Genomic DNA, 58,279 nt, shown 5'->3' on the forward strand with positions numbered 1-58,279 from the left:
ATGCCAAATGCTATGGGGAATGGGGCAAAAGAATGAGAAGGCGATGTGGAATCTCACTGTGGTGTCGAGACAGCCGAAAACAGGGCGAAAGATGGTCAGCGACGATGAAGTGGCGACGGCGGAGTCAGAGTTCAGTGGGGATAGTCTTGCGACGACAGAACGACGTCGATAAGCGATAGAGAAAGCTCCTCATGCTCCTGCAAAGCTGGGAGAATGGTTAGTGGCCTCAGGATGTGGTGGAGGTGGATGATTTCAACGCAACGAAGTTGCTTACCAGAGATTGGCGAGGAGGTCGGGCAGTGATGGCGCTTAGGCTTGGATACGACGAAGAGGCGGCTATAGCGAAAATGGCCCTATTAGGCCATGATCGTGATTTTGGTTATTAGTGATAACATAGTCTGGAACTAACATATTTTTCAAGAATAAATATTAGTAGGTCTCATGGATACGATATATCAAGAAGCCACCGTAGCCAGGACAAAGATTGATTGAATTGGAGAAGTCCCAGGAGAATTGACTTCACTGGAAGGTCCGGTGTTCAGGGGTTGAACTCACCGAAGTATTTTATCCAGAGGCAAAGTGAAGGTTGACTTCATTGGAATGTTTGGTACTCTATGTGTGAACTCACCGGAGTATTTCTGACAAAGGGGGAGAAGGCTGATGATTTCACCAGATAGTCCGGTGATCTGCATTAGGTAACTTCGAAGCATTTCTTGTAGAGAAGAATGCAAGTACAGAAGGCTAAAGATCAACCCACCAGAAGGTTCGATGCTTGGTTTATGCACACCGGAGTATAGCACCGGAGCATTTCTTGCACAGGCGACTGCAAGAATTGAAGAATAAAGATCAACACACTGGATAGTCTGGTGATCATAGAGATAGTTGCACCAGAGCATTTCTAGAGAAAAGAAGAGAAAAAGGTTTAACTTACCGGATGGTCTAGTGTGAATAGAATGAACACCGGATGAATACACCGGAGCATTTTACACAAAGAGGCTGCAAAGGCTCAGATGACTCAGGATAACTCATTGAAAGGTCCGGTGATGGATTTGAAGGCACACCGGAGTATACGGTGTTCACAGAGGCATTGAGTGGAGTTTCAATGGCTAGTTTCTAAGTTTGTACTCACCATTATCTGGTTTAGTACTACTATTCTCACCAGATCATCCGGTGTTAACAGCTTTTCTAAGCTATTGGGAAAATGGCTAGTTAGCGGGTTTGAGACTATAAATACCCCTCCACTCAGTCATTTGAAGGTGTGGCATGTTACTAAAGTATAGAGGAAGATCATGTATACTTGAGAAGACATCCAAATCACCAAAGTGTTTAAAGTAATCATCCTAAGCGATTAAGCATAAGATTATAGAGTGTTTAGTGTTTATAGGCCTAGAGTGAGTTGTAGCTAAGTGCCGCAGCTTGAAGAAGGGATCAAGGAGTGATCCTAGCTTGTACCAAGTGGTATGTCGGTGCCTTAGAGTCTTGGTGACTGGCTGACATCTTGAGCCTTGGTGACTCAAGCTTGTTGACCCTCCGACTTGGTGTGGAGCGACAGAAAGATACGTGTACGGGGACACGGAGACCCTTACCTTGGTGGCTCAAGCTTTGAAGTGATCACGGAGGCAAGTGCCCGGAAGAGAGGCTAGTAGTGAGACCTTGACTTGATGGCTCGATAGCTCATCATGCTTGAGACCTTGTCTTGGTGACTTGGTAGCTTAAGCGTCATGACCAAAAGAGACTTGGCGACTGGGAGCATATCCTTTGTGGAGCTCCAACGTGGATTTGGGGTGGTATTCATTCCATCAATACCACGGGATAAAAATTTCTTGTACTAAGTTTGTCTCTCTAACTTATTTATATTTCTGCATTTACATATTTGCAATTTACCTTGCTGGAGTAGGTTGCAATCCTCTTGAGCGGTAGAGTAGACACACTAGATAAATCTGGAGCATAATTAGATAGAAATTGAGATAGGTTTATCTTGTGAAGTTTTTAGAGCCAATTTGGTTTACTTTCTAAGTGTCCTAATTCACCCTCTCTCTTAGGACGTCACCATTTCCTCATAGCGGTGGTGTGTTGCAAAACCGAAGGGAGGGGAACCAGGTTCGTTTAAATAGAGAGGATATGGAGAGGGGGCATGGGGTGTGACGTGGGGGAGTGGCGGAAGCCTCAACCGGCGGTTGCAAGCGGGACAATTGTAGTGTAGCGATGGGGATGACAGGCGGGCCAGGCTTGTCAGCGAGAGGAAGGGAGGGGTAACAGGCTGGGCTTCAGCTGGCTTCGGCTCATGATGCGAGTAGGGAAAGGGGCTGGCCCGATGCTAATTAGGGCATTACATACTACCACGAGTGAAAGTGCATCTAGGCCCCCTATGTAGGTTTTGGATAATCGATGACAAAAGATTAAGGGACTAATGTGTTTATTAAGGTTATGAACTGGTTTTAGTCCCATTGGAGAAGTTAAATGACGCTGACGTCCCTCAAAAAGGAAAAGAGAAGCGGCATGTAGTAACTCATTAGGTTTAAATTGTTTTTATTTTTGAACTTGAGTTTAGGAATGCCATTCTATCAAGAGGGATGCGTTTAGGTTGACTTGAAGATATCTCAGTGCTCAAATGACTCTTTTAGACTAAATATGAGAGACACAATCACCCCATGGACACCAGAAAAGTTTTAGTGTTTGTTTGCACTCGGAGTGTTCGGGCTGACCCGGAGTCTCCGTGTTGCCAGAACCTCGGGGTAAGGCTCCGAACAGGGTGATCGGTGTTGGGGGATGATCTCTCGTACCCCTTCGGATGGCAAGTCAAAGTCCACCGATGGTCGAGCACTTATAAATGTTGCAGTTGTGTTTCAGGAAGTGCAGGCGAAGGCTCTGGCAGGCCTTCGGTATAGTTGTAATTATATAGATGTACTTGATGGTACCATAATACCCCCAAATATGACGGGAATGTGGCAGTTGAGAGGGTGAAACTGTAAATCCTAGCGTGGAGTGGTTGAGTACATGCTATAAATAGGGTAGTCCTATAACTGAGGTGATAGAGCGATTAAGATTGTTTCACCCTCTAAACACATGTCACACTCTGAAGCCTTCGGCTTCTCCTCCAAGCGAAGGCCTTCCTTGTCTGGGGACTCAGGTTCCAACAGTTGGCACCGTCCGTGGGGATCGAACAGACCGAAGCTATGCCACCTAAACAGAAGACGAAGCCACTCGATACATCGGAGACATTGCCGGAGCGCCTGGCTCCAACCGGGGCTTCGGCCAAAATGCTCCCTTTGGCGGTGCCGGGTCCGAGCAATGCATTGACCGGCGGAGCCTTCAGTGACCACCAAGAACACGATGGTGTCGATGTGGCGCCCCCGGGCGATAACGGAGACAACCATGAAGCGGCCATCCAGGAAGATGCGGCAAGAGCAGTGCGAGGCACAGACTAATGTTCGCACCCACTTCGAGGCTTCGGCAGAAGAGCGAGGAAAGGCACATGTTGAAGAAGAGTGGGATGACCTGGGTAACTTTGGAGAATATGAAGAAGAAGATGGGATAGAAGAGGAAAGAACAGCCAGGCTAGAAGCCGAAGAATTGGAGAGGTAGATTGCGCAGAAAAACCACATGTTGGATAGATTGGCAGCAAGTCGAAAGGCCACAGAATATCGCCGGTGAGCAGAAGAAGCCAGAAGAACACTGGAGAAAATGCAAGAAGATATTGACATGCTGCATCATGCAGATGAAATGGCTCTCCACATGACTCCGTCAGAAGTCATAACACGACCGACGCAGGACCTTCGGCGACGGTCGTGCGCGGGTGATCCAGAGTCACCGCTGTCCATTGGCTTGCAAAACCAGCCGTGGCCTTAGGGCTTCAAGATGCCTAGAGTGGTAATGTTGGACGGAGAGTTAGATCCGAGAGAGTTTGTAATGAGTTTCGAGGCGGCAGTCCAATCCGCTGGAGGAGATGAAGCGACACTGGCGAAGGTCTTTGTATTGGTTGTCAAAGGGATAGCAATGTCGTGGTACTCCGTGTTGCCTCCAGGATCCATTTATTTATGGTAGCAACTGCACAATGCCCTATATAGCAATTTCCAAGGAAATAGAGTGGACAAGGTTACCGCCAGCGACCTCTTCGCACTGAAGCAACAACCAACGGAGACATTGCAGAGTTATATGCATTGCTTCGTACATATTCGCTGCCAAGCGAAAGGCTTGAGCGAAGACACCATCATTGATGTCGCTATACAGGGCATCAGAGGAGGGCTTCTGGCAAGAAAGCTTACACGAAAGAGGCCAGGGAGTGTACAAGAGCTCCTCAATAAGATGGAAGAGTACGCAAGGTCCGAGTTAGATCACCTTCGGAGGAAGAATGAGATGGCAGCTTCAAAAGCACTAAAGACAAATGCATCAGAGAAGCAAGCACTAGACACTCCAGAGATAGATCGAAGCATGTCAAAAAAGCCAAAGCATTCGAGTACACATCGAAGCAAAAAGAAGTCAACCAGATAGACTCCGAACCAGTCGAAGTTGCCCAGGCGAGAAGCAAAGTGCAAGTTGGGGCTTCTTGAGGAGGCTGGAGTGTCAGAGGCCGAGGTCGAGGAGGCTGAGGTGGATGGGCTCCGTAGGACCTGGCCACATTCTACTGTGAGTTACATGGCGAAGGTGCTGGACATAGGACTAAGCAGTGCCCACAGGTCATGGCCATAAAAGAAATCTTAGCAAAGCAATCCTTCGATCAAGAATCGTGCATCATGCCACACAGTTCAGGCATGGCGAAGCGTGGGAAAACAATCAGACCGGCAACCCAAGCACAACGTTCGCTAACCAGTGGCGACCAATGGTTGCGCCGACACAACAATATATTCCTGTAACTTGAGCCCAGCCGGACCAGATGGCTGGCCAATTGGCTTTCCAAGGAGAGCTACCTCTGCCTCCACCAAGACCAGCGATCGAAGCCCCCCCAAAGACCATCAAATTGGTGAGCACAGTAAATTGTGGATACAACGTTGTGTTGGCAATCTCTGGAGGATCCAATCAGGAAACAGAATCGAAGAGGCAGTGAAAAGAATATATGCGAAGGGTTAACCACGTTGGTGTAGGGGCAACTTATGTTCATTCAAGATGGTCTAATGTGCCCATTACCTTCTCACAGGAGGACATGAGGGTTCTAGATTATCCACACATGGATGCCTTTGTGGTTACAACAAACATTTCAGGAAATGAAGTGCATAGAATTATGATAGACGGCGGAAGCTCGGTAGATATCATCTTTGCCGATGCTTTCGACAGGATGGGTTTACAGCGAAGTGACCTCCAGCAGGCTGGTTCTCCACTACTAGGCTTCGGGGGAAAGGAAATCAATGCTTTGGGGAAGATAGCAATACCGGTGTCATTTGGCGAAGGGTTGAACTTTCGAACGGAGGACATCACCCTCGGTGTGGTCGATATCAATTATCCCTATAAAGCAATATTCGGATGTGGAGTTCTGAATACATTCGGAGCAATACTGCACCATGCATATCTGTGTATGAAGATGCTTGGTCCCAAAGGTGTCATAATGGTGCTCAGAGATCAACAGGTGGCCCGTAGGATTGAAGTGGGAAATACTCCAAGCCAGCGAAATATCCACGTAGTGGCTAGACCTTTGATGGATCATGGAGAGTGCGAAGAGCAACCGAAGGTACATAAAATGGCGAAGGCAGGACCAGAAGGGTAGACCAAGAAAGTGCCGTTGTGTCCAGACAGGCTACACAAAAAATTGTCATCGGGGCAAAAATCACAGAAGAAGATCAGCGAAGATTGATAATGTTCCTTTGCAACAACGAAGATATCTTCGCTTGGTCTCCGAAGGATTTGCAAGGAGTCAGCAGAGAAATCATTCAACACACTTTAAATGTAGACCCAAATGCAAAGCCAAAGAAGCAAAAGCTTTGGAAGCCTTCAAAAGAGAGGGAAGAAGCAGCTAAGGCTGAAGTGAAGAAGTTGCTTGACGCTGGCATGGTGCGCGAAGTATCGCATTTGGAGTGGCTGGCAAACCCGATGCTAGTCAAGAAAAGTAATGGCAAGTGGAGAATGTGTGTAGATTTCATATACCTAAACAAAGCTTATCTGAAGGATGACTTCCCATTGCCACGAATTGATCAGCTGGTAGATTCTGCTGCTGGCTGTGAGATGTTGAGTTTTCTGGATGTGTACTCTGGGTACCACCAGGTTTGGATGGCGAAGGAGGACGAGGAAAAAACAAGTTTCAGAACCTCCTTCGATATATATTGCTTTGTAAGGATGGCCTTTGGCCTTCGGAATGCTGGCGCCACCTTCGCCAGGTTGGTGCAAACAGTGCTGAATTCACAGCTAGGGCGAAATGTCTTGGCATATGTCGATGACATAGTGGTCAAATGCGTCAGAAAGGACCACCATCTCGAAGACCTTCGGGAAACTTTCAAAAACTTGTGAAGTGCAGGCCTAAAGCTGAACCCCAAAAAATGCGCGTTTGGGGTGTAGTCTGGAAGGCTACGGGGCTTCTTAGTCTCGAAAAGGGGCATCGAGGTGGAACCCCAAAAAATTCAGGCAATAATTGACATGAGACCTCCGCAGAGCAGGAAACAAGCATAGTGCCTGGCAGGCAGGTTGGCAGCGCTAAACCAGTTCATCGCAAAATCATCCGAGCGAAGCCTACCTTTCTTCAAAATGCTAAAAGGCTCTGACCCTTTCAAATGGGGTGTGGAGCAGCAGGAAGCCTTCGACGAGTTGAAGAAATATCTAACAAAGCTCATGGCCCTGTCCAGCTCCGATCCCAAGGCTGAGTTGTTGCTATACATAGTAGCATCCCCTTCGGCAGTAAGTGTTGTACTCATGCAAAAAAGATAAGAAAATAACAAGTTACAACATTTTCCAGTATACTATGTGTAGGAGGCTTTGATGGGCCCGAAGAGGTTCTACACTGAAATAGAAAATGTGGCCTACGCACTAGTAATGGCATCGTGCAAGCATTGCCATTACTTTACGGCTCACAAGATTACAGTGCCCACCTCCCTACCCCATCACAACATGTTTGAAAATCGTGAAGCTACAGGGAGGATTGCAAAATGGGCTGCAGAGATCGCACCATTCATGATAGTTTTCATTGCAAGAACAACGATGAAGTCTTGTGCATTAGCGGAGTTCGTGGCAGATTGGACGCCGCAGGCCAAAACTCCAAAAGAAGTACCGTTAGACCCGATCTAGATCGCATATTGTGACTAAGCCTGGTGGGCTTCGGGCGCGGGTGTGGTGGCAGTACTGTCTTTGCCTTCAGGAGTGAAGTTGAGATACGTCGCTAGGCTCGAGTTTCGATCGACAAACAACGTCACAGAATACGAAGCAGTCCTCCTTTGCCTTTGCAAGGCGCGACCTTTGGGCGCCCGAAGGGTATTGGTAAAGACGGACTCTAAAGTAATAGCAAGCTAAATTGACAAGATATTTCAGACAAAAGAGCCAGAGCTTGTTAAATACATGACAGCGGTTCAAAGCATGGAAAAGCACTTCCTGGGATTCATAGTCAAGAGTATATCAAGAAATGACAACTTCGAGGCCGATGGCCTCGCAAAGGCCGCGCACAAAATCTGCCAATACCGCCAGATGTGATCTATCAGAAGTTGAAGGTGCCAACTGTAGAGGTCCCTTCGCAGAAGGCACGCTCAGTCTCTATAATTGAGAGCGAAGATTGGTGCTCTCCCATAATGGCTTATCTTCGCGGCTACTATGAGCTCGAAGATAATGTCGAGGCGAAGCACATGGCCCAGAGAGCCAGGAACTACAAAATTGTGGGGGATGACTTGTACAAGATGGGAATCTGTGCACCTATGCTGCAATGTATATCCCAGGTAGAAGGGCAAAACTTGCTAAGAGAAATACATGGAGGACTGTGTGGCTCGCACGTAGGCACTCGAGCCCTCGTTGGAGAAGCATTCAGGCAAGGATTTTTTTGGCCGAAGGCGGTCAATGATGTGAAGTATATAGTCCGAAGTTGTACGTAATGCCAATACTTGGCGAAGGGATCAAACAGGCCTTCGATAAAGACACAGCTCATACGACTAAGTGGGGGGCTAAGAGTGCCTGCCCCGCACCGAAGGAGAAACAAACCTTCAGAAGAAGAAAAAATAGTCGAAGTGCTACTCAACCTAAAAGAAGGCGAAACACCTCTCAGCTAAGTTGGGGGCTAAGAGTGCCTGCCCCTGCACCGAAGGAGAAACAAACATTCGGAAGAAAAATAGCAATTACAACGTGAAACCAAGTTATGCACTACCGGGCCATTAAGAGCAAAGTCCCCACTGCCGAAGGACCCTACGGCTTCAAAGTTAGGGGGGGGGGGCGGCTTTTTCGAATGATGCTTCACGAACGTTGTTGCCGAAGGTCCCTACAGCTTCAAAGTTGGGGGACGACGTTTTTTGAATGATGCTTCGCTTGCGTTGCTGCCGAAGGTCCCTACGGCTTTAAAGTCGGAGGGGGGGGGGGGACGGCGTTGTCAAGATCACACTTCACGTGCGGTGCTGCTGAAGATCCAACTCGATAAGCACAAGTATAATAACAAAACATAGTAATCGTCTCAACATCCTTTATTCCGCAAAATCATCAACATCAGGATCAATAAAATCCTTATACCATTGGCTAAAGCCAAATTGAAAGGCTATGCCTTGACTGGCATGAGAAGGCAACGTTGGATCCAATGGGGATTCAACGTAAGAAGATGATGTGGTGAATGAACATACATGCGGAGTGCTCACGCCTTCGATATGTCGCACTATTTGCATAGAAGGCCCCCGACGGTACCAAAATTGAAACTGGCGGGGCAGGAGCCCACCGTTATCGTCTCCCTGCTCTGGCTTCGAGTTGACAAGAATATGCGGAGGCTCAACGTCTCCACGCGCAATCCGATGGGACTCACGCTCAGCCCTACGGGTATCTAAAATCGAAGGGCTAAAAGATTTCCAAAATGCTTTGGATCTGGCATTCATCACATCATAAGGCCTACACTTCGCCCTCCAATACCTCTCGAAATCGATAGCTGGATGGCGGCGGTGGAAGAAGTCCCAGCAAGACCAAGACATGAAAAAATTATCCCGCGTCATAGTGATGGGAACAACATCTTCGGCTACCTGCGCAGTGTCCGAGGGGAGGACCTGCGCAGGCAGCGAAGATAGTCAAAACATTTAACAACAAACAAAAATTGTATATATTACAGAATGCCTCAGTCGATAACAAAATGTTCAAAACTCAACACGACGCTTCATGTTTTTTCGTCACACCTTCCCGGGTTCTTCAGCTGTCGCGGTCATCGCCTTAGCCGAAGGGTCCTCCTTCGCCTTCGCCTTCGCCTGCAACAAAAAGGTTCAATGAATGTGTAGACGGCAAAAATCCCAACCCTCTAAAAAAATAAAAAACGCATACTCGCTGGCAATATATTTCTGCTTCCTAGAGGGTGAGCTCGCGGCCATGTTTACACCAATAATTAGTGATGAATGACTACGCATTGGCCTTCGACGCCCTCGACATGGCCGAAGTTGACATATCCGTTGGGTAGTGGAAGGCGTGTTTTCGAGCACTAATAAATGTTGCATTTGTGTTTCAGGAAGTGCAGGAGAAGGCACTGGCGGGCCTTCGGTCGGGGGCTGAAGGTCGATCCCTGACGCCATCGGCCAGCATAGGCGAAGGCGCTTGCGTGCCTTTGGTCGGAGGTCGAAGGTCGATCCACGACACCATCTGCCAGCGTAGGCGAAGGCTCTGGCGTGCCTTCGGTCGGAGGTCGAAGGTCGACCCGTGGCACCGGGGGTCAGGATAGGTGAAGATCCTGGCGATCCTTTGGGTGGAGACCGAAGGGTGACCCACAGCGTAGTGCCGGGACTGCCCGAAGGTGCCTGGTGGACATCGAAGCCCGCATAGTCGCTCAAGGTATAGTTGTAATTATGCAGATGTACTTGATGGTACCATAATGCCCCCGAATATGCCGAGAATGTGGCAGTTAAGGGGGTGAAACTGTAAATCCTAGCGTGGAGTGGTTGAGTACGGGCCATAAATAGGGTAGTATTGTAACTGAGGTGACAGAGCGATTAAGATTGTTTCACCCTCTAAACATGTGTCACACTTTGAAGCCTTCGGCATCTCCTCCAGGCAAAGGCCTTCCTTGTCTGGGGACTTAGGTTCCAATACTCGGGTAGAACCTAAGTGCTGAACTCTGATACTCTAGATTCTGGTCAGTAGCCCAGAGTCTTCGGGTTAAACTCCAAGTCAAGTTCTCTGTTTGCGCTTGAGTGCCCCACCCGGAGTCTCCGGGTAGACCCAGATACTCTGGGTTATGGTGAAGGTCCAAAACCTCTGAATAGGACTCCAGACAGTGGTCTCTGTGGAGCTCTCTAAGGCCAATCTTTATACTCCAGTGTACCCGAATACTCCAGGTCAGTACAAAAAGTACTGTAATAGATAGTTTTGGGGGGCTGGGTTTAAATACCTCCTTCCCCCTCTCATTCATTGCTGCTGAACCAACTTGAAACAAATACTTCATAGCCTCTTTAGAGCCCTCCCACTCCTCTAGTGCATTAATTCTAGCAAGGATTTGAGAGTGTTGGTTGGAAAGTGAGATTGAGTGCTAGTGAGCTTAAATCCATCTTTTGAGCACTTGAGTTCTTCGTCAAGCCGTTAACTCGCATTTGTTACTCTTGGAGTTTCGAGCTCCTAGACGGTTAGGCATCACCTGGACTACACCCAAGCTTGTGGAGTACCACGGGAAGTTTGTGAAGGTCATCCTCGCCTCTGCAAGGGAAGAGGAAGGTTGAGTAAGCCCCGAGCTCGATCTTTGTGGTCGCTCGGTGAGGATAAGGGTTGAGAGAGACCTGACTCTTTGTGAGCACCTCAACAAGATGTAGGATCGTTGGATCTGAACCTTGAGAAACAAATACTTGTCTTCTTTATTTTCTTACATACTTTCTTGTTCTAGTTGATCTTTTGGGCGATTTGCCCCAATCTACTTGTTTGTGAGTTTGTGACCACAAGTTGTTGTTGAAAAGAAGCTCATACATCAATCAGAACCTGTCGTAACTCATAGACTCAACTAGTTTCACTTAAATATTCATAGTTTTCGATTTCCTATTATTTTCAGACTATCCGGGTTCACCTGGAGTATCCGGGTCATATACAACCCAGAGGCTCCAGATTGACCCGGAGTATCCGGACTCTGTAATCCGCTGTGAAGTTTTAAATTTTAGGAAATGCCTATTGACCCCCCCTCTAGGCGACATACATACATTCTGTTGATATCAGAGCCTAACCTCCTACAAGGCTTCACCGCTTGGAGGATCTGAAGATGTCGGTGTCCTGGGAGAAGAGTCCGAAGAGCCCTATGAGTCCAAAAGGTTATCTTTTGACATCGAGTAATGGTAAAGGAAAGGGAGTCGCAATCGAGTTCAATTATGATAAATTAAATGTTTCCAATTCTTATATTTCCGTGCCATCTGGGCGTGCACCATATTTTGATGGCACGTATTTTTGCCGCTTGGAGGCACAAAATGAAATTACATTTAATATCCCTTCATCTAAGTATTTGGAAGATTGTTTGCATAGGTTTTATGTTGCTGGATGAAGACAAAGAGCTCACTCTCGATCAAGAACAAAATCTACACCGCAATGCACAAGTCGCAAGTGTGTTACTTGGTGCTTTGAGCCCCGAGGAGTTTAATAAGGTGGCAGGGTTTGAAGAAGCCAAAATGATATGGGAGACACTTCCAGTCACACATGAAGGCACCACAAGTGTGAGGGAATCCAAGATAGAGTTGCTTGAATCCAAGATAGAGTTACTTCAAGCCATGTACGACCGTATGATGGTGCTAGTAAACAAGATAAGAGGGCTAGGAAATGAAGAGCTAGATGACCACAAGATGGTGTGAAGACTGATAAGAGCTTTTGCACCAAGAAACCACACCTTGGTCACTCTCATCCAAGAAAGAAGATATTACAAGAGGCTCACACCAAGTGATGTGCTTGGTAGGGTACTTGCTCATGAGCTCATGGAGGAGGAAGCAAATGAAGTCAAGAATCTTGCCAAGCAAAGCTCAACCTCAAAGAATAAAGAGGTAGCATTCAAGTCAAGCAAAAGCAAGAAAGTTGAAGAATCGAGCTTAAGTGAAGATGAGAGCTCGGATGATGAAAAATAGCCTTCCTTGTAAGAAAGTTTAATAAATTCATGAAGAAGGGTGGCTATAGCAAATACAAGAGAGACATGCCCAAGAGAAGAACATTCAAGAGAGCATGCTATGAGTGCGGTGAAGTTGGGCATTTTATCACCGAGTGTACTAATAAGAAAAGGAAGAACAAGGAAGAAAAGAAGAACAAGCCTTTTAAGAAGGACAAATACAAGACCCACAAGAAGAAATATCCAGATCAAGTCCATATTGGCGAGGAGTGGGACAACAACTCTGACTCCGACTCCGACTCTGATGATGAAGGGGTCGCTACCACCGCCATCCACTCCTCTACACCAACAAAGTCACTCTTTGGCGAGATGAGCGACGACGACGACACTCTCTAGTGTCTCATGGCAAAAGGGTGCAAGGTAAAATCACAACTCAAGCTCCTAGATAGTGATAGTGATAGTGGTTATGAAAGTATGCTTAAAGGTCTTAGTAAAAGTACAATGTCTAAGATAAAAGAACTAATGGAAACAATAGAGAGTCAAGAGGAGATTCTCGAGAAGCAAGATGACTTGCTCATCCTTGAAAAGGAGAGAAATCTTGAACTCAAGGAGCTTCTTGCTAAAGAGAAGGAGAAAGTTGAGAAATTAACCAAAGATCTTGATTTGGCCAATATCTCAATTGCTAGTCTTGAGGATAGAAATGTCACATTTCAAAAGAATTTTAAATGTTTGGATAAATCTCATAAAGCTCTTGAAGTGCAATTTGATGTCCTAAAGAATATCACTCCCACATCTAATTATACAACCCTACTCTCTATTGCTTCTATTAGTAATGGTTGTTCTCGTTGCTACAATGTTGATATAAATGCTTGTACTACTAGTGTTCAATCTTTGAAAGCATTGCAAAAGGAAAATGAGAGGCTAAATACCTTGGTTAAGTATAGATGCATCAAGACATACAAATTCAAGGATGCACTATATAAGACCTTTGAGGCCAAGGATAACAGGCAAAAGAGAGGGCTTGGATTTGATATGCATGCGAGCAAACCAAGTGAGCGTATGGTGATTAATGGCAAGGAGTACCTCAAGGTGATCAAGGGAGGCAAGCAAAATGGTCTCACCACACAAGTCAAATGACAAATGCCAGGCACCTCAATCTACCTTTTATGCATCTTATGTTTTAAAGAGGAACCACAATGGTAAAGTGGTTGCTCGCACAAAGGATGGAGTCGTCAAAAAAAGTGAGTGGGTGCTAAATGTGCTTGTGACTAACATGAAAGGATCCAAATAAATTTGGGTACCTAAAACAAAAGCTTAATTTGTTTTGTTGGCATACTCCTCTAGTGGATCAAGTTGGGTGATTGATAGTAGATGCACAAATCATATGACCGGGGAAAAAAGTATGTTCTCATCATTGGAAGAAAATGGAGGACCTCATAAGAATATTTTTTTTGTGATGATGGAAAAGGAGAGGTAACTGTTTTAGGTAAAATTATCATCTCTAATGATCATTCTATCTCAAATATTTTGTTGGTCAAATCTCCTCAATAGCTTTTATCGGTCGGTTGAAGGGTAAGATTTATCTTGTTGATTTTTCAATGTGAAGTGAGGACTAAGACTTGTTTGATTGCTAAGTCTAACATGGGTTGGCTATGGCACCGTCGACTAGCCTATGTTGGCATGAGTAATTTGTCTAAACTTCTAATGGGGAGCACATCCTATGACTAACAAATATTTCTTTTGAGAAAGATAGAATTTGTAGTGCATGTCAAGTGGGAAAGCAAGTTGGAGCTCCTCATCCCGCCAAGAATGTGATGACGACCATAAGACCTTTGGAGCTCTTTCATATGAATTTTTTTGGACCGATCGCCTACATAAGTATTGATGGTAATAAATATGGTTTGGTTATCGTTGAGGACTATTCTCGTTTCACTTGGGTATTCTTTTTGCATGATAAGAGAAACACAAGACATATTCAAGAAATTTGTTAGAAGAGCTCAAAATAAATTGGATATGAAGATCAAAAGGGTGAGAAGCGACAATGAAAGCGAATTCAAAAATACTCAAATTGAAGAGTTACTTGATGAAGAAGGGATCAAGCATGAGTTCTCGGTACCCAACTCCCCTCAACAAAATGGGGTTATCAAGAGGAAGAATAAAACTCTCATAGAGTCGGTAAGGACCATGCTTGATGATTACAAGATTTTGGATCAATTTTGGGTGGAGACCGTCAATACCGCATGCCCTACTATCAACCGGTTATATATTCAAAAGATCTTAAAGAAGACCGCTTATGAGCTTTTAACCGGTAACAAACCTAATATTTCATATTTTAGGGTTTTTAGTAGCAAATGCTTTATTCTAAATAAGAAGGCAAAAGGCTCTAAGTTTGCTACTAAAGTAGATGAAGGTTTCTTGCTTGGTTTTGGGTCAAATGCCTACGCCTACTGTGTTTTTAACAAAACCACCGGTTGTGTTGAAATCACGCGTGATGTGACAGTTGATGAATCTAATGGCTCCCAAGTGGAGCAAGTTGATCTTAATATTTTAGGTGATGAAAAATTCCAAGCAAAATAATCAAGAAGATGGCAATATGTGAATCAAGTCTCAAGAGCCCCAAGAGTAACAAGTGGTCAATAATGATCAAGTTCATCCATCTCCATCAAAGTATCCAAAGATATCACCCGGTTGATAACATCCTCGGTGATATATAAAAGGATATAACCACTCGTTATAGAATTGCAAATTTTTGTGAATATTACTCTTCTATTTCCTCCTTGGAACCGTTGAAGGTGGAAGATGCACTTGGTGATTCGGATTGGGTGGTGGCCATGCAAGAAGAGCTCAACAACTTCAAAAGAAATAAAGTTTGGTCATTGGTGAAAAGACCAAATCAAAACATGATTAGCACTAAATGGGTCTTCCGGAACAAACAAGATGAGAACGGGGTAGTTACGAGAAACAAGGCAATGTTAGTTGCTCAAGGCTTCACGCAAATAGAAGGTTTGGATTTTGGTGAGACTTATACTGTCGTAGCTAGGCTTGAATCAATTTATATATTACTTGCCTATGATACTCACCATGATTTCAAGTTGTATCAAATGGGCGTGAAGAGCGCTTTTCTCAATGGACCACCTTCGATTTGGTATTTGTGGAGCAACCACCCGGATTTGAAGATCACAAGTTTCCCAACCAAGTATACAAACTTCATAAAGCGCTCTATAGGCTTAAGTAAGCAGCTAGAGCATGGTATGAATGCCTTAGGATTTTCTTATCAAGAAACGTTTTGGAATAGGCAAAGCCGATTCTACTCTTTTCATTGAAAATAATAATAATAATTTATTTGTTTGCCAAATATATGTCATTGATATTATATTTGGTTCTACTAATAAAATATTCTGTGAAGAGTTTAGTAGGATCATGACAAAGAGATTTGTAATGTCAATGATGGGTGAATTAAAGTTCTTTCCAGGATTTCAAAGCAAGCAACCTAAAGAAGGAACGTTCATATGTCAAACTAAGTACATCAAAGACATGATCAAGAAGTTTGACATGGAAAATACCAAGCCAATCAAGACCCTAATGCAAGCTAATGGGCATCTCAACCTAAATGAAGATAGCAAGGTCATGGATCAAAAAGTATATCGCTCCGCGATTTGTTCTTTACTTTACCTTTGTGCATCTAGGCCTGATATTATGCTTAGTGTGTGCATGTGTGTAAGATTTTAAGCCACTCTAAAAGAGTGACATTTAGTGTCCGTTAAGAGAATTCTTAGATATTTGGTTCATACTCCATACATTGGCTTATGGTATCCTAAAGGTTCATCCTTTGAACTTATCAGCTATTCGAATTCCAATAATGCCGGTTGCAAAGTGGATAGGAAGAATACATCAAGGACTTGCCAATTCTTGGGTAGGTGCTTGGTGTCTTGATCCTCAAAGAAATAAAATTCCGTAGCCCTATCAACCGCCGAAGCCGAGTATGTTGCTGCGGGCGCTTGTTGCGCATTACTACTTTGAATGAGGCAAACCTTGACAGGCTATGGCTACAACATGACTAAAGTCCTGCTTTTGTGTGATAATGAGAGTGCCATCAAAATAGCCAACAATCTCGTACAACACTCAAGAACAAAATATATAGGCATTTCTTTAGAAACCACTCAACCAAAGGGGATATCGATATTCGTCATGTGAAAACCGAAAGACAACTAACTGATATCCTCACCAAGCCACTAGACGAGCAAAGGTTTTGTGAGTTGAGAAGTGAGCTAAATATCCTAGATTCTTGCAACGTGGCTTGATAAATTGCATTCAATTGATTGTTTTAGCTTTGTAGCTTTGATAGCTAGAGGTTTGCGAAAATTTATTTTAAGTGCTATTTTTTAAAATATTTGATTCTTTGATCTTATGACCATAATTTGCTACTTGTGATCATAGCTATGTATTGTTGTTATTTGCTGATCACAAGTGGTAAAAATATATAATATGTCCAACAATCCATCTCCCAAAGATCCTCATCGAATTTCATCTCCAAAATCTGTCTCAGCCTTTCTCCAGAACCCGGAGGGTCCGACCTAGCCTGGAATATCCGGATTCTGGAGGCCCTTAGCCTCTGCTGGCTCTATCGAGTTGACAGAACCCAGAGTCTCCAGGTTCACTCGGATACTCCGGATTCTGTCACACAACCCGGAGTGCCCGGGTTCCCCTGAGGGAGAGCTTCTTGATTTGGAGTTTAAATCCAACCTGGAGTCTCCGGGTTATCCAGTCTATAACCTCCACCCCGAGAGAATACCTCTTCATTGTATCTTTTCAACTCCTCTCTCCTCCTTCCACCATGGTGATCCTCCCCTCCGACGATCTCAAGCTTCGACCGTGAGATTCTAAAGTTCTTCACCTAGAGACTTCCTCCGGTGCTCGGATTCTCTAGCCTACCCTCTGGATTGTCTTTGAGTGCCTCATTAAACCTAAAGGTACATCTCAAGTTCGATCCACCCGATCTCTCAATACCATGTCTTAGAGTCAAATCCCTTTGGTAAAGTTGCTCTATTTCCTTCCTAGATTCACATATCATAAGGGCTTGCAAATGCATTAGACACATCCTTCTTAACCTAAGTTTTTGCCACGGGGTCGGGCAACCCGGAGTCTCTGGGTTGACCATCATACTCCGGGTTGTCCAGAAGTTGCCTATCCAGTTTCTGTTCCTCAATTCATTCTTGAGAAAATCTTCTCGTATCTCAAGCATATCTTTCATGTGTATCTCAGGACTTCTTAAGATGGGAGGAGATCGTTTTGTTCGTCATGCATTTCATTGGAGAACAAAAGCCAGGCATGATCCACTAGCATAAAGTGATGCTCCTCTGCAGGAAATTGAGGACAGTGGCAGTAGCAACAGCAGCGGTAGCCGTGGTGGACATGGTCGCGCTCATAAGGCTGTTCTAAAGGTATTGGTCTCATCAGAAGGTATTCACATTAATGAGCCAGCACTAACCACAAATGTGCCTCGTGGCAGAACAAAGATGCAAGTAATGAGATGGAGAGGAAAAGGAAAGGTTGTGGCCTCCGGTTCAAGGACTCAAAGGCAAGATGGCATTGAAGAGGAACAAGAGGAGCAAGAGGAAAAATCCTGTTTTGGACCCTTTGAAGCTTCATAGGCCCTACAGGACATATGCAGGAAACCAGATACCTAGAGCGGTAGTTGATTCCATGAAGAAATCAAGCAAGTGCAAGAGAGATAGATATGGAGATCCTTTCTTATATGAAAAGAATGTGTCAGATTATCATTTTTGGGATGATCTCCAAGCTGATTTTTATGAGACGGTGATCCTCAGAAAGAGGAAGCCAGTCACTCCAATACAGTGGATAGATTAAGATTACATGGCAAATAAGGATGATCCTACTTTCAACGAAGTAATTTCAGCTTCTGAGGACAAGAGGGTCAAAAACATCATGGGTCTAAAGTGTTATTGAAGTGTGGAAGTCATAGTGCAGTTCTATACCACTCTTTACTATGACCATGAGGAAAACCAAACCATGTTTTGGATGATCAAAGGAGAGCAATACAAGATCTCATATCGGACTTTTACTCGCTTGCTTGGATTTGATATCTGTGACACGAGCAAGACAAAGATTCATGTTGAAGAATAACTCTCCGCCGAAGATATGGATTTTATGTATGAAAATTATGGTGAGGTGACATATGGCACAACCAAAGGTGTGAGGCCTTTTTACAAGTGTCTAAATTCCTTGTTCCATCTCACTTTAAATTCTAAAAGTGGCGATGCCACTATGGTTCAATGTATATCAAGAAATTTACTTACTAGGATGTCCAATAAAGGTGATTTGTTTAGTGTGATGGACTTTCTTTGGGAGAAAATCCACATTACCTCCTACACACCTATCAAGAGTTGTGCCTATGTACTACACATCATGTACATGATTGGAAAGGTAAAAAAAAAACTTCTTCAAGAAAGTGGAGCATGAGCCCTATAGGATGAGGTTAGTGAGCTCCAAGTTAACTTCATCTATTCTATCATCACCTCCTTTGGCTCCTCCAAGGTCAGCTCCTAGTGAAGCACAAAGGGCAACACCAAGAGGAAGATGCACCAAGATGAACATCTTCCTCTTGTGGCTCTCCATCTTCTATCAAGAATGCACTCAAGGCCATTTCCAATGTCTGCACTCATAATGCCGTGAAGATAAAGGAGCACAAAGACAAGACCAATATGAGATTGAGGAGAAGAAAAAGGCTATTTATGCTAATTTGAGGATTGAGCCTCCTTGCTCTTCAATTGCCTCCGAAGAAGAAGTAAGCGAGCCCGAAGCCTTTGAAAACTCGTGGGCTTAGTATGATGAGGCCTAGGATGCTGCAGGAGGTGCTGAAACTTCACATGCTCAAGGAGAAGAAAAAGATACTGAAGAAGAGGAAGACAACTTGGAAGGCGCCAAGGAAAGCTCTCCTGAAGATGATGATGGTAGCGGCTGTGGAGATGGGGATGGGGACCATAAAGAAGGCAGCGAGTAGATTTTTGTCTTTACTTCTCTCTCTTTTTGGTGCTTGATGCTAAAGGGGAGAGAAATTCTTGAGTTAGCTCAGTACTGTTTGTTCTGCTCCAACCCGCAGTGTCCGCGTTGACCCGGAGTGCTGGGTTCTGAGCATGTTCTGTCTCCAGTTCAAAACTCTTAATATTTATCAGTTCCATTGGACATGTAAGATTTTTGTAATAATGTGTGATGAACTATGTGTGTGCTTGTCGTTGATCTTTAAATTTGTAAGACTCTATTCATGTTAGTGTGATGCTTATGATATTCTATGGTGTAATATTTGTTTCTCTCTATCTTTATGTAATATATCATGTCATGCACATCACACAGTGTCATATTCACTCATACTAGTAGCACCCCATGAATGCTAAGATATAGGGGGAGCTCTTATAAAATTGTTTTAAATATGTGCATTTGATCTCAAAATTCAAATTCTAATCAATGCACACATTTAAGGGGAGCTCACATATATTTTAGAATTCAAAATTCTTTAATTCAATTATCCTTTGTAAGCTTTAATCATTTTATCATTAATTACCAAAAAGAGGAAGATTAAAAGTGCATCTAGGCCTCCTATGTGGGTTTTGGATAATTGATGAGAAAATATTAAGTGACTAATATGTTTTATTGAGGTTATAAACAGGTTTTAGTCCCATTGGAGAAGTTAAACGACACTAGCGTCCTTCAAAAGAAAAAGAGAAGCAGCATGTAATTACTCATTAGGTTTAAATTGTTTTTATTTTCAAACTTGAGTTTAGGAATGTTGTTCTATAAAGAGGGATGCGTTTATGTTGACTTAAAGATGTCTCCGTGCTCAAATGACTCTTTTATACCAAATATGAGAGACACAATCACCCCCACGGACACCTAAAAAGTTTAAGTGTTTGTTTGCACCCGGAGTGTCTGGGCTGACCTAGAGTCTTCGGGTTGCCGGAACCTCTGGGTAAGACTCCAGGCAAGGTGCTCGGGTAGAACCTAAGTGCTAAACCTGGAGTCTCCGGATTATCCTAGATACTCCGAATTCTGGTTAGTGGCCTGGAGTCTTTGAGTTAAACTCCGAGTCAAGTTCTCTGTTTGGGCTTGAGTGCCCAACCCGGAGTCTCCGGATAGACCCAGATACTCTGGGTTATGGTTAAGGTCCGGAACCTCCGAATAGGACTCTGGACAGAAGTCTCTGTGGAGCTTTCGAAGGCCAATCTGGATACTCTAGGTCAGTAAAAAAAATACTGTAACAGCTAGTTTTGGGGGCTAGGTTTAAATACCTCCTTCCCCCTCTCATTCATTGCTGCTGAACCAACTCGAAACAAAAAATTTCATAGCCTCTTTAGAGCCCTTCCACTCCTCCAGTGCATTAGTTCTAGCAAGGATTTGAGAGTGTGGGTTGGAAAGTGAGATTGAGTGCTAGTGAGCTTAAATCCATCTTTTGAGCACTTGAGTTCTTCGTTAAGCCGTCGACTCACAGTCGTTACTCTTGGAGCTCCGAGCTCCTAGACGGTTAGACGTCACCCGGAGAGCACCCAAGCTTGTGGAGTACCCCAGAAAGTTTCTGAAGGTCATCTTCGCCTCTGCAAGGGAAGAGGAATGTTAAGTAAGCCCCAAGCTCGATCTTTGTAAGCCCCAAGGATTTGAGACGTAAGATCGTTGGATCCGAACTTCGAGAAACAAATAGTTGTCTTCTTTACTTTCTTGCATACTTTCTTGTTCTAGTTGATCTTTTAGACGATTTACCATAATCTACTTGTTTGTGAGTTTGTGATCGTAAGTTGTTATTGAAAAGAAGCTCATACATCAATTAGAACATGTGGTAACTCATATACTCAACTAGATTCGCTTAAATATTCATAGTTTTCGATTTCCTATTATTTCTGAACTATTCGAGTTCACCCGAAATATCCGGATCCTATATAATCCGGAGTCTCCAGATTAACTTGAAGTATCCTAACTCTGTAATCCGTTGTGAATTTTTAAATTGCAGAAAATATCTATTCACCTTCTCCTTTAAACGACATCACATACACTCAACCAGCATATACAAACAGCATTGTCACCACATGCACATCACGAACGGCATGATGCTAAATTATTTTGCCTTTTCCAATTTCAACGCTAAATCTAATTTTTTATTATACATGATCTCACACGAAGACTTTTAGCAAAGGAAGAAGTGAATTAAGTACAAGATCATGTATATAGATAGATATATTTCATATATGACACTTCTTGATTCCTGATTTTGAGGGGCATCTTGAGGTTGACATCCCTCTCACCAGCCTGTGCGCCGGGCTGTGGTGTGGTGCCCATCGTTGTGCTGCCTTTTGCCCCTCAAGTAGCCCCTCCCCTCCACACTTTTAAATACACCGGCCCGGGGCCCCCTTCTCCTCTCAGGCAGCATAAGTAAACTCAATACTCCACTCCCTGATCTGCCTCGCCTCTCTGACTCTCTCTTCCTCCTCTGTCCCTCCACGTTTGAGAGCTCCAAGAGCAGAAGCTTGCAGCTTGCAACACTCGGAGGCGAGCACCATGGTGAGTCCTTGCAGTTCCTGGTCGTTACTTCTGTTGGCTAGTTCTCGGGCATTTGTTGTATTTGGCTCCATTTCGGCGCTCTTGACTCTTGGCTGATTCTCGGTGCTGGTTTCTTGGCCTTTGATTATGTGTTCGTGGCAGGAGGACGGAGCGCGGGATGTGGAGTGTTGGGAGGGGTACGTGGACTGGCGGAACCGGCCGGCAACGAGGGGCCGGCACGGGGGCATGCTCGCCGCCTCCTTCGTGCTCGGTAAGTAATCAACGGGCCCCTCGCTCACCGCTGGCGCCGGCCGCTTTCGATTCTAGATTCCTCTAGAGCTCTGCTGTCGAGCCCGGAGGTAGGGGACCGGCCGGGCATGCGGAAAGGAAGAGCTAGCGCTGGAGCAGCACATGAGCACGAGACATCGAATTGGATACCCAGCAGCACCGCGCTCCATGCATGCCATGGAGCAGAACCGAATCACCGAGGCCCAACAGACGCACCTCCCCTTTCCTCTGCTTTCTTCTTCTCCTTCTTTCTCCATCCTTCTTTTCCCGATCGGACCGGCGTCCTTTCGTGTCCGGCCCGGCTGCTTTCGGACAAGTGGTGCTCGAGATCCTTTCATCTGCTTCCACTGGCTTCCGTTGGGCTCCATTGCTCCCCTTCTTTTCCTCACCCTTTACTTCTCTGTCTTTGACATGCAGGCTCTGTTCCGTTCCCAACTTCCCCGGGTCCTCGCCTGCAAATTGCCGCCACGAATTAGGCGCCTTTTCCGCCCAATTGCACCACAAAATCTGAAAAGGGGGAACCCAACTTGCATGCAGTACTGCACACAAAACACAGACCCATCGCAGCATCCGCATGACCCGCGTGTGCAATTGGCGGCACTGCCTGCACAGTTGCCTCCATGATCCATCAGTCCCTTCAATACACTGCACTGGTTCACCAAACTGATCGTGGGATCTAGTGGCTGCCCTCGTCCGAAGAGGATCAATTTCTGTTGCTGTGCCTGTCGATCTGGAAGGTTCGGTTGAGAAACGTCTCTGTTTCTCCTCTCCTTGCGATTGCAGAGTGAGACGGGAATGGTTTGTGACCTCGTTTTGGAAGGGTTGCATGTTGTGAGGGGAAACTAGTTTGTGATCGTGAGGATCTCCTGATGAGAGAGAGAGGTCTCTCTTTATCGGTCTATTTTCTCTCTTGAGTCGTCGAGGAGCACACAAAATGTGACCACGCCGCGGCCTGAATGCCTGATGATGGGTCGTCCAAAGCGCGCATTAAAACGCGGCACGATTCGCAAGGCACAAAGTGGCCAGGAGTAAATATGGCCGGCCCGTCGCATCGGGAACGCCACACATCATGGAGGTGTCATATCGGTTACCGCCGTGCATTCTGCTTACGTAATATTTTTTTATTGAACGAATCAAATTAAAAAATGCCCCACTCGTATAATTCGTGTACAATTTCCGTACAGGGTAACCTTAAAGTGTTTCTCGTAAAAAAATCATATGAAATTGTTATGTTCTCAATTGGTGCTTACTCTGAACATCGTTTACATCGTGGAGGTGCTAAAACTGACGGGAGTGATGTTCTTGCAGCCGTGGAGATGCTGGAGAACCTGGCGTTCTTGGCTAACGCAAGCAATCTGGTGACGTACCTGATGGGGTTCATGCACTACTCGCCGTCTCAGTCGGCGACGACGGTGACCAACTTCATGGGCACGGCGTTCCTGCTCGCGCTCCTCGGCGGCTTCCTCTCCGACGCCTTCTTCACCACCTACACCATCTACCTCGTCAGCGCCTTCGTCGAGTTCATGGTACGCGCCAGAAACTCCATCTCTGATTTGCCTGCTACTAGTACGAGTACTTACACGCGTATATGCAGATTGTCCTCTCTGTGTTTATTCACGCCATGCAACAAAAATATGTGCAAAAATAATACTGCATGCCTACGTACGCTATAGCTAGCAGATGTTTCCGGATACGCATGTCTCTCTCTCTAGTGCTCACCGTATCTTCACGCTGATGCGGCGGTGAGACATAGAAGATAATTCTACTAGATTCGATTTTATAGAAAGATTTCTTTCTTCTCTTTTCTCATCTGTAAGTTTTTTTATATGTATGCGTGTGTTCTTTTTTTCTCTAATCTGTGCTGCGTTAGACTGAGAAGTAACATTATGAGATATGATTTTTTAAAAATTTTCTGTAAAAAATCTCATAAAATTTCGTTCCTAAAACACCGCTATATACTGTCTAGCTGTGCTGCCACATCAGCTCTGGACTTCTCTTTCTTAGTCTCGCTGCCCCTTGCAACATGTTTGATATGCGTGTGTTCTTTTTTTCTCTAATCTGTGCTGCGTTAGACTGAGAAGTAACATTATGAGATATGATTTTTTAAAATTTTTTGTAAAAAATCTCATAAAATTTCGTTCCTAAAACACCGCTGTATACTGTTTAGCTGTGCTGCCACATCAGCTCTTGACTTCTCTTTCTTAGTCTCGCTGCCCCTTGCAACATGTTTGACTGTCGACCAGATTGTTGAAGAGTTACTCTCTCCATTTCAGTTTATTTGTCACTATTTTTATTATAATAAATTTGATCAAGCGTTTTATTAAAAAAACTTATAGATATTTGAAAACATATAATACTAATAAAGTTTTTAATGATAGATTTAATAATATAAAAGTTTTAAGTATCTATAAATATTTAGAAAAATATAAATCAAATTTGGTACAGTAAAAAATAATGACAAGTAAATTAAATTAAAACGAGGTAGTACAATATCGCAGTTGTCTATCTATGACCAAGCCGTCCAGCTAGGTGACGACAGAGACGTGGCCTCCGTAGACTCGGCGTAGTCTGGTGCCAGTCACATCGGTCACCAAATTGAGGTAATCCGACGGCCGTCGTGTTGTGTGCAGCGTGGTGTGATGCGCGCAGCGCTCCACATCGATCACTTGCACGATGTTCTGACTTAGTACAATGCAGTGAGGAACTCATTCTAGTCATAAATATATATCATTTTAAATAAGATATAATCTCTAATCTATAATTTTTAATATATAGATTTGATTACTATTTTAAAATCTATTGAATTTATGAATATATGAAAGTATTTGTCGAGACAAATTTATACTATGATTTTAAGGTTTTCAACCTCTATTGTTAGGTAAAATTTTAAAAGTTTGGCTAAATCTTTTTTAAAACATTATATATTTATGAACAGAGAAAATATTCAGGTTTGACAGTGGTTGTGCCATAATGTACAGTGTACTAAAGCACTGTTGTTTTGAATTATAAAAGTTGGACCGTGGTGATGTATAATCTATAAATTGAAACAAACAGTTGCATTATAAAACTAGATTATGATTATAATCTGTAATTTAAAATAACATCTAGATTGTAAAAGCTGGATTATATAATCTAGTAGCAATATTTCTTTCATCAGCTTTTATAATCCACAGTTTAATTTCTTACAATCTAATTTTTATAATTCAGCTTTTTACCATCTATAATCTGTAAACTGTTTTTCAAAATTTTCAGCTTAAACAAATAGATCTAAATCGGACCTCATACTCTCCGCAATTTGGGTTAAGGAGGAAAGGCCAATGATTAATTGTAGCCATCACTTTATTCGCCAACATGATACATGGCCGATTTGACTCGATACCCTGGGTCAAAGGGAACTAAATGTCATCTTGTTCATACATTGTGCTGTCACTGCACCAGCCTACGTGTCTAGGGCATGGGCTTTGTTCAAGCAATTCGTGGCCCTAGCTCCTGTCGCTTTTAGATCGGGAAGAACAACCAGGGCAACAGTATCCATGTGAAACCCGTTATCACACACGTCTTTTGTTGCATACTTGCATGATTTGGCAGTGTCAGGGTATGTATGCGTCCACATGTGTGTCGCTGACATGTGGGGCATTTTTCGGTTTTCCTTGGATGCGCTTTGGTGGTCGAAAATATCCGTCAGAACGTTCGTACGCATATTAGTATGGGTTGGCCGCGAGATGAGTAGGATAGACGCTGATGTATGTAGGGAAAAGAGACGCGTGCCGTGGATCACGTGGCTAGTCTCTCTACTCACAAGCAAGTTGAGTATAATTGTACTCTACAAAATCAGTCGTTGTACACATTTACATCGGCAATCGTACAATCCAGGGCATGTTGACATGGTCGAAGAAACCTATCATGCATGTTTAGCCTGCGGACCCTAAAGTAGAACACTGCAGATAAAAAGGTGTACAAATTTTAATCAAAATCTTAAACTAAAATCTTTTCTTTATAAAACATAAGTTATTTCCCGTATCACTTCCTCTCCTATCTTACTTCCATCTAATAAAAACATCTATAATTTAAATAATTTATTCACTTTTTCCATCCATCAATATTTTCCCACACATAATAAATCATTTGTCCTTCAGTCTCCACATCGTTACTTGCTACGGATATAACGCACGTCTTACTAATAAAAATAAATAAAAAACTAGGAAGAAGATTACCGGATAATCTTTCTCTATTTTCGAATTTCATCAAAAATCAAACTACAATATCATTCCCGACGTATTTGTTCAACAATATTCTCATAGTATATCTATATTTTTATACTTAAATTTATATTTTATGTTATCGTACCTAATATTTATATTTATATTGTAACATATATGTACTTAAATAGTATGGTAATTATTCATGTGTAAATCCCCCTTACCCAAACAAACCATCCACCTGTGGCCACAGTCCGGGCCCGCCTAAGACCCCCTCCCTGGTGGATGGCAATTCGGGGGCGCCGGCCGGCCGCCCACGCTACGTCTACGTGCGATCCCGTTCCCACGCGCGGTTCGGCGGCGGCCAAGCCAGTGCCAGTCCGCGGGCGCGGGGTCGGCAGGGGAAGAATCTCACCCACCGTCCCGTCGCGCACGCGGTGATCCGGGCCACTCCTGCCCGTGCGACGCGTCCCGTCCGGCAAGATCTCCACGCTCCTTTCTGGTGGCAAGATCGTGTGATCGTCTCGTCGAATCCTTCGATGATTGACCGGCAGGCTAGACTAGCTGGTAGGGACATGCTGCTGGTAGAGCACCAGTTTTGAACTGCGTAGTTGTACTTCCCTTGAATCTGAATGGATAAAATAATCCGGAACGACTTGGTGACCGAGACATGCAGACAGCTCGTAACCTGGCCAAAACCGTGTGACGGCAGAACGTTCTGGACGCTCATTATAGGATTACCAGCTCACCTTAATCTTTTATCATTCCCTGACACATTTACAACCCGAACACACGGGAGGAGCGGTCCATCCACTGGATTTCGTTCCTGTACGGCCCTTGCCAGGTTCCCCGCACGGTGACAAGTGAGAGAGCTGAGAAAAGGTCGTCTTGTCCCGGGATGGCAGCAGAAACCGCTTGGGATCGCCGAGGTCCGCGCTCGTGAGGACGGAGCTGGCGCGGGCCCGCGTTTCACCAGCTAAGAGCCCGGTGGTGCATTCGGCCGGAAAGGGTGGCGGGACCGGGACAGCGACCGTCAGTTCAGTTCCCGCGTCGATTCGCGTTTCCTCGGCGTCTGGACGCCTGGAGCTGGGCTGATCTGCTCTGCTACAGTACGCCGCACTGTCCTTTGCTTTTTCGACGGCTGATGGCAACGTTACTAGTATTCTGTCGAGCAATTACCGAGGGAATCACGGAGCGTTGACACTCGTTAGAGTTCGGTGGTAGGCTAGTCGTGTCCGGCTTGGAAGATGAGTAGAATTACTAGCGCAGGAAACGGATAGGATACGAATGGATATCTTTGATTTTATATTATATATATTTTTAATTTGAAGTCAGATAAAGGTAGTGTCAAATATAGATATAAATATAGATAATCTCGGTCATTGATATGAATCGATACAGATCGAATATGTGAGTTCGATGTAGATAATATCAGTCACGAATATTTATTCAAATATTAAGTAAAAGCAACCATCATATATTCGACAATTCCACGTATCCAAAACTCAACTACGTTAGAGGTACAACAATCAATCAACAATATGCTCCCATAAAATGAGTTATGTTATAGTAAAATCGGAGAAGTTATGAGTGACCAATATATTGGTTGAAATTTCTATTAATTATTTGAATGTATTAATAACTTCAAATGAAAAAAGTATCAAGTAGAAACTTATAGATTTCATTGAGAGCTATAATTTTCATATAAGTGTAAATTTCAAAACCTATAACTATTTTTACACATGTTACAAAAAAACTATAATTTCTAGTGCTCATTTTAAAAACCTACAAGTATTTTAACACATGTTGCAGAAAACTGCATCATTCTCACTGTGGACTTACCTGCCATCCTCTGGCAACAAGTGAGCCTATAGTTAATCCTCATATTACATACTATAGAGGATGACTGGTGGAACTAATATGAAAAAATTATAATTTTTTGTAACATGTGTTAAAATAGTTGTAGATTTTTGAAATGTGCATCAAAAATATAGTTTTCTGTAACATATATCAAATTAGTTGTAGGTTTTTAAAATTTACTCTCCATATAAAAATCGTCTCCATTCGACTCTGTATGAAAAAGTTACAAGCTCTGAATGATATGTTCGGATAACTATCGGTTAGTCTTCGAATATATCCGATTTTATTATCAGATATCTGATATCCGACAAATACCTGGCTCCCTATATCTGAATCCGATACAACTATTTAAGATCCGATCTGATATCCGATATTCAAAATCTGATTAGCATATAAATCGGATCGGATGATCAGGCGGGTGACACAAATACTACTAGCACATAAATGATCACCCCTAAGAATTACATTGTCTTTGGCATAGCAGGGCTTCGCCCATGAGATCCATATAGAATTTGGTGTTTATAGGATAAAATAATGTGGTTTAAATATCTATGTTCAGTCCAAAATAAGAATAAGATGTCTTAATCAAAGTTTCTCAATATATCCATAGCTCCAGCTTCAAGAATTTCTGTAGCCTAAACATGCCCTTATAGTGGTTTTTATTTTGTTGAACTAGATATACTAGTAGTAATCAAGTCTCTCCCAATGCTCTAATATGTAGTTTTTTCTTATGCTCTCTCCCTGCACATTTGATCATTTATGTTCTCTATGACACAAATACTACTAACACTTGCTCTCCCTGTAAAGTAACAAAGTTGAGCACATAATCAAAATAATAGTTTTGATCATACTACATATAACCATTAATTATCTTGAGAGACCTAAATAAATAACATACATACACTATATATATTAGAAGTTTATTTCTTAATATCAATTTTTTACCATCTCTCGTATAAGATATCAGATAAGAAACAAAGGATAGGGAGTTTCTTCATTCAAGTTATTAGTTCAGTAATCTGCTAGCTTGTACATGGCAAATAAGTAGCTAAGCTGAACCTGCTTGCTTTTGCTCACTCTCTCTCGCCTCAAGGTCTGATAAAGATCACCGTTTGACCGCAGCGTCCAACCCTAAGGAGCCGACCATCGCTGTCCCGGCACGCCCTTGCCATGCAGCTTTTAGTCAGCGCTGACAAAAGTACATAATTAAAGCAAACACGATGTCAAACTGCTGCCCTCATGGCTATTTTTCTGAACCCCCATGGCAGCAGGTCGGTCTCCTCCCCTGCTTTCGCACCCGACTCACGGACGCAAAGCGACGCAGCGCACGGCCGGGGAGCGGAGGCACTTGCTTTTGCCTCGTCCGTGTGCTTGCTTTATCGCTGTCGCTTGATATTTACCGAATCATTCGGCATGATGGACTGATGTCTCGTCACTGACTTGATCCAGTCCAGTGAAACCTACAACAACTCCCCATCAAATCATTCATGTCCTTGGGCTCATCATGTACATTACCAATCTACGAAGAATTTCGGCCCGGCCCATGATATATGGGCCAACAATAACGGGCTTCACGTTTCAGTCAAAATTTCAGTCACTTGACTGCATTTTTGGACTTTTAAGTTCTTCTGAAAAAAACTGCATTTTTAAGTGCAACCATTTTAGCTGATGGTGTGTTTGCAATGGCGCGCAGGGGCTGGTGATCCTGACGATCCAGGCGCGGACGCCGTCGCTGATGCCGCCGCAGTGCGCCAAGGCTCCTGGCGCCGCGGCGTGCGAGCCGGTGTCGGGGTCCGATAAGGCGATGCTGTTCGCGGGGCTGTACCTCACGGCGCTGGGCGTGGGCGGGATAAAGGGCTCCCTGCCGTCGCACGGCGCGGAGCAGTTCGACGAGCACGCACCGCGGGGGCGAATGGGACGTTCCACCTTCTTCAACTACTTCGTCTTCTGCCTCTCCTGCGGCGCTCTCATTGCCGTCACCTTCGCCGTCTGGGTCGAGGACAACAAGGGCTGGCAGTGGGGGTTCGGCATCTCCACCATCGCCATTCTGCTCTCCATCCCGGTATTCATCGCCGGCTCCAGGCTCTACCGCAACAAGGTGCCCACGGGGAGCCCGCTCACTACCATTGCCAAGGTCATCCTTGCCGCCTCGCTCGCGCGCCGCGGGGGCGCACAGAGCTCCAGCAACGGCGCCGTCATCGACCTTGCGCCCAGCCCGACGGGGAGCAGTGAGTTAAAGGACCTGTACGGCAAGCCCGGGGAGATCTGCGACGAGGCAACCGAGCCATCGCAGGAGCTCACGTTTTTGAACCGCGCAGTGCGGTGCCAGCCGCGGTGCGCGCACCTGGCGTGCACGGTGCAGGAGGTGGAGGACGTCAAGATCGTGCTCATGGTGCTGCCCATCTTCTTCTCCACCATCATGCTCAACTGCTGCCTGGCGCAGCTGTCCACGTTCTCGGTCGAGCAGGCGGCGACGATGGACACGCGCGTGGGGAGGCTCACCGTGCCGCCGGCGTCGCTGCCGGTGTTCCCGGTCACGTTCATCATCCTCCTCGCGCCCGTGTACGACCACGTCATCATCCCGTTTGCGCGCCGCGTGAAGGGGACAGAGATGGGCATCAGCCACCTCCAGCGCATCGGGACCGGGCTGGTGCTCTCCATCGTCGCCATGGCGGTGGCCGCCGTCGTCGAGGTGAAGCGCAAGAACGTGGCTGAGGACGCTAGGATGCTGGACTCGGCGAAGCCGCTGCCCATCACCTTCTTCTGGATCGCGTTCCAGTACCTGTTCCTGGGGTCGGCGGACCTGTTCACGCTGGCGGGGCTGCTCGAGTTCTTCTTCAGCGAGGCACCGTCGCGGATGCGGTCGCTGGCGACGTCTCTTTCGTGGGCGTCGCTGGCGCTGGGGTACTACCTGAGCTCGGTGCTTGTGTCGATCGTGAACAGCGCGACGGGGCGCGGCGGGCACCAGCCGTGGCTGCAGGGGGCGAGCCTGAACCACTACCACCTAGAGATGTTCTACTGGGTCATGTGCGTGCTCAGCACGCTGAACTATCTCTTCTTCCTGTTCTGGGCCATCAGGTACAAGTACAGAAACGCAGGGGTCATCAAAGGGTAATGCCATCGCCGTTGGCATTGCCATTGTCGTCGATCAAAGTGACCAATGCAAGATGCAAGTGTTTATATAAGTGGAAGAGAAAAGAAATTAGAGGTTGATTTCTGCACACTTCTTAAATTTCGGTCGCCTGAAATCGACGAGGCGCTATGGCGATGATTTAGGCAAGGGGTTTTTGGATTTGGGAGGATTTCACTGATTCCGGGTTTAGAAGAAGGTTGGCTGCGGTAGGCCAACTCGGCGGATGTGGGGGCGAGGTGACGGAGGATAGCCGGTGGGTCAGAGTGGGGTAGAAGAGCACGAAAATAGAGAGGTTAGCGTGGCGGGAGCGGTGGCACCGCCGCAGCCGGAGACGGTCAGAGACGAGCAGGAGGCGAGGGGTGAGAGCACAGCGGGGTGACGAGGTAGGCTGTGGCGTCATTGGACGGGGGTGGGGCCTGGAGGTGGACGGGATCCGAAGGTTGAAGAAAGATTATGAGCTATTGAATTTGTATCCAATCACTCACAACCGTTGTCTTGTCTAAAAACAAAAGCAAAATCACGAGCTTGAAAAAATGCTACGGCCTAATTTCTGCAGGGGTGTTGGGGTTTGGGGGTTTCTGAGGCTGTCGTGGATTTGGTTGGTTGGTTGGTTCAACTAATAAATTAACAAAAGGTGGCTTAATTATTAATGCAAATCTGCTAATAGGTCTTCGTCGATCAAAGCGTGAAGAAGCTGTTTCGTTGGGCACTTACAAATGCCAAAGCGATAATCTATCATTACAAGAAATGCAAGCTAGGTTTTGCGGCGGGTTTTCTTTCTGTGTCATCAGAACACCCACTCTTGCTAAGAAATCACCTCACGTGCAGAATCGGGCCGGGCTTCAGAATTCTCACCATGCCAAAAGAAACAACGTACCTTCCGGCAATGCTAGCTCTGATCCTGGTGAGAAACTCAGGTGAGAGAGAGGCCGATTCTTTCAGGAAATTGAACCAAAACTCTCTCTCTCTCTCTCTCTCTCTCTCTCTCTCTCTCTCTCTCTCTCTCTCTCTCTCTCTCTCTCTCTCTCTCTCTCTCTCTCTCTCTCTCTCTCAATTTCGCGCTACACTTGCACCGACTTCACGTGCCAGCAACTAAACTAGGAAGTCCTTGCCCAAGCGAAGCGGATGTCACGAACCTAGCTAGATAGATGGACGAGGATGAAGAACAGCAAGCCGAGGAGGGAGAGGAAATGCCGTGCGAGAGGAGGAGGAGCCAGCAAGAACAACGTGCGAGAGGAGGAGGAGAAAGAGGAAACCAAAGAAAGGCACAACAAAGATCCTCACTGGGTGGGTGCACATCCCTTCATAGAAACCAATAGCTGATCCCGACCTAAACCAAAAGTCACCAAATATTCAGATCCAAGAACTGAAAACTGAATTTTATGTTACTTCTAGTGCTCATAGGCCTGGAACAAAACTCGTTAAATATAATTTTTTTTAAAGAAAATACCGTATTACAAAGATATGGGTAGATAAAGTTTCACATAACACCATAAGCTCATTTTCCATTGATGACCATCTCCTGCAGCAAGAATTGGAGTGATTTTACCTATAACGAATTAATTTGCTTCCGTGCAGTTACATGTTCTTGTGTTTTATGTTGGCGTTCTCATTTAAATTCTTGCAAAATTCATGTGATGCATTCATAATTCTTGCTTTCACTCTTTTTCTTAAAAAAACAGTGACCTTTTGCTTAACAAGACATTATATCTAATAGACAATATTCATCTACTTCAATGTAATATGTTAGTAAAAATACAAATATTTAAGGTATTATCAACACAAATAGTTTTGCACAAACCAACAATCAACGTTAAACCCCATAAAAAAGTCAAAAGTTTACAAAAGTCGACCATTCAAATTCTAAATTGTCACATAGTTATGAATCAATGGAACAAAACATTGCAAATCACTGTCGAACTATTGCAACACATCATCTCAAGTATTGAACTATTGGAACAAACACTCAATGCTAACGAATGAAAGTTTGACACACGTTTTTCAGCAACACTCATTTCAAATTCCTTGTTCCTTCAGAAATAGCACCACATAACAAACATGTTATGAGAGTCGAAAACTTAGCAAAGAGTATACAAGCCAATATAAGATCCTAAGCGTGGTAAGCATGTTTACAGTATCTCCCATCCTCACCTTGCTACTTGCTTAGTATTTATGACAGGAGGGAGTACCTTTAAACTATCTCATTACCTCATGGAAAGTTTATTTGCACCTTCACAGCCTATCACCCTAACCAGTTCATCAGTTAGAATGGCACTACAAGTGAGAGCACAATCATCCAAATAGCAAGCTTTCTCTTTCGCATCATCCAACACTAACATAGCAAGGCAACAATTTCTGCATGCACAATCCATCAAATAACAATCTTTATTGGGCATGAAGCACAAATCAGTTTAAAAACAGTAGGAAAAATCTAAACATAAACAAGGCGAGAAAATGAAACGTTTGGGGTGCCAAAAGCCCAAATCAGTTCAATCAATATATGAGTATATGGTGTTCGTAGAAATGACACAACCACACGCCTTGCGAAACATCAGCTTCCCGCGATTCGTGCCTCAGACGCGGAGCACGATGGCCGGGTCCTTGGACGGCAGAGGTCCCCCTTGCCCCTGGGTGGTCGGAGCTGGAGTCGTCAGATGCGTTTGTCGCGTGGGCTACTACTGGAGCGGTAGTGGCGGATCCAGCCCATGTTAGGGTGGGGTGCTAGATCTTTTGCTCTTAAGCTTTTTAGGTTGGACCCGTGCTATGTGAGAGGGATTTCTTAGATTTTTTCTGGATTTTCTCCTTTATTCCTCCTGGGCTTCTTGGGCTGGGCCCGTGCTGCAGCCCCCCAGCACAGGCCCTAGATCCGCCCCTGTGGAGCGGTATGAAGGTGCCCGTGCTTGTCCTACCGCCTGGGTCACCATCGCCGCCGCTGGCTGTGGCGCCGTCCGACGCGACGCACGTGCCCCACCTGCGGGCGCCCGTGCCACGGCCAGGGTGTGGTGGGCGGCTCTCGCTGCCTTGCTGGGTGTGGTGGTTCTAGTGTCGTCGCCATTTGAGCTTTCAAGGATGTGAACACTGGGGTTTTTGTTTGCTACCCATTTCTGACACCATAGTGTAGCTTGTGTCAAAGGAAATAATTGAGAAATGAGCTACGGTGGACTATGATACAGGTACATGCGACTTTTTTCATGCTCTGTTCCTGTAGTGCCATTTGCCACACATACGATGGAATAGATTTACAATAAAACACCCACATGGCATTGTAGTTTGACCACATATCAGTTGGTAACCAACCTTACATAGGAATTCTGAAAGAAAAAGATTACTCTTTCGATTCGGGCACCAAGCCAACCCATGTAAAAATTTCGAAAGAAATGAATCTGTAAGGCAACTACACTTAACCATAACTCAGAATGAAGACTACATACAACATTGCGTTTGAATGTGTGATAACTACAAGATGTTTGATGTCCTATGGCGATTCAGAACCTTACATCGTCACTCTGGTACAAGATGTGAAGTAGAACTACGATTAAACCAAAGGGAAGCTTCCCACGCAAAATATTTCTACAAAGAACTGTGATAGGGAGGGAAGATGTAAATAATAATGCCATTAAGTACTGATATAATTTTTCTTATCCTTTACATCAGGTACAACCAGCTGCCTGCTAGTCTCAGCCTTACCAAAACTTGGACGTAACACAGTCCTACGTTAAAACCTAGAACCTGTTGTTGTCGCCAAGAGCATGTATTGAGAACTCCTGTCTGAAATGAATACGGCAATGAAAAATAATACTTTGTTTAAATTCAAAAACCCTGATAGCCCAAAAATCATTAGGCGTTGGAAAATGGGAGGAACTTTTCGTTAGCAGTGAGTTGGAACCAAAGGATAAATAAACTCAAAGATGCAATCCTCATAACTCCAGAGTACTCGGGAAGGTAAGCTATGGTAGGAAGTAGGAACAAACCCAACCTGCTTTCATCTAAGTTTAGAGATCAATATGGCATGGAGATAGGGAGAGGGAGAGCCTGGAGTTAGCATAACAGGATGATAAGTTATCAGTTGAGGGTGGACAATCTTGGAATCCTTGATAATTTCGTATAATGAGATGACAATCTCAATAGTCAGTAGAATTATGACACCCCACTCCAGCAAATCTGACCGTCTATGTTGGACTTCTTGAAGAAAATGAATGTTGTGCTGTTATAATTATATTGTAAGTGGAAATGAAAACTAAAAAAAAATCAGCTATTCCACTATACAACAATGAATACAAGGCACTTACCTCCACAAATTTCAGTTTGAAGTCAAGGCTTCCAAAAAACTGATTCAGTTTATATTCCTCCCGCAGATACTCTAGAATTTGTGCATAATTTACATTTTTCCAAGCAATTTCTGACCTGGGAAAAAATTATGTAGTTTAAATGACAAAAGGTGCATGTTTCCAGAAGCAATATGTCATTTACAAAAGCAAAGAGTCAAAGCAGAAACATGGGGCAATGAAACAGAGCAAACAATAACACCATATAATCCAGGGATAGCAGGCACAATGCTTTTATAACAGAGTATTGTGACATGGTAGTCCGATTCCTAAGTATGAAGATCAAATTCATCAACCTTTCTTCAAAGCATTGGAACAACTTTCAAACAGCATAAACCTCATGCGATTGTTCTTCTCCAAAAGAGAATATCATGTGTGTGAAACACAGTGAAATCCAATATACACATGTGATATCTAGCATCTTGAATTACACACTATAGCACAATCCTGCACATGGGATGGACACACCCTTCCATCCATTAGAAGAGAGAACAAAGTTTGTGTTAAAATACTTAACTTTGTATATGTTGTACGGAGCCATCATGTCGATAATGTGAACTACCGATCTAACGAACTTATTAAAGAAATAGGAGATACTTGAAGTAAACAAATCACAAGAGAATACATAGGGGTTTTTAGAAAGTTTTAGGTCTCCACGAGGATAATAACCATATGTCGTGTTTGTCTTGTATTGATCTAAGTCTGTTACAAAGGGGATGTGTAGGTAGCATAGGCTTATGTTAGCTTGTCTTGGCTTGTGTTTCTCTAGTTCAATTTGTATGAGTTTGTATCGCTTGTCCTCCGCAGGGTCCCTATAGGGGGTGTTGTATCTCCTCTGGACTCAGGCATATTACAAAAACTTTCTCATAATTATTTTTCATACCCTTGCCTCCCTTGGCATTCTTCATGCGCTTGGCCTTCATCTTGTCACCCTTGAGTCCTGGTTGAGGGCGCTTGATGCCTTGAGTCTTCTTCTTTACTGAGAGAAGCATGTCTTTAGCCTTAGCAGACTCATTGACGATCTTCATGAGCTCCTTAACATCTCGAGCTCTTGGATGGAAATATCTTCCATGCATCTTCGGCTCTTGACCCCTTGGGTGAAATTTTGTCTGACATCGTAGTCACTGACCTTATGGATGTTGTTCTGGATATTGCTGAAATAGCGTACGAACTCGTGCAAGGTCTCACTCCTCGTCTGCTTGCAATGGTAGAGATTATTTTTCGTACCAGGACAAACGTATGTACCCTAAAAGTTGGCTCAGAATACATTGCAAAGCTGCTGCCATGAGTAGATTGTTCCCAACGGTAAATTGGTCAAATATGTCATGATTGACCCTTCAAGGGCGGTAGGGAGGTTATTAGCCATTACCTTCTTATTCCCACCAACCGTTGGATGGCTGTGGTATAGATTTGGAGAAACTTAACAGGATTTATACTTCTATTGTATTTCTTGATCGTCCTAGACCGGAACCTTGTTGGCCAATTTATGTTCCGTAGTTCTGGAGAGAAGGCCCGACATCTATTGATGGCGCCTTACATGGTTCTTGCATCCCTGAGAGTATTTCCCATAGAGATTGGATATCGGTCCCGATTCGATTGATGCCGGGGTATTCCCCAATTAGATCGATGTGGGGGTAGACGAAGCCTCTTCAGAAGCCCCAGGACGCCTTCGTTGGTCATTGATGACCTCACGCAAATCATTTATCGGATGACCATTGACTGGCAAGGTCCGGTTGCGGTTATTTGCCCAATTGTCATCCCGAGAAGCTTTGTTCCTAGGGTTATAACTCTACGAGTCCAATGCATTTCATGATGAGGGATTGCTTGGTCTGCCCTGATGAACACTATTTTTGGTTAGGGTATGATGAGAGTTCTCGGCCTAGACGATGATCTCCTTTGTTAAGTCGTCCGTCGAGTTCATCCAATCATTACCGGCTAGGGTAGCCAGATTTAAAGCAGTCCAAATAGGCCACGCCTACTGGGCCGCCTGAGGCATGCCAATATAGGCACGGCCTAGGCATACCATGAACCGAGCTTAGCCGGGCTGCACAACACAAGGCGTCGGGCCGTGCCTGGGTTGAGCGTGTGCCACGCTGTGCTGGCACGACACGGCCTGGCTTAGATGGGCTAGCACGGGCATAGCTTGTCTGGGTTGCTTGGCCGCACACCAGGCCGCCCAGCACACTGCTTCGCCGCCCACCCGACTCGCCCCTATCGCGTCACACCAGCCACCCCCGCGCCGCCGCCTGGCCAACCCACCCGACACAGCCCGTCGTGCCACAACCGTGCCCGGGCCAACCTAAAATTGTGCCTCACAGTCTGTGCTGTGGACCGCGCCTCTGGCACGCGGGCCGACATGGTATGACTCGATTAGTTAGCTCTGCCTAAATAGGTCCATGCCTAAATGGGCATGGGTCGTGCCGTGCCGAGCGGCCCATTTGACTAGGTGTGGCTAGATTTGTGATCGGAGAGCACATGATGGCCTTTTGTAGAAGGAGGATTCTCTTAGTAGTTATAGATTTAAAGTGGTCAATCCCCTGTTGATGTTTAGGAGTCGGTAATATTAGGGCTCTGTTAAGGACTGGAGGTGGTGTGCCCACCTAGGGCTGACCATTGCCTTGCGCCGAAGCCGAAGGATCTTGGTCGTTTGTAGGGTTATCGTCATGATAACCTAGATCATTATCCTTGTCTCCGATAGTGAAAACTTCTTAGGTGTAATCTCCACTAGAGAAGGTGTCCAGATCCATCATGGATGCTCCATCAGATTGCTTCGGGTTGGTATCTTGACAATCTATATTGTCAGAAGCTGCAGAGATTGATCCCGACTTGTTGTGAATTGGACATTCACAGTTGTCTTGTCAACCGAGTGGTTCAAACTCGATGCCATAATCCTGAGTGTATTGATTCATAAATCGACCCCCATGAAGGGCGCGTGTAGATTCTTCAAAGCCTTTTTTCATGACCCTCACGAAGGGTGCCAGTTGTCGATGATTGGTGAATTGCCAATCTAACGGACTTGTTGAAGAAATAGGGGATGCTTGAAGTAGAAGAATCACAAGGGAACACGCATGTGTTTTTACACAAGTTCGTACCTTTTTAAGGATAATAATCTTACGCCATGTTTATCTTATATTGATCTAAACTTATTACAAGAGGTATGTAGCTAGCTTGTATGGATATAAACCTAGTCGACGACTTTCTTGCTCAGCTTCTATTAGCTTGTGTTTCTCTGGTTCGACTTGTATGGGTTTGTATCACTTATCCTCTACGGGTTCCCTCCCTCCGTATATATATGGGGTGTCATACATCCTCTGGATTCTTTCTTCTTGTTTTTAAGATAAACCTTCCTAATTACGGGACGTCTTGAGTACCTATATGTAGTTTTTTTTTATTTAGGGATTCTATTACTGAAGATATATATATGCCCCGAGAATTACGAGAAACCCTAGAGTGCCCGGTTATGGTAACTATCCATTATTCATCGTGCCATCCTAGAAAGGAAATACGATGTTTGAGTGTACAAGACACCTGTCGATAAGGCCAAGTCTGCTGTTATCACCTGCAAGATTCGAAATAACCTTGCCCACAAGTTGTAAGAGCTTCTTTCTTTTCATAGTGAAGTTCCCAGTCTTCTCCTTGACACCCCAGTCTTCTCCTTGACACGATTAATTCCAGTGAATTTCTCAACCATATCATCAACGTATCAAAATTAGTGTATTAGAACTTTCAGAACAAAGCTTCAATGTTACAACCACAAGGCAAAAGATTTTTAGCTTTGCTCAATTGCAGTATCCACCGAATATAATGATCAAGAGCGATACTTTGACCAACAACACTTGAATTGATGCGAATCCCGTCCGTGTCTAAACTTTTAAGAACTATATAATCAAGACCTTCTTTCATCTATGTTTTCAAGGATGGTTTCTCAACCACTGCATAATCTATTCATTTCAAAATAGATGTCGTCAATGTAATACATGTTTTACTCTAAATCTACATATTTGCAAAATAATTAAGCAGGGGAAGTTCCAGGGGCTGTATACCAAAGTTCCATTTTAGTCTCAGTGAAAGAAAAGCTTTGGCAATTTACTTATGAAAAAAAGACAGCTGCATGGCTCTAAGTGACATGATGTGTTAGTGGTGCCTATAATGCATCACATCCAACGCACAGCTTAGACGCGGAATGATTATGTTTAAGTTCTACGACTTTTGTCAAACAGAAGCTCCAAATATTCTAGAAGGCAGTTGGACTGTTTGCCGTTCATACAAATATTATAATGGAACACAGAAGGTGAGTAAACAGAACTTCTCTAATTAGCAGCTAATCTATATGGTCCAGTAAGGGAATTGTATGGACATACCATCTTTTCTCATCTCCGGAAGCATGTTTCCAAATTATATCAAGATAGTATTCAGCTTCATGATCAGCAATGTTAAAAATCACATCAGAACCATATTGGAACACGACCACATAGCGATAGCAAAATCTGGTGTCCTTCACTCCAATGTCCTACATAAATATCAACAAAAGATCACAAGGAAACCAATTTCTGAAGCACAGGACAATGGTTATACATTACAGCCTCACGTTCAATAGGTGACCAAATGTTATTTAAAGAGTAGCTGATTACAGAATCTCTTGGCCCTGGAACAAAGTGAGGCTGAACTGGAATCACTAACCATAATCTCAGGCAGGAACTCGGAATAGCGGAGCGCAATGTAGAGCGCACGGGTCGATGGAGGTACGATATCACTCCCATGCCCCGCCTGCATGTTCTTCAAATCAATGCTACCACAAAATCAAACAACAACACATCAATTTAGTTCCTTGAACCAATTGGGCGTGACCACCATAAAAATAGCATGGCAGCACAGAACGTTTCCTAACAGAGAAATCATCAAACACCTATCACGCGAGCACGGGCGCGGTGTGACCTGCTTACTTGGTAGAGAGGAAGTAGACCTGCACGTGCATGTAGCGCGCAAGCTCTTCGTCCTCCTATCCTGCGGCGGCGCGGGCGCAGGGGCCGCCTCGGCTGCCGCGCGAATCCAGGCATAGTGCGCCGAGCCGCCCAGGCTAGAGACGCAGGCGTCGTGGGGCGCGACGGCCGCAGTCGAGGAGAAGAGCCTCGAGAAGGTTGAGTCATGGATGGCGATCTCGCGGGACCCGCGCGATAGAGGGTGGCCTGTTGATGGTGGCTGCGGCGTCGCGGGGATCTCTATCTGGAGAAGAAGAGGACCAACCGGTACGCCTGCCTCAGCCTTGTAGGAGGGGCGGCGGTAGGAGGCGCGGGCGATCAGGCCACGAGTGCCGCGGCAGCGGTGGAGGCTAAGCTACGTCCACGCGCGGCAACTGGCGGTATCCACGACCGCAGAAGCGTGGGACGTCGGATGGGCGCCGGAGAGCACAATGGCAGCCACGCACGACACCATGGTGTTGTGAAAGATTGGAACGAACGGAAGGGGAGGAGAGGAAGGGCGGCATTGGCGAGCGGAAGGAGGCGTTTAATCAAGTCGGGATGGGAGGAGGAAGGAGGTGTTTATGCAGTTAATTAGAGGGTGATTGATATTACTTAGGAATAAAAATGGGTCTAATTTTATAAGTGATCGTCAAATTAAGTTGGATATGGTGAAGATTTTTTAGATCAGTCACATCTGATAAATTATAAAGAAGTATAGATTTGTACTAGTTAGGCTACTGTAAAACATCTCCCTATAAACATAAAAGTTAAATTTAACCACAACTTGACTCCCGGTGCAAAATCCTCTCTCGACATGGAGAGGCCGAAGTTGAGAGAGGAGAGGAGGGGAGAGAACATAGATAAGTCAAGTATATTGTTATACGTCAGTCATTTCATTTAGATGATTTAGAGGATAAAAGGATGAAAAAAAATATTGTTGTCTCATAAAGTAATCGTTTTATAAACTAAAATTTGAATTATGAGATTACTCCTGCACTGTTATTAAAGTTGTTATAGCGATGCAACTCACAACATTAATTTATTCTATACATAAATTGAGGCTTTGTAACATTACTATAGAACAACTATAAAGACAATTAATTTGTTCCTCACACAAATTAAAGGTTTATAAAATTACTATAAAACAACTGAAAAGACAATATTAAATTATCTTAAAATTATGTATTAATATGTGAGACTATGTATAAGATGGCACCAATGTTCTTGCATTAACTTTTTGTTTTCACGAATCTCGGATGGAATGATTTTTCGCACTCGGCAACCAATCAATACTTTATTCGAACAGCTAATAGTTTGAGTTGTAATCTACATTCCTCAAGAGTTGTGAAGATTCTCTGCGGATTATTTTGATCCACCGCTGATACATGCATAACTTTTTCTAAACCCAGCGTCTCATAGATGCTTTTCCTTAAGACTATCTCCAACCATATTTCCTTTATTTCGTTCCCTTTCCGATTCCCTTCCCCGTTCCTATTCTCTTTATTTTCTCTCATCTCCAACAGCTTCCCTTCGAGGGGAATCGCGAAGGGAACGGAGAGAGAATCCCGTCCTAAAGGGAATGACCCTGGGAATCCCGTCGTGAAGGGAACCATGAAGGGAAACCGTTAAAAGCGTTTAGGGAATGGAAATCCCTTCACGACAGGAATCTACCCGTAAAGGGACTCCCTTGGGCTTGATCTTAGTACTCAAACATCATAGATGCCATCATGCATATGCTCGTGCTATTGGTATGGGAAATGAAGAGTCATGCCCCACGTATTATTATACTTACATATAAGTCATCAGTTATGATAAATTTAGATAATTTTTTATAGTCTATCTAATGGATTAAATAGTCACCATGTAAAGTTAGATCATGTTTTATTTTTAAAAATACTATCAATTATATATTATTTGCCTTTTATACGTTTGAGAAACTAAATTGAAATATATCTTGGTTTATATATGATGAGTGATTAATAAGGTTGTAGATTCGGTTTTATTATTGTTAGATTGTATAAGCATGTATATGTATTGTAATTATGATCATAACTAATTAAAGTTACAGAGAAAATGCAGTTGACGTTTTTATCTCTAAGTCCAAAAAATTTATATGCTGGATAATCCAGCGCTAAGAATTTTGTACATGCCGAATGTTTCGGCGCCTAGAAAGACTACACACCCCATTGCAACTCAAAAGAAAAGGTTGAAGTACACGCCAGATAATCCGGCGATGGGCACAGTGAATACCGGAGCATTTCTTATAGAGTGGTTGCAAATCAGCTCTGGAGAAACCAAGTTGAAATGTATGCTGGTTTATTTGTGATAAGTGATTGACAAGTGTATTATTTTGATTTGATAATTTTTGAATTGTATGGGCATATATATGTATTTCAATGATGTTTCTGACTAACCAAAGTTGCAAAGAAAATAAAGTTGGACTATGTAGGAATGAGATTAATGACAAGAGGGAGGTAAATAGGTGCCTTAATAATTTTTTTTTTGAAATCGATGGCCTCCTCCTATTTGCATCACCTAATGCACCTCAAAACTCAAGTAGAAGCAAAAATAGAGAGAAGTTTGAACAAAAGAAAATCGAGACAACACGACTCCACGGATGATATATGAACCATATGTTCTATTTAAAATCAATCCATGTGTCTTAACACTAGAAAGATCACAACTTGCAAAGTGAGAAATCAAGTTGAAATGTGTCTTGGTTTACTTGTGATGAGTGACTGGCATTGTCATTTATTTGGTTTGATAATCTTTGGTTTTGCATGAGCTTTGATGTGATTTGAATTGATTTGGGATTTCATTTGAGCATATTGATTATGAAGTAATTGAAATTAGAGTTGGAGATATGTGTTTGCATATCTCATGGTGTACAGGTGATGGATGCAACTTGACGGTTGACGGTGGGATGATCGGGGTCAAGCGGAGTGCTTGGTGCCAGGCGATCAAGGAGGCCGGACAGAGTCAAGGGTGATCCTAACTGAACACGTGGAGGTCAAGCAAAACATTGAAGACGGATGGAGATGGCGTGTTGATAAAGTCAAGTGAAGGGGATACCGGTGCAAATGACAAGGTGGCCCAAGGGATCGGGAGTGGGAGAGACATGCCGGCAGTCAGGATCGCATGACGGAGTACACGTGTCGACATCGAAGCGCTTGCTTAAGGTGTAAGCAAGACAGTGAGTCACGCTTTGAGAAGCGTATAGGCGGTTTCGCGGTTTGGCCTCAAAACCATGTGAGGACTGGAGCAGTACGTGGCACCACCGTGAAGCTTGCATCAAGGCAAAGCTATATCGTGAAGGGGCCATGGCCGTCCGATGAATGGAGAAGAAAATAGACCAAAATGCCCTTGATGGTAGGTAGAAGTGAACTACAAAAGAGGGGTATTTTGGGAAAAAGCTAGAAAACTTAGGGGTCAAGTTTTCTAGACCTATAAATAGAGAGGTAGGGCTATAGGAGAGTTTGAACCATCCACTTGAGCCCATCTTGTGCCACCCATTTGAGAGCTTAGAGCTAGGGTTTTAGAGAAGAGAATGATGAGTGCTTAGCCTATGTAATAGGTGAGAGTTTTGAGAGATAAATCTTTGTATTCCACCTAAAATAGGGCTGATCTCTTTGAGTAATGAAGTTTATGTTTTTGCATATTCTTGAATTCCCCTCTTTCTAATTTCCCTTTATTGGTTCCCTTGCAAGTTTTTCAGTTTTATTTTTTTCATTTTGGTTTTTGGGCTGAAATTTCAGCACCTTGTGAGGTCATTCTTCTTGTTACTAGAGGCATAAAATTCACATGCACACACTATGTGATGGGGTCTTGAATTCCCTTGCCTCTAGAAAATAAACTTGGAGAGTTTCGTTGCTCGGTGTTCATCTTTTCTTGTTTCTTTGAAAGTTGTGATCTTTCGAGTGTTAAGACATATGGATTGATCTTAAATAGAACCTATGGTTCATATACCATCCGTGGAGTCGTGTTGCCTCAATTTTCTTTTGTTAAAACTTCTCTTTATTTTTGCTTCCACTTGAGTTTTGAGGTGCGTTGGGTCATCCAAATAGGAGAAGGCCATCGATTTCGCAAGAAATTTGTTGAGGCGTCTATTCACCCCCCTCTAGTCGTTAATCTCGTTCCTACAATTGGTATCAGAGTTGGTTTGATCATGACCTTAACCGGCTTTGTGATCCGTAGGCGACATGGAGAGAAGTGAGAAGATTCCGCTATTTGATGGCCGTGATTCTCGTACTAGAAGGTGCGCATGGAGGCTGATCTCTTGAGCCAAGGAAGTGCAATTTGGGAGGTAGTTGATTCCAACTATGAGATCCCTGCTGCTCGCACGACTCAGGTTCAAATCGAACAGTATGAGGTCACAACATGGCCAGAAATATTTTGTTCACAAACATGAGTCAGAATAAGTTGATAGGGTTCAGCACATTCGTACTGCTGGGAGATTTAGACTACTCCGAGTGTCTTTCATGAAGGCACTAATCAGATTAAGGCTAGACGCCAAAGCACTTACAACCAAGAATATCATCATCTATGGAGGGTATCACCGCTGAATGTGTTGAGGAGCTTCGCATTGCGAGATGATATCCCCCTCAAACACTGCTATTGCAGGCTCGAAAGTAGCTGAAGTGAAAGTAAGGATGCAGAACCCTCTGTAGGTATAGAAGAGGCAGGAACCAGCTCGGGAGCAAGTGTGGTAGTAGGAAGTAGTGGATCATCCTCATCATCCCCGAAAGCTAGAAGATCACCATCTACAAAGATGTTTTCACTCATCTCCTGGTCACCTGCACACTCAAAGATAGGGCTAGCACAAGGGGTTGATTCATCAAAGGTCACATCACAAGACTCCATGATGTTGTTAGTGTCAAGATTAAATACCCTGTAAGAATGACCATGAAGAGAAAACCCTAAGAAAATGCCACCGGAAGAACGCGACTCGAACTTGTCAAGATTGCCACACTTTAGGATGAAGCAATGACACCCAAAAACTTTCAAATGCAAAACCTTTGGCTTCCTCCCAAAACTCAACTCATGAGAAGCCAACTTCAAGATCGAACACAAGAAAATTTGATTGGAGATGTAGCACGCCGTGCTAATGGCCTCAGCCAAAAACTCCCTAGGAGTCATATGCTCATCGAGCATCGTCCTAGCCATCTCCACCAAAGTGCGATTCTTCCTCTCAACCATGCCATTCTGCTTAAGAATGCATGGGGCAGAAAAGTGTTGCTCAATGCCATGCTCAAGATAGAAAGCATCAAAGAGATAGTTCTTAAACTCGGTGGTATTATCACTGTGAATTGCTTTCAATGCATTAGAGAGTTCTTCGAACAATCTCAAAATCAAGCTTCGAAAGTGTGAAAACACTTCATCCTTGCTCACAAGAAAGAAGACCCAAGAGTAGTGAGAGAAGTCATCAACTATAACAAGAACAAACCACTTCCCGCCCGCAGAATGAACATGGGAAGGACCAATAGTGTCCATATGAAGAAGTTCTCCTGGTCATTCAGTCATCACTAAATTGACTGGTGGGTGAGGAGCGACAACCATCTTGCCATGCTGATAAGGAGCACAAAAAATGTTCTTCTCAAACTTGAGTTTGGGCAATCCTCATATCAAACCTAGGGCACCCAAACGAGTAAGCAAATCAAAGCTTATGTGCCCTAGTCTGGTATGTCACATCCAAAGCTCAGAAGAAGGTTGTGCAATCAAACAACAAGAATAATAAAGAGACTCAGAAAAATCAGCTACAAAACTCTCCCAACTCTAGAAATTCGGCAAATTAAAGCGCCAGAGGAATCAAGAACTTGAGACACACTTCCTAGTCCTCATCTAGCAACTGAGATACAGAGAGAAGATTGTATCCTAGATGCTCCACCAAAGCCATAGCTTTGAGAGTGAAATTCTCATTCACCCATACCATACCTTTAGTCTTCACTCTTCCTTTCCGATTATCCCTGAAAGTAATGTACTCGTTCCGCTTCATCGGGGTGAGGGTAGAGAACTATGATGCATCTCCAGTCATATGGCACGAACAACCGAAGTCAATGAGCTACTTGTTCTCCAGGTCTTGACCTGCCACCTACATATGAGAAGAATAGTAGGTGGATAGCTTAGTATTGAGGTTAGAAATCCCTTGGGAATCCAGTACTAGGTCATTCACCTTGAAGCAGTGAAAGTAGGTGAATCCAGATCAACATTAGCACGCTAGGGGGTGAGAACCACGACGAGGAAAACATGGTCCGTTAAAGCACTGGGACTCAAAGGCTCTTACACATGGACCAAAACCATATATGTCATGGTAAAATTCACACCGAGCAAAGCCTCTGGAGGAAAAATGATGAGCGTCTAAGACTCGTGGGTGAGAGCGAGGAAAATGCTCATGTACACTAACAGAGGGGCGGTGATGAGCCATGGGTCCTTCAAATACGATCAATACTATTAATATTCCTCAAATCATACAAGGTCCAATTACTATTCCTTGATGTTCATGCTTCATTGGATGGATTACTACTAAATTCTTATGATGTTTTATTGCTTAAGAACATGGGAGAAGCACCACAACCTTACCCAGACGTCACCCCTAGAAGGCCAAGTCTACTCGGACTCGAGGCTAAGCTCTAGTCGTGGTCGTGGTCGAGTCGCAGGACAACACGTTAGTAAAACGAGCATAACTCTCTCATACGAAGTCCGTTTTAGGCAATCTTGGACACTCTGGAAAGCTTACGATGAGCCCTTTCCAATGGATATAAGCTCGACTAAATATCCTTATAGTTTAGTTAGAGTCAAAGAAATTAGTTGTTGCACCACCATTTTAGACCTAGTTGGGTCTTGTAATCGTGTCGGGGTCGGAGTCCAAGTTATGTACGTCTTTTTCTATGGTTGCACAACCCTAGGTCGACCTCCTAACGTACCCCTTATATATACACAGTAGCCATCGTAGTTTAGGTTTGGGTTTTATTTAGATTATTTTGTTTTATATAGTTTTGCCGCTTGTTCAGTTTGTGGAACCCCAACTCGAGTACTTTATTGGTAATTAGCAATATTCAGATTGCATCTACCTGTTCTTGCTTGTGTTCTCGATTTTCTTACAGGAAAAGCCTTCCTGGTGAGGTCAGCTGTGTCTTGGCACGATTGATAACCACATAGTAGTGGTGTAGTGGTCGCGAGGGTTATTTATCTGTCTTGGTCAGAGCCTTTGGATCATCAATGTCTAAATTTCACCAATCGACTTATCATATTACCTTTAGAAGATCGGGCAAACACGCATCAAGTGGTATCAGAGCCTCGATTGCCTGTTAGGTAATCTCAGTTATCCCCTTTGTTTCGTCGTTTTTAATTACCTAGAGTCCAGAAAATTGCCCCACAAAAATATTTAGATCTTAGTTTTTTCGCTGTCCAAACCACTTTATGCCTTCACAATTTTTTCAGTATTCGTGTTGTTGAGTTTGAGTCCATCGTCGGTGTCTTTGTTGCTGGTCTTGGTCATCGTGTTCTAGTTTTTAGTGTCGAGTCTTCGTTGTTATAGTCGTTGGGTATCCCGGCCTGGTCTTGTTTGCTATAGCCTAGATTGTGTCTCTAGTTGAGTCAACCATCAACTCATGTTCGACCACTAGTCTCTTTAACCATCTACTCGAGTTCGACCACTAGTCGAGTCGATCATCAAGTCTTGTTCGACCACTAGTCGCTTTAACCATCTACTCGAGTTCGACCAGTAGTCGAGTCGATCATCAAGTCATATTCGACCACTAGTCGCTTCAACCATCTACTCGAGTTCGACCATCTACTCAGGTTCGATCATTAGTCATTTTCGACCACCTCTTCGGGTTTGACCACTAGTTGGATTCAACCATCCTTTCGGATTCGACTATCCATTCGATTTTGCCTCCATAGTCTAGTCGAGTATATATGTTTCTGGCTGCTCTCAGACACTCCCATACACCCTTCATATCGAGCATTGTCCAACAAAATTCGAGTATCAATCCATAGCTGAAACAAAGGTAGCCAAAGTTCAGATAGAGACAAAGAGAGTATCTTTTTATTACCTTTATACCCCTGCTCTCCAGAAAAAGTTTGTGACTCACGTACCTCATTGGTTTTAGAAAAGACAGTAGAAGAGTTTTTGAGTTTGTGTTAGATTCACAAAAAAAAAAGAAGAAGGAAGAAAAGAAAAGCAAGCAAAAAGCAAAGAGTGCAAAAAAAAGAAGAAGAAGAAGCAAAGAGTGCAAAAAAGAGAGAGAATTAAAAAAAAGAATCAGTTTACATTGCGAATTTTGTTCCATTGTGGTTGTGTATGTTATACTTTTTGACTTGCTTGAGCTAGTTCTAGGAACGTGTTTGGGCTAGCAACTGTGACGAGTATTGTGGACTTTTATTCAGCTTTGCTAATCTGATTTCAATTATTGCTATTCCTTGCTACTAAATACTACATGTCCAAGCTACACCTTCTCTCGATCAGAACGGATTCTCCCCTGGCAACTACCTCACTCGCACCCGATAAGGTATCACGAACCAGCCACTGGTTATGCCAACTGCGGTGATTGGTAAGAACACTTGCAAGAGCGTGGTAAGACACTTGAGAGTGTGTGACTCCACCTCCACCACCTAGTAGTCGATAGGGATAATTTATCTTTCGTTGTTTTCTATCTTTGACTAACCATGGTAGGAGAAGCATTGGATGCATATGAGTGTGTTTTGAGGGAAGAACTCACAATAGTGTTGAATGATCATCGACAAGCTATTACTGATGACTTCGATAAGAAGCTTGCGGAGATAAACACTATATTGCAACGAATTAATGATAGTATTGTCATGCTCAATACATGCTTTGATCGAGTGGTTAATGAGCCACCAAACCATAGGTATGTGGATCCTCGTGGCGCAAACCATGAGCAAGAGGAGTCCGTCACAGATAATGAAATTTTTAGGCAAGAACAAGACGCCTTTGATGCACGACAATGAGACCGATTAAACTTCAACCATCAAGGTGTGAGAGGTAATAATTTTCAGCAACATAACCTACGTGTTAATGATGATCCATTTGCTAAGTTTAAGTTTATCATACCATATTTTGCGGGTGCTTATGATGCTGAAAAGTATTTAGATTGGGAGATGACAGTTGAACAGAAGTTTAATGCTCATTTAGTTCTTGAAGTGCATAGAGTGAGGTAAGCCACTAGTAAATTTAAAGAATTCACAATTATCTGGTGGAATATAGTATGATCAATGGATTAGCGCCTACCACATGGAATGCTTTACAGGTTGCTATGCGTAATAGATTTGTTCAACCCTCTTATAAACGTGATTTGCGTAAGAAATTGCAGCGCTTAAACCAAGGTGATAGATCCTAGAAGAATATTATCAGGAGCTAGAAATTAGTATGTTGCGTTGTGATATTATTGAGTGATGAGGATATCACTCTTTCGGATACACACACACCGAGTATTCCTCCAACAATAGGTCCATTGACACGAGCTCGTGCAAGTCAACTAAATCATGAGTTGAGCTCGTTCCTTAGTGTTCCTTTATATTTTGATGAGGATGGGATGCTACTGAATAATTGTGATGTATTGTTACTTAGGAACACGGGATAAGAACAGCAAGGGCGCCCAAGCCAAGGTGGAGGCCCAATCCAGTTCGAGTCCGTTTCGGAGTTCAGGACCAGTCTGCACTCAAATCGTCTCCCAGGACGCATACGGACTTCGTTTTTGACGTTCTACACATGGTTGGAAAGCTAAGGAGATAAGCTTTCCAACGGTACTAGTCCCATGTCCAAATTCTTTCTGAGTCAACGGAAATCGTCGAAACAAGTGGACATTCAGAATCTGTCAGGGTGCTGCACCACCATCTTTTGGGCCGTTGGGCCATGTAACGTGTTGGAGTCCATTAGGGACGCGTCCAGGGGTCCTTGGCCGACCCTAGTCTTTCATATACATTAGTCGCCGCCCTAATTAGGGTTGGGTTTTGCTTAGATATTGATCTACACACAGTTGTGAGATTTTTGCTCTTGTTCCGGACCGACTAGGCCGCCGCAAGTGTTTGTGGAACCCCGACTTCGAGTGCTTGAATTCAACTCGCAATATTTCAGATTGCATCTTCTACGTTCTTGCTTGTGTTCTCGGTACGCTTGCAGGGATTGAGCCTTCTTGGCGAGGTCAACCGTGCGACACGGTTGGTAACCATCGGAGCTGTGGTGTAGTGATTGCAAGGGAGACGATCTGTTCGGGTCGAAGCCTTTGGATCATCAACGTCGAGTTCTCCACCCACCGACTTATCACTACCTATCGGAAGATCAGGCCAACATTGCTCATCATTGAGGATGAAGAGGCTGTAATGACATGCTTTTATGGAGGGTTAAGGTATGAAATTCAGGACATAGTTGATTACAAAGAATACGATAGTGTTCCTAGATTATTCCAACTTGCGTGTTTGGCAGAAAAAGAATTGCAGGGACGACAATAGAGGCCAAGAAGCTATTTTGGAAGCATGACTACTTCAAAATCAATACCAGGACAAGTCAAAATAGCTCTACGTTCAGCTGCCCCCTTCTCGAGTAGGGTGCGTTCAGCAGTACTTTCGACACAGTCGCACGCTTCTGAGGTAAGCAAATCCGTAAGGGTGTAGGGTTCAGCCAAGAGCTCTTCTTTGGTTGCTTCTATAGGCCGATCGATCGGGATTGTATGGCACCGATGCAAGGGAATCCCTACATGCCTTGGAGAAGGAAAATAATAGAAAGAGGATGATGAGGGGAGACTAAGGAAAATTTTAGCAAAAGAACCCCCTCGCAGTCTGATCAGTGTTACCCACAGTCTGACCGCCAGGTGCGCTGCCATGTGGGTTGCCACATGGATTTCCCATGGTCTGACCACCCGAGCTCGTGGTTTGACCGCTAGCACACAGATGCTCGGATTAAGTGGATCGATCATTTTCTTTTGCTCCCTCCCTCTCACTTTTCTCTTACTCTCCCTCTCCCCCCCCCCCCGACCCTAGAGAAAGAAAGAAAGCTCTACTCGTCGCGTCCGAATGCCGAAGATTGAAGGTGGGAACTCCCACGAACTTCCCGGAGGACTTCCCCAAGTTTTCCCCTCTTCTCCCTCGCCGGAGACCCGTTCATAGACCGCAAGGTTCACCACCACTCTAGGAATCGATTCGTGAATTGGAGCTTCCATAAAGCATTCTAATCTAATAGAAAGCTTCCATAAGCTGAGGTGAGCTATCCCCTACCGTTTCTCTGTTGTTTTCGAGCTCAATTTGACCCTTGTGTCATTTAGGCCCAAGGTCAACCTAGTCTAGATCCAATCCATGGGGTATTTTTGAGTTTAGCTCGGTGAATATTGTCCAAATAACTTTAGAAACACTCCAAGAAAGTGAATGCAATGCCAACCTTTCGAAGTTTTGCGAGTGTTGTGCGGGAAGTATTAGGCAAACCCCAGAGCAGCAAGGCAAGCATCTAAACATATTGCACCTTTTGATTTGGATTGTGGAGTCTAAAATTGATAAATTATTCTTTATGTAAGTTTGCATGTTCAATGAGTCGATGTCGGGCTTATATTGGTAGAACCTATGTGATGCATTGTCCTACCTTGGTTATTTGATGATCCATATCCCTGTAGCCTTGATAACATTGTTGATGTCTAACTTGAAAGTTATTTGAAATGCTTAGTAATACATAGGCCCTTGGTTGAAGTCCAACGATGGTGCAACCATTGTTCTTGAGCTTAGGGCTTACTTACTGCTCATGAATATTGATTATGATGTCGATGGTTGGATGAGATGTGAGAATGAGATGAGATGTGGGCGGTATTAGGAGTGTTTTCTGCCTCGGAGGAGTTCATCGGGTAGTTCAAGAGAGGAGCCTGGGCACCATAGACTGCTTTGCATCGGTTAAGCACCGTCCGTCGGTGCGGTTGGCTTTAGCACTTTCCGTGCTTACTAGATGTCACATATGGGAACGATAAGCCGAATACCTTTGTAGCTGTGGCCTTTGGCATGCAAGTCGATGGTGTGAGCGGGCGGTCTTGTAGGGGTATCCAGTTTGCTCCGGGAGTAGTTCTGGATGACCTCCACACCTATTAACGCATGATCAAACGGTTGGCGCTTATCGGGAAAGGTTGACACGAGTACCCCCTCGAGTGGGTCTCTGTGGACACGTGATCCGTATGGTCTTTGAGTCGTGTAGGTAAAAGAGTACCCCCTGAAGGGTGTAAAAATAATTTGAATTATTGCGCTCTTGGTCATGAGCATGCATCTATCCATTTGCATCAGTTATAGAGTTACGAATGTGAGATGGTGGTATGGGTAGTATGTTGGGTAATGTTGATAGCTGATTATTGATGTATTACTATGGTTCCATTTACACTCATGTCCAGGTTGATAGTTACAGGTTTGGAAGGGGTGTGTTAGTTATGTTTAGATGCTCACACATATGTGTCTAGGTGGGGGCACATATGTTTTAATCAACCTTGCAGCCTTTTTTCTTGCTAATGGTCCAATGCATAATCCTTGGAGTTTGGTTAGTTATATGTACCCTATATCGATTCAATCTTGTGAGTACCTTCGTACTCAGCTGCTCTATAGGTTTTGTAGGTGAGGAAGAGGCGGTGTTTGGCTACTTCATGTCCGCTAATGCTAGCGGCGAGAATGAGTACGAAACTACTTGGAGGTCACACTTTTGGGGTGAAGTCTAAGGGCAAATGATTTCACCCATATTTTGTTGTCTTTAGCTTTTGTTTTCGCTGCGTAGTTCTCTTTTGGCTAGGAGTTGATTAATTTTAGTATCCTCTTAGATCTCTTTTACTGTAAATTGTTTTAAACTTGTAAATGATTAAGAACTTGTAATATGATTTTATTACTCGCTCTTTGTTAAGATTGGTTGTGATTGTTTATGTTGGAAAAGCATGTGTTCCGATCTTAGGAATAAAACACGTGCAGGGATTACCGGGATGATATTCTAGTTAATCGTTGAAGTCATGATTATGTAGATGATCAACTTGGTGATTAACTAGAATATTATCTGGACGGTTCCCCCACAGCGGAGTTGAGGCTATATATACCCCCACTCGGTCATTTGAGTGTGCTATAATCCAGAGAAGCTCACATATAGTTAAGGAGACATTCAAGGCTCCAAAGTGATAAAAGTGATCATTCAAGTCAATTAGCAGAAAATTAGGGAGTGATTAGTGCTATTAAGCTTAGAGAGAGTTGTTGCTAGGTATTGCTACACAGAGAGGGGATTAAGGAGTGATTCTACCTTGTACCATGTGGTACGCCGATACCTTGAAGTCATGGTGACTCACCGACACCTTGAGCCATGGTGGCTCAAGGTTGTCGACCCTTCAACTTTGTGTGGCGCGGCAGCAAGAAGCTTGTACGAGGATACTGAGACCCTTTCCATGGTGGCTCAAGCTCCGAAGTGAAGACGGCGACAAGTGACCGAAAGAGAGGCTTGTGGTGAGCCATGCCTTTGTTGCTTGGTGGCTCAACCTACTTGAGGTCTAGGTGGCTCAAGGGTCGTGAATGGGTGCCGACCGGGAGTAATATCCTAGGTGGCTACTCTAACGTAGACTAGGAGTGGCGTTTATACCATCGATACCATAGGTTAAAATTCCTTTGTGCCGAGTTTGCTCTCTCTACCTTTTTTACATTTCCTTATTTACATACTTGCAAGTTACTTTTGCTTGTTTACCTTTTTAGAGTAATTTGCTAGGATTGGCTTTAGGTTGTAAACCCTATTGAGCAGTAGAGTAGACACTCTATATAAACCTAGAGCCTTTTAGATAGAAATTGATATAGGTTTATCTTGTGTAGTTTTTGGAGCTGATCAGTTTTACATGTCCTAATTCACTCCCCTTTTTGGACGTTACCGATCCCTTTCAAGTGTGTAAAAATTTAGTTTCATGGATACTTGGGGTATCAAGAGTGTGATTGATTGTCTGTATTTGGAGATCTTGGCTTGGCGGAAGCATATAATCTCATAAACAAGTGTGTTTAGTTGCCCACATCTATTGCTTCAGTGTGACCCGACGGATGCAAATATACGTCTTTGGCCTGACCCAAGAAAAATTAGCTATGTCACAAAATCACCTTCATGCAAGCAACCAATCACAATCTCAACTCTTTCATTAGCTCATGTGATAGACTCGGTCAACCAAACAGAAACTCAGCTCAGCATGTCTAGTCAGATACAACCAAGCAAGCACTCATCTTTTCAACAAATATAACTCCACTTAGCTTGCATATACTGTCCATACGTGAAATTTCCCATGCGAACATCCAATCACATCCCAAGGATCTCAAAGGATTAAACATGAAAGCCTAAAAAGAGATCCATGAAGATATAATGACCTATTGTTTAGATAAGTGATCATGGTGTTAGGAATATCACTTGTGTATAAGTTTGTTTTATTTGACCATACTACAAAAGGGGTTTGAGTTTAGTAGATTGTTCTAATGTGTTTATGTTAGTTACCTAGTAGTGATACACACTAGGCTTAGCTAGTCCTTATAGACCAGAGGAAGACCCAACACATCATGGAAGAAAAGCTATTGAAGTCGGGATAAAGTTGGATTGAATTGGATAAAGTCTACATCGCATTACACTCATTGAATGATTTGATGTGAACATCGGAAGGTTCATCGAAAGTTCCGATGTGCATCGGAAGGTTACACCAGAACAAGTTTCCAACGAGGGATGAACTGAAGAAGTCCAGGGGCCAACACTCATCAGATGATCCATTGTTCTCACCGGAAGATACAGTATACTCATCGGATGTTCTGATGAGCACACCAAAGGATTTGCTAGAAGTTTTATGTACTCACCGGATGTTCCGGTGCTAAGAAAAATATGCTTATTGGATCATCCAGTGTTCATAATTTTCTAGGTCTGAGAGGTAAGAACTAGTTTTAGGAGTTGGGCTATAAATAGAACCCTCACCCCCACTCAGCTATTTGAAGGTGCTAGAGCTCATGAGCATACACATAAACTTTAGGCTATCTTTGGTTCCTGAAAATAAATTTCTTTCATGGAATTAGAGAAGCAATTCCATTTCTTATGAAATTGGAATTAGACTGTGATTTCAATTCTGTTGTTTGGTTGAAACTTGAATTTGCTTGTTGGAATATAGCTCCAATTCAATTCCTGAACCTATTTGGATATGCCATTTTGGAATTGCTTCCTTCTTCCATTGATTTCTCTAGCATTAACAACCACCACTTTACATGGAAGCTAACATCATGAGCATAGATACAAAATATATACAAATTCGCAACATACATGAAAAATGCAAACAAGTCCAAACATGATAAATGACGACATGCATACATACATAATATGTGGTTTCCATCCATTCTGGGTATGGTCACCAATTTGCATTGTATTGAAGCAATTGTTAGCTAGGTAGCAGACATCTCCTTTTGGAACAAAGGAACTACTCCAGAGTCTAGATGACATCAGCAATATGTGTAATAAGTAATCACACCACCCAGCTGCCCACAAACAAGCTTTACATCAACAGAAAGTTGTCTTCAATGCGAGACAACATTTTTTGAGATAAATGTGAGATAACTTGACAGAGGAGCAATTAACCATCCTGACCAGCAATGCCAACAACACAAATCAAATTACCGAGACATGACTACTTAGTTGTACTCTGGAAGCAGTTGAGAGAATACAAATAATTTATCAGTGTGACGCACCAAAATCACTGCAGCCATCTGTTGAATGCACGAGACCTCACTGATAACTCCACAACGCATCGATTAAACAAGGTAAAAAAGTCCACTCCTAACAACTTGAAATGGCAAGAGCAGCATGCGAATTATGTAGAAAATTTTTTGGTGGGTGATGGGTGTTACCCTTACCCCGGTGTAGGTGTTGATGGCGGTGCTAATGTGTTCCTTCTTGAAGAAAGTGTTGCCCTCTTGCTTTAGTAGGTCTGGCTGCTACTTAGATGCCACCATCGGGGACATCTCCGGTGACTCCTCACCAGAGGCGGAGCTTGGGCCGAATGTCAGTAGGGGTCGGTGAAGTTAACTGGGTCGCAGGGGGTCAAACTCAAGGAAATTCTCAAAGAAATTGACATATTGGACTTAAAACGAACTACGAAATGCAAAAAAGCTGTTGGACTAGGAGGGGCCGCGACCCACCTTGGTCACCAAGAAGCTCCACCCCTGCCCCTCATCATGAGCTCACTATGTACCACTAAAAGCCAAACCTTATCGCGAGAAGAAGAGGCTCCCATGGCAGCAGCAAGAAGAAGAGGTGATAGCTGCCAAGAAGAAGCAAATGGAGACCAAGGATGTGGCCTCGCTTGGTGCCGCCACCACCGCCAACACGGAAGCCACGGTGCTTCAATGTTCTCAATGGAATCGGATCCACCGCAAAACCAGCTACATCCGCAGCAGCAGTTGCCATTCGAGCACGGGTGACGGTGTTGGCAAATCTGCATTGATTTTGAGTCGAGAATGAGCACGAGAGGACACGGGGCGAGTTGGCTGGAATGAACGGGGTGAAATCCAACTAATTCAGAGGTTACAACCGTAGAATTGGATAAGGGGATTATGTAGTTATGCGTCGATTTCAGAGAAGTGGCCCTTCAATTTGTTTCCACATAGTCAAATGAAGCAAACACCAGAATTGAATTGGGTCCAACTCTAATTCCAAGATTATGGGCCCAATTCCAAGATCCAAACGGGGCAATAGAGAAATTCTTACCACCAAAGTTGAGGACATTAAAGACCAAGACTATTAGTATAAGATTATGGACTTGATTAGTGCTAGTTTAGATCTAGTATGCATATAGCTAGGTGATTAGTCAAGTGTTGGATCAAGTAAGTGATTCACATTTGTGTTTGGTGGTTGTCGGGACCTTGATAGTTTGGTGGTGTTCTTGTCTTGCAAGACCCTCTGAGAAGGTTATGGAGCGGCCATAAACTTTATGAGCGATAGGAGTGGCTTGTGCTGGAGTGGCGAAGCACTACCATAGTGGAGACAATGCTGAGTGGAAGAGGCCTAGTAGGAGACCTATTTACAAGTGGGGAGCTCTAATGGGAGTTATCCAATTAGAGATATTAGCTCTTGCGAGGGGCTCAACGTGGACTAGGGGGTGGACGGTAATTCACCAATACCATAGGAAAAAGTCAGTATTCTGAGTGTTTTCATTCTCTACTCCTTTTACATTCCATACTTATTTCTTGCATTTACTATTCCGTATTTACCTTTTCTAAATCGATGTGTGTAGTTGGTAGGATTGGTTCATAGGGAGCAAAATTTTATTGTGGTAAAGTAGAAATGCTAGATAAACTTAGATAAAATTTAGATATAAATTTGAAATAAGTTTATCTTATGGTTTTGAACCTTAGTTTTAAATAATCCTATTCAACCCACTCTTAAGACATCAACGATCATTACAATCACTACATTCTAGACACCATCGATGCCTTGGGATCGCGCCATCGTGAGTGTAAGGGGATGTTGAGCCATCCATGTCGGCTCTGAGTCTTCTTACTCTGCTTCACACGTGATTGTGCGATTGTGTCACATGGAACTCGCTACGTTCAGCTAGCAAGGGGAAATACAACTTCACATGGACTTGTGTATACATGGCTTATCTCAGCCATATGTACATGAAGGGATTGAACCATCTGGCAAAATCCATGCAACTGTTTTGTTAAATTTCAACGTTCCAAATAGTCCTTATCTTTACCACCGGGCAGAGTACCTTACAAGAACACCGACAAGACAAAGCATGCGCATTCTCACAGTCCTGAGTACCAAGTACTACCTGCAATGCATGCTGCCGGCACTACCATAGCTAGCTAGGCTT

At 43.9% G+C, this 58,279-nt stretch overlaps 1 protein-coding gene and 1 pseudogene across 2 annotated transcripts; one reads left to right on the plus strand and one right to left on the minus strand.

Moving 5' to 3' along the window:
* Window positions 1-21,524: 21,524 nt before the first annotated feature.
* Window positions 21,525-31,245, plus strand: LOC133883526 (protein NRT1/ PTR FAMILY 4.6-like). 2 transcript variants are annotated; one of them, XM_062322874.1, is made up of 4 exons: window positions 21,549-21,706; window positions 21,848-21,956; window positions 23,282-23,499; window positions 29,726-31,245. In XM_062322874.1, the coding sequence occupies exons 1-4, from the start codon at window positions 21,704-21,706 to the stop codon at window positions 31,145-31,147; spliced, it is 1,752 nt and encodes a 583-aa protein (XP_062178858.1). In that variant the 5' UTR covers window positions 21,549-21,703; the 3' UTR covers window positions 31,148-31,245. The 2 variants fall into 2 exon arrangements, with proteins under 2 accessions (XP_062178859.1, XP_062178858.1); XM_062322875.1 differs by lacking the exon at window positions 21,848-21,956 and having other exon boundaries at window positions 21,525-21,706.
* Window positions 31,246-39,174: 7,929 nt separating this feature from the next.
* On the minus strand, window positions 39,175-40,975 carry LOC133930083 (uncharacterized; annotated as a pseudogene).
* Between the last annotated feature and the right edge of the window lie 17,304 nt (window positions 40,976-58,279).

Source organism: Phragmites australis, chromosome 10, assembly GCF_958298935.1.
Source record: "Phragmites australis chromosome 10, lpPhrAust1.1, whole genome shotgun sequence".
In the NCBI taxonomy this organism is placed as follows: Eukaryota; Viridiplantae; Streptophyta; class Magnoliopsida; order Poales; family Poaceae; genus Phragmites; species Phragmites australis.

Coding starts and splice junctions, on each gene's coding strand:
- LOC133883526 (XM_062322874.1), top strand. Junction 21,957..23,281: donor CGCCGCCTCCTTCGTGCTCG/GTAAGTAATCAA, acceptor ATGTTCTTGCAG/CCGTGGAGATGCTGGAGAAC. Junction 23,500..29,725: donor GCGCCTTCGTCGAGTTCATG/GTACGCGCCAGA, acceptor AATGGCGCGCAG/GGGCTGGTGATCCTGACGAT.